Source organism: Zootermopsis nevadensis, unplaced genomic scaffold (genome assembly GCF_977971745.1).
Source record: "Zootermopsis nevadensis isolate Lab colony 2312 unplaced genomic scaffold, Znev_1.0 Znev_ptg000012l, whole genome shotgun sequence".
Lineage (NCBI taxonomy): Eukaryota > Metazoa > Arthropoda > Insecta > Blattodea > Termopsidae > Zootermopsis > Zootermopsis nevadensis.
Window position 1 is genome coordinate 11,455,727 of NW_028259144.1, and position 72,089 is coordinate 11,527,815.

Genomic DNA, 72,089 nt, shown 5'->3' on the forward strand with positions numbered 1-72,089 from the left:
ATTCTAAGTGTGTAAGCGGCCGTTTCTTCGGGGTAATGAAGCTATAGAGTGGCACTAACCACTCACCTTCTATTTGTGCAGAGAAAATGAATTCACAGAGTTGTTTTCGTTTGTTCTTTATTCGCCTTCATGTCATGGTGCTTAGTCAAAGAGTAAACTTTACCTTTTAATCTACTACAATTCTCGATTGTGCGTGACGAACATATAGGAATACACGAGGAAGCCGTTATGGTATATTATAATACACTATTTTTATTTGTAGTGTTCTGTCTGACGACAGGTCCATATGAACAGAATGCTTCCATCCTTTTCTCGGACTGGGACCTGTTCATATACGTTCTTGGCAGAGATGATCAGAAATGGTTTGCCATTGCCTTCTTCTGTGTGTGAGTGGAGTAATTGTTGGGATGCCACGGAGAAACCCGGGAAGCCCCCGGAGGAAAACTCCGTGATGCCTAGACCACGGCCTTGCCCAACACAAGTTATAAATTTGAGCACAATCGGGAATTGAACCCGGGACCCCAGGCTTACAAGGCTAGTTTTCTGACCGCTAGACCACCGTGGCGGTTTATAATACAATATCTCCGAAAAAAATAAATATTCATGTAAAATCGGACAATGTACGCTCAGATATTTTCGATATCACCACGTTGCCATCTATTTCTTAACGCCGCCTCTCACAATTTTCCACAGTCGCCATGTTAGTATTTCAATAATTCGAAATTAAAATACATGAATATTTGTGGGCTTCCAATGATATGGCGTTCATATAAAGTTTTGTAAAGTTTAATCGAGTAAGAACTTACTGTGAAAGCATGGAGAAGCTTCATTTTTGTAAATAACGAAATTCCACTAACTGTAAATAAGCTGTAATAAATGCCTTTGTTGCCTACTGTTGGGGAAGAAATGTTGGTAAGAGCAATGAAGAATCTCGAGAAGAGGCTGCAAGAGTGTGTACAGAAGGAAGGGCGTCACTTGACGGACGTTATTTTTCGGAAGTAATTCAAAATGTTTAACAAAAACTACATTTTGAAGCCTTTTTTTATGTAATTAAAATTTTTTAACTTGAAAATCAACTGAGTTATTGTTATTTGAAAAACATGCGTTAACTCTGCCGCACCCTGTACATACCAAACGTTTAACACATTTCAAGCATGTTATTAAGTCCGTGCATGTGTGCAAGGGGAACTGGTTAAAACGTGATAATATAATCTCTGTTTTCACGGTTGGGGAACATAAATGACTGCACAATAAAATGATTCGTATGGAAAACAGCCTTTGTCTCTCCGGTTCACGCCCTAACTGCTTGATAACGCGGTATTATCGAGAATTTTGTTGGTTGAGGGTTGGTTAACTACATCAAAATATATGGTAACAGCAAAAATTGTATTTTCACTTTGAAAACAAAGCTGAATTTTTACATAAAACACAAAGCAAAATAATTTAATATGTGATATGCTTTTATATTTTAGTACTTAATAAATAAAATTAACTATATTGTGGTAAAAATGCTCACTCTGCTCTTTCTAGTGGGTGTTTGTGTCAATAATCATGTGATAGGTACTTTTGAAACAGTCTTTCTCTTCGTCGAAATATAGAGTTTGTTTCTGTAGCAAGTTCACAAAATCCATACGCTTCTTTTGGAATTCGCACAGAGTATAGAGGAAGAAAGGCTTCATTTGCGTTTCGCAGGGATTGAAGATAGCTAGTGGTTATGTATTGTACGATCGATTAGAACATTGTGCTACTGGAGCCCAATAATTTTTGGTGAGATATTAAGGCCTGCTTCTAAGGAATAGTCTTTCAAATTCCTACTTGAGACATGTATGTATACTTACGTTTTTCTGTGTTTTGTTGGTCCTTTGCAGGTACAGTGATTAACTTTTCCATTATGCAAGGAGTCTTATTGAATAAATACAATATGAAATGCTTCATAATTGGTATGCCTACTGAATATTAACATATCAGAAATTCAAATTTGTTGCAGCTGTAAAATAAACTGCTTAAAATAATTCGTTCTATTACCAGTAACTGCCTCGTAATAAAACCTGTGGCCCACCGCCGTTAATGTCATACTAGTCGCGCTCCTGGAAGCTGTCCTGGACCAATTTCACTTTTCTTCTGAGCTCTCGAAGAATTTCTTTAAATTCGAGTCATATGCCCTGTGTTGTAAACAAACTGTCTAATTCCAAACTCGAAAATGTCATAAGACCTGCACCCAGGCCTTAAGCTGTACAACTATGAATGCTGACTGTCCGCGACAAGTTATTCAACTGTCTGCATTCGCAACTAACTCATCATGCAGTATTGACAATTTACAGGGTCCCGTTATACGTGTACAGGATTAAGGTAGGCACTTACTTGCCTATTCCTCGAAGCTGTGCCCTTCCTTAGAAGCCAACACACGCTCAGACACTCAAGAAATTCCCAACATTTTATAGAACCCGAAGATTCATTACCGTGTTCACAAGAGACCGCCACTGATCCCCAACCTTAGCCAGATAAATTAAGTCCATGCTACCTCATCCTATTTCTCTAAGATCAATTTTAATATTATCCTCCCACCTGCGTCTAGATCTTCCTGGTCTGGTTTGCCCACCAAAACACTGAAAGTATTCCTCTTCTCTCCCACATGGGCGAAATTCATTGCCCATCTCATCCTACTTGATGTGATCACTTAAATTATATTGGACGATGATAACTTACGAAGCTCTTCATTATGCATATTTCATCTGCCTCCTAATAATTCATTCCTCTTGGGTTCAAATATTCTCATCAGCACCCCGTTCTCAAACTCCTTCAGATCAAACACCTTCAGTCTATGTTTCTCCCTTAGTGTCAGAAACTAAGTTTCACACCCATATAAAATCAGGCAAAATTGAAGTTTTGTATGTTTTTATCTTTACGTTTTTAGACAGCAGATGAGAATACGTAAGGTTCTGAACTGAACAGTATCAAGAATTACCCGAATTTAATCTGCTGTTAATTTCCTTATAAATAAAATTTTGATTTCTTACTGTCACTCTCAAATATCTGAATTTTGCCACATTTTTAAGGGATCCTTTACCTTTTTTATGTTACGATTTTGCCCCTCATTCTTGTGACAAGACATTTACTTAATTTCTCTGTGATTAGTTTCAGACCAACGTCTTTACTAGTTTCAATTAGGGCGTCAGTATTTTTCTTTGTGGTATTATGTTATTCCCCAATAGATTTACATCATCAGCATAAACCAGAGGCTGATTTGTCCCATCCAATTTCAGTCCCACCTGATTATCTTGGACCTCCCCAATTTCATAATAAAAAGCAGAGTTAGAAAGCAATGGTGATAAAGCATCTCCTTTTTAGACCTTTTTGAATAGAAAACATGTTAGACAAATTTTTTACCTATATGGATTTTACTGTAGTCTTCACTGAACCGCATTTTGATAAGCCTAACTAGTTTCGTGGGTATACCAAACTGAATGACAATATTGTACAATACTTCTATTATAACTGTATTATACGCTATTTGTATTCTATGAATAGCTGATATACTGTCTTATTGTATTCCAATTTTTTTCTCTAGTATCTGACGAATACAGAAAATCTGATCAGTAATTGACCTATTGTGTTGAAACAAACACTGATGATCCTCGTCTCGTATGGATTTAACGTTGAGAGAATAATGTTTGCTAAAATTCTATATGAAGTTGGTAACAGTGATAAGTCCCTATAATTATTAAAGTCAATTTTATCGCCCTTCTTGTAAATTGGTACAACAATAGACTTCTTTCACTGCTAAGACATTTCTTCATTATTCCTAATAGAATTTAGGAGTCTACGAATTTCAGAGTGTAATATTTTACTTTCAGCTTGAATCACTTCTGCTTGAAATTGATCACTATCTGGCAATTTATACCTTTTCAACTTCGTAATAGCTATTTTAACCTCAAAAGGTCTATGATGAGATACTAATGGCTCAGCTGTGTGTATTTCCGTATTCCTGACATCACTAAGTATGTAAACATTCTATAACTGACAGAAGTAATTATTCGACCTCTTCAAAATGTAGTAATCTGCAAGCAGATTACCACTTTCATCTTTACCAACTTACTTCTACGTTCATTTATATCTCTGCATAAGCCTCTAATGTTCTTGCTCTTACTATGTGTTACAAGCTCATTAATTCTGTCTTTCAGATATTCCCTCTTTTCCTTCCTGAAATGTTTACCAGCATACATTATTCAGAATATCTCTATTTATTTGGTTCGGATCCTGTAACCATTGCAATTAGGCGAGTTTCCTTTCACGTAATGCTATTAAAAATCCTTCATTAAACCATGGCTTATGCTGCTCAATTCGCAATAACCTAGACTGTCCTTGGCTGAAATTGTTATATGCTCTCTAATGGTTTCCCAAGTTCTATTGATATCCGCATTATTAACTAAGTTTTCCAGAGCTGCCAAACTGTTTGAGATTTTAACCTGATAGCTTCCACATTATTTACTTGCTTGAGATTTAATCTCTACCTACCAGACATTCGCGTAGCTCGTTTACTTACTGCAAGTCTCCCCCAAAATTTGTAAATATCAGATAGTGATCAATATCAGAGTCCGCTCTCCTGAAAGATCGGACATGAATGATGTCTAGTATCTATCAAAAATATGCTCAATCTGATTGCATGTCTTTCCACCACTAGATGTCCAACTGTATTTATGAATGGTATGATGTGCGAAAATTGTACTCTTGACGGTTAGACATTTGATATGTCAAAGTTTACTACTATAATCCCATTATTATTACTAATTATGTGTAAAGTCTGGTTCACAATTGTTAATTTGAAAATATCGTTCCTATATACTCTGGTAGTGAAATCTCCTAGCAAAATTTGTATGTGGTACTTCGGGAATTAATCGAGTACATGGTCTAATTAGCCATAGCAATTATCCTTTATATCATCGTTTTCTTTTTCCGTTGGGACGCACATTCAGAACAGTAATATTGGCCAACTACCTCTTAGTATTATATATGAACTCCTGTCACTAACAAACTCTTCCCTCTTAACTGCTGATATTATTCTCATATGTACATGAAATGCTGTCCCCAATTCATAATGCTATTCCCCCTTCCATAGAAAAATGTTTAATTACCTACCCTGTCCCATCTGACCTCATGTACTGCCACTAAATCTAATTTATACCTTACTAATTCTCTTACAACTGTTCCCAGAGAACCTGCCGTATACAGCCTGCTTACATACTGTGTGCCAAATCTCTTGTCCATTTTACTTGGCTTAGGTCGTTCCAAAGAATCGGTCCTAGTCTGAAGTTATGTGTAACATACAGTTAGCCCTCGATTTACGCCGGGGATGTGTTCCTGGACGGAACGGCGTAATCGGAATCGGCGTAAATTGAAAATCTTTTATTATGTAAATCAATGTGAAGTCAATGACATGTGTTCCCAGCACCCATACATTGACGAGCAATATAATGTCATTACATTTAAAGCTCTGAAATAACATAAATAAAATAAAGAGAATTTAAAAAATATATTTTATACGCTTGCAATCGGAAATTTGTTGATCCCCGCGATTGACTGCGAATCTTTCATGTGATTGATGTATACAATCATCTCTGCTGTTATGCGATAGTTGCATTCATGTAAGACGTCGACCTATAGATAATCACGTAGTAAAAATAACCCCGGTATCTCAGCAGAGATTAAATTAGTCCTTTGAAAGTTTAAAGCGCCAGTAATGAAATTGCATAACAGCAAAGTCGCATATGCAAAAGTTTGCATTTCACAAACAGCTTTTACCGATTCATCTCATTGGATCAAATACGAGTCAACGAAACGTACGTAAATGGAGAAGTGACTGAATTTATAATTTTTATTCAAAATCAGCGATGTAAGAATTATGGTATAGTAACATTGTGAAACGTTATGAATAATAGTAAAATACATTTTTTTCACTTTTTGTCTTTCTGGTTTCTAAATCGGCGTTATTCTGAATCGGTGCAAACAGAGGGCTATCTGTATCGTAACAATTTATTATTATTACAGTGAGGATTTGTTATCATTACGCCAAACCACCAATTCGAATGACCATCCCTTGTCGGCTGTCCGCGAATGCTTATTCAACATTTTCCAAGCTACCCTCCATATCTTTAGGCCGTTTCCTCCAACTGCAAGCTGAGGACACGCCATGCCGTTGTCACTAGGAACCCATGATGCGTGGATTGCGGAAGACACATACTCATACACCTTTCAAGTAATGTAATTTATTTTACGACAACATCTGTGGTTGTTAACATATTTTAACCTTGACTTAATTTGTGGCATAGGGATCCATTTTGAAATTTTGTTAAACTAGAGCAACGCGCTCCTTTCGGAGCGCTTTATCTGTTCTTTGTGAGTCAACTTTCTACGTCCAACTCCACCCTTGCAAATCTTCGTCTTAAAATCGATCATAAAGTCAGTTTTCTTAATAGTTTTCGTAATCGTAATATATCGAATGAGTAGTATGACTTGAATGATTAGTATTATTACTATCAGTTTAACATGAGCCGGGATAGCTCAGTCAGTATAGTGACTAGTTACGGGCTGGACGACCGGGATTCGATCCCTGACGGGGGCAGAGGATTTTTCCTCTAGCCTCTGCGTCCAGACCGGCTCTGGGGCCCACCCAGCCTCCTCTACAATGGGTACCGGGGTCCTTTCCCGGGGGTAAAGCCGGCCGGGGCGTGATGCTGACCACTCACCCCCATCTAGTGCCGAGGTCAAGGAAGAGAGGAGCTATACCTCCACTCACCCCAAACACCTACATGGCGTATAGTGGGACAAACTTTACTTACTATCAGTTTAACTTGTTGGTGTTGGTACTTCAAATAGCTGATAACATCTTCTTTCACTTTTCTTCGTTTCTTAAATAGGTCTGATGTTTTAGTTCTTTACGTTGCTGTTCGGAGGCCAACTGTCAGTCAAATCTTCATTTTCAAGAATGCGATGTGCTGCTTCTGGAGCAGTGATCATGCCACTGTCTTGGTAGTTGGTGATCTCGTCGTTATGAAGCGTTGTTTGAATGAAGTCATTGTTTGGCGACGACGACGAATCGCGAATTTTATATTAAGATTTTCCCGGTCACCTTTAGGCTACTACCACTTTACCTACGAGTTAAGGAACCCTGGTACACATCAGACAGATATCTTGGTAGATCTCGTGACAAAGATAAATTTCCCCGATCCGTCCGGAGTCAGGTTTCATTCATTTAGCCTCTTGCGTGCTGCTTGCCTGAGTTATCTTTCCACAAATAGTGAGCACATCGCCCTGCATCGCTCATTTGAAGCATAACGTATAACATTTAATTAGTGCAGACATAACTAGCATATTATTCTATTCGTATGTCCTTTAAGAAATATTTCTGGGCCATTAGTAATACAACAAGTTAGGAAACATACGCATCGCTTTACAATTATGGCGTTTTTTCTTTCCTATTGTCTTCAGATTTTCAGTTCACGCCACCTTGTAAATAACTTTAAAAAGACAAAACGGACGAGAAAGTATCTTGGTGTAATATGTAATCAAAATCAGGTCATCGGTTCTCGAGTTATGAATGACACAGCTTAAAAATCGCTTTTATGTAATTATCTCGAAAGCCTTAAGAATTACGGGAAAATTGTGTTTGTCGGAAAATGTACATTATATGTATTATTCTCCACAGCTTTTCTTTCCAATTTTTTTTCTTTTAAATATTTAGAGGCTCACACTCGAGAATGCGAAAGTGATGCCAGTTATTCCAAAGATGGTATGAAGTTGGAACCACATTTAGCCCCCCGAGGGCGGAAGAAAATTTCTGAAACACACTTTATTTTAGCGATCACGCTCACGGTTAAGAGGCCTACACAATGACTTCAGGTCTTTATCCAGCTAACATTACGTTTGCTCACTGTGCATTAGTGTCCCTTCCTGTCTCACTACATTTAACATTATAATGCTTCGTATAAAAGTTGCTGAACTTAAGTGTGTTTCTGAGCCTCATATTTAGCACATATTATACTACTATATTACGACTGATGTCGGTAAAGTAACTTCACCATAAGCAAGGTTGTTTATATTTCATGTAATTCAGACTGTCGCGACAATGACTTGCTTACATCTCATTTCCCTACAGCCTATATATATGCCACTGCTTCGACTCCTTCTTAGGACACTGGCCCCTTTGTTCTTGTGGTTCGGTGACGACGAAAACCAAATTCATAACTTAACAAATTAGAAAATATACACTTACAGTAACGTTTAAGGTACTTTAGTCCTAGTGTTTCAACAGAGTTTTAAATTGCGAATTCTGGCATTTGATACTCTCTTACTCATTGCATAAAACATAATGGGAGGACTAGCAAGGACTTGCAATATTACAAGTGAATAACATGAAACCGCAGCATAATTTTTTGACGTTAATACGTCTATATGGAAGGGACGGTGTCATTCCGCAAAAAAGTGTAACGAAAAAGTGTAAGAAAAATGAGTAAGATGGTCACCTAGGTAACGTCATCTGTTTACTCAGCATTGTTGTTACCTAGGAAACGTTACATTACAATACATTACATTACTCGGTACTTTTGTTACCTAGGAAACGTTACATTACATTACTCGGTACTTTTGTTACCTAAGAAACGTCATCTGTTTACTCGGAATTATTGTTACCTAGGAAACATCTTTTGTTTACTCAGCATTGTTGTTACCTAGGAAACGTTACATTACATTTCATTACCTTACCATACATTACATTACATTACCTTACACAACATTTCATTACATTACAATCATCTACCACAGACCCATCTTAAGCGTAACTAATTCAAGTTAAATAAGCAAAGTCTTAATCAAACTTTACTCAATTGTAAAGCGGGTATAAAGGAAATATTTAGAATAAAGCCAATATATAAACTTCCTTTCCGTATAGACGTATTTACATCAAATTCTCCGGAACTGTGGTTCCACTGTCAATTTTTAATTGTCCCAAAATATTAAGACGCGTAAAAAAATACTGGGTATAAAATGCGCCTTTTACTTTCTCTAGAACTTTCGTTGTTAAAAATATAAAACTGGTATAAGCATTTTAAGTGTTAAGCTTGGGGTGTGCTCAGAAACACAAAACACTGGAATGCTTTCACAAATCTGGGTATGAACATTCGTTCAATGGTTCTCTATTTGTTACAGACAGACAGACTGTCATGCCTATGATAATCCTAAAATGTTGTTGTTAACATTAAAATACTGTAACTATTCAAATATAACCTAAATGAGATTTGGTAACGCCATTTCAGGACATAGTAGTTATGCCGCCAAGACTCGAATTCTGGAGTTAAATAGTGGAATTTCTTTCACGCCATATGTAATGGTGTTCGCTTTGAATCCGTTTCTTAAAAGAGACACACATTTTCTCCACGTCAGAAGTAGTGGTTGGTTATACAACCACGACTCGGTTTCTAAATTAGGTAGTCAGACTTTCTCTACGCCACATGATTGGCTTATATCCCATGACTCAGTTTATTCGATTATGCAGTAACATTTAATTTGTAAAATTTGTAGCACCACAACTCCTTCCAGGGAACCCTGTTTATGATATAGTGTTTGGCCTATCACGTGAAAGGTTATAATTAATTATATCTTACATTACGTAAAGTCTAAATTAAATCTTTGTCATTATGGTTTCACTAAATCTAAATCTACTGTAACCAATCTCGTACCCTATCTAGATTTTATTAATCCAATAGTTGACTCCCAGGGTCAAGCTGATGCTGTTTATTTTGATCTTAGCAGTGCATTTGATCTTGTCCCTCATGCTATTCTACTTAACAAGCTCAGTGCTTTTGGACTTTCTGATGCTTACGTAAACAGGTTTCGTAGTTACTTAACCAACAGACAATCCCGGGTTCGTGTTTCTGGAACTCTTTCGTCTAATTTTGTGGTCCTCTATGGTGTTCCACAGGGATCTGTTTTGGGTCCTCTACTTTTCAACTTGTTTATTGATGACAGATGTCAAGTAATTAATCATTCTAAATGCCTTCTTTTCGCTGATGATATCAACATTTTTTGTGACATTAAATCTCCTAACGACTGCAATCAACTTCAAACTGACATTGACTCTGTACAAGGTTGGTGCACTGCTAACTTCATGAGACTCAATATTAGTAAAACTACAGTAATTTCCTTCTCAAGGAAAACCACTACTTTGATCTTTATTTACAAACTTTTTCAGTCCTCTATAACATGTACCGACACTATTAAAGATCTGGGAATATTTATCGACTCTAAGCTCTGATTTCACAACCATGTTGACCAGTGTATTAAGTTGCTGGGTCTTGTTCGCACATTAACATTTTCGTTCTCTTCTCTCGATTGCCTGTATATGTTATATGTAACCTTAGTTAGATCCAAGCTCGAGTACGCCTCGGTCGTTTGGAATTCTATTACGACTACTGATGCCAACAAACTGGAACGTATCCAGCAGAAGTTTCCAGCCCTTTGCTACTATCGTTTCCTCCCCCAAGTGCATTACATCTACGCTGATGCTTTAGAGTATTTAAAACTCCATACCCGCGTAATAGAAGGCATTCTAGTGATTCCCTGTTCCTTGCGCAGGTTTACCGCGGTTTTAAATGCTGTCCTTCCCTTCTGGAAGCTGTCGGTCTCCGCATCGCTGCTCGGAATCTGAGAGATTTTTCTGTATTCAGTTTTAGCCCTTTGATCAAAAACAGTCCTTCTAGATGCGCATCAGTTGCTAATGACATCTGCAGGGACTTGGACATATTCGAGACGAAAATTGTCACACTTCTTCACATTCTATAATAGTATAATTTACTTAATTGATTTAAATTATTTTTACAAATATGTTAATATATTTAGTTGCAATTTTCTAGTGTATTAACGTCCTCCGTATTAATGTATTTTATGTTCTGCTTGTTTTACCTTTTACGTTTTTATTGTGTTCGTGTGCTCATCTCTTGTGCTGTATCTGTAATTGGCCTTCAGGCTGTTGATACAGCACACAAATAATAAAGAATTGTATTGAATTGAGAGGCTTTATTGTGTATACCAATTTTAGCAGATCTCTATTCTTCTTTTAAAATAGAATTATTTGCAAAAGAGGAGGTCCGGGCACGTGTCGGTCTGTACCATCTGCCTGTAAGCAGGCACTAATTACTTTCCTTCTATCATGAACATTTTGGGAGTACGAACTTACATGTGTAACATGACTAATAATATTTTATGTTGGAATTTAACGTTCTATGTGGCAATAGATCTTTGGAAAGTGTGAATATTTTTTGAAAGAATTGATACCAGAACTGAATATTAATACATGGCCGCCGTAACAACTTTTTGGTTTGATGAATCGTTATAACGTGTCGTGTAAAAATTGTAGACACCTAATAATAATAATTTTATTTGAAACATTTCCAACACGATTCACTACGCTGCGCTTTAGTGAATATAATATAACAATATCCACGAAACTCTTATTCTCATGAATGGTTTGCCATGTAGAACAAGATTAACCATGTTAATATTACTGAATAAATTCATGGTCGAGTCATTAACATTCCTGCTCCGTATTAGAGAGATCTCGGGTTAAATCTCGGGCCAGAGACCGACTATCTTGACTTCATTTTTTGTAGATTTACTCAGTCCCTCCAGTCAAATGCCGGGAAAGTACCTTAAATTAGGACACAGCCGCTTCCTTCCACATATTTTCCAATTAATCTTCTCTTTAGACGCTATGTATTCCGAGCTACTGGAAAATCGTCGTTAAATAAACTACAAATAAATAAAAAAATATGGTTTATCTGAACACTGTACAGCACCTCGATAATGTCCATACCTTAACTTGTTTTGTGTGGATTAGGATGTGTATTAGCAGCGATGTACGAGATACATGGTTCAAAACTCGGCGGACCTCTAATTCATCCTCTGTAAAAGTTTTTGCGCTAGATAATTTAACAATCACTATACTTTTGATAATGTTTTAAGCCAAGAAAATACAAACATGCTTTGTGAAATTTGACACTAGCATTGGGATTATGTAGGCAGTGACTTTCCGGCCCTTGTTGCGCGCTTTGCCGTGGTAATCTCTTTAAAATGAAGGAGGTATTAAAAAGTAGGCACATAGCTGAACTAACGTGACTCCTACTCACAATGCAGCAGACGGAAAGACAAATTTGAATTCTTAATTGAGCAACCAACTATTTACTGCAGAAATCCAATTTATTTCTCCTCTCCCTTCCACCATTCTTATCTTCCATGAGCATAGCATCACCAGTGAATAAGAATCGATAGCGAAGTTCTGTAAATATATGATTCAGTTTAGTGAGTACAATTTTATGGGTTTAACAAGAAGTAGGACAACAGTGGTTTATGTAACATTAATAATAGAAAGTCGTATTCCAATTTATCAGACCTGCATATGCTGTCAAAAACGTCTTTTGTAAAACTGACTTCTCCGTTCTTGATCATTTGTACTACGAGAAATTTTTAAAATACTTATCAGCTAAGTTTAAAGTCGGTGTTATATTGGGCAAGCACCAAACACTTAATATTTTACCGACACATTCAGTGCACATTTTACTGAAATGTTTTCAGTAGCTTCGGAGATGCAACGCATAGAATGAAGGACAAAAACAACTTTCTTTCACAGTTTGCGTCTAATTTTATTCTAGTTGCGTCGTTCTCCAACTAACGTTTCAAAACTTTCGGGGTTTTGTGTTAACGAGTTGAGCCGAATAAGTTAAGATCAGGTCAAATAATTTCTGCATATCTTTACCTGGTTTCAGGCAGCGTGGTCGTCTTATGGACGACTTTCGATATCTGCTTCGTTCGGATGGGATTACCTTATAAACATACCTAAAAGTCGGCGGCTTATCTTTAGAGATAATATGATAAAATTGTTCTTATACACAAATCTTACGCAAAAGTGTTTCGTATCGTTAACTCTGAAGTTTCATTGAAAAGTAAATATTTTTTCAAGATTAAATCTACTAATGATTTAATTCAGTTCTTGATCGAAATTAGTTAACAAAGGGTCTGATGTTTGAAGAAAGGCCTTAACAGATATGTCTAAGGCAAAAATCTCACTATTTTACTTTATTTTAGGCCCCGACACAATGGTGGTCTGATCCAAACTCACCGGATCGCAAAAGTAACCCGTGGTCCACACTGCTGTATATAATCATTCAGTTCTGAAAATACATAAAAGTTTAATAGTAGACTCTACTTTCTTTAACTCTTTAATATTATATTGTGTAATGTGTTTCACCGCGAATATAACGAATTCTTCGGTTTGTTATATCTTATGACTGGGTGAGTGAATTTAAATAATATTTACAAATTCGATACACTCCCTAGGATACACCTCATCTCGATTACATACATAATGAGACTTTATAAATAACTGCCTTTTCTTTAAAAATTTACTAAAGACATCATTACACCCTGATGACAATAGACAAAGTTAATTAATATTAATGGTGATAGCATGCATACGAAATGTTAAATACGATATTGCATTTGTAAATGTTTATCAGAATTTACTCAGTTATTTCAGGAAGGAAACCAGTCAGGTGTATAAAATTTACAGGCGAATGAAACAACAATCCAGTATGATGTTTAATGCGAGTAGTTGGTTTTATTCATATCACATGCAAACTAATATCTAGATATAATGTCCTAAAATATGTATAGGACAAAATCACATATTTCGTTTTTAAACTTATCAACTTTCGGTATTTATAGTAACACAAAAAATAAATTCATGGGAATACTTGTTTAAAAAATAGACAAGTACAGCCCAGTTCTTCAACAAAACCTCTGCACGTGCATCAAACTCAAAGGAATGGAAACGGCAATCCAGAAGATCCGTGTTGAAGAACGTCATTCCCAGAGTGGCCACTTTCCGATCTGCCTATCTCTCCAGACAAGAGTACTTAAGGAAGAGCGCAATTCGAAGTGGGGCCTGAAATAGGCCGACTGATTGGTGCCTTTTCTTACACCTACCCATTGTCGAGGACACTCATTTCCTCACGTTGCATTCCATTGTGGATACATTCATGGAAACCACAATAAGGACTTCTGAACAATCTTTCCCCTACCGTCCACCAAATCATGACGTTTTCCTGCCCCATGGTAGACTGGGGAATGTCGAGACAACATCCATGACAGAACTGTTCGACAGGCTGAACGTCATTCGTTAGAAAACTTTGTCTCCTCATTGTCTAACTGTATGCCTACCACTGTTCCATTGGAACGTCGGCGATGTACGTAAAGCTAATGTAGGCGTACATTTATTCCAGCCATTTTTGTGTTTGGAGATATGGTAACTTTACAACATGACGTTCCTGACAAGTTTCAATCTTCATACTCACTGCTGTGAAGACTACAAATCTTCCATCTTCTTTTTTGTAATTTAGAGCACAGAACAAAGCCACCCTCTCAGCTTCACGAATGGAGTCATAGAACTTTATAAAGCAACTTTGATGACAGAAGTAAAATGTGTTATGGTGCACATCCGTCACACTTCCACGGGCCAGACACCATCCACAACCAAATGCTGGAACACCTACCCCTCTCCACGGTAGGATTCCTGTTGAATATGTGTAACCGAATCTGGAGTGAGGGCTCTTTTCCATCAAAGTGAAAAAGACCAGTCCCTACCCTTTAGGTATCGCCCTATCACTTATTAGCTGTGTCTGTAAGATGCTCCAGAGTATTGTGAACTTCAGACTAGTCTGTATACTAGAAAATTCAGGTTTTTTCTCGAACTACCAATGCAGCTTCCGACGCAGTCGCTCACCAATGTATTACCTCGTAACTACGGAAGCACAAGTCACACAACCCTTCATAATAAAACAACATCTAGTCGGGGTGTTCCTTGACATTGTCAGAGACTACGACACAGCTTGACGATACGGAATCCTCTGAATTCTTTCATCAATGTAAATGTAAAGGTCAGCTGCCAATTTCGCTAGACAACTTTGTGTACAACAGGCAATTTCAATTTCGGCTTGGTACCTTTTTACCACCACCACGGGCTCAAGAAATGGCATCCCATATGGAACAGTCCTTGTTGCTAGCCTATTTGTCATTGCTATTATTGGAATTATGAGCAAAGTACATCGCCCCATCATATGCTGCATGATCGTTGATGACTCCACCATCTACCACAGATTCAAATATTTACCAGTCATAGAATGACAACTCCAGGTACCCAGCAACAGATTTTCATGTTGGAGTAAAGATAATGGCTTTAAGTTTTCTCAAACAAAGATCACTTGCAACCACTTTAGCAGATTCCTAGGAGTGTTTCTTCACCGTGTGGTTAACAGCCCTGTTCCATTTGCAGACACTTCCAGTTTTCTAGAGTTGATTTGAGACAGACGTCTGACATAGGGGCCACACATTCGACAACTTCGAACGAAATGCGAGCGATCAATAAACATCTTACGTATTTTAACCGGCTCTGCCAGGGGAGCAAGGAGAATGACAATGTTAAATCTCTATCTCTATCTCGTTCGCTCACAGATCGATTACAGATCATTTATCTACACCTCTGCATCTAAAGAATTTTATCTTTACTTGATCCTTTCCACAGTTCTGCAATACGTTTCAGTGCAGGGGCCTTCAGAACAAGAAGATTGAAGAGTTTGTACGCTGAATCAGGAGAATATGCTCTTGCCATTCGCTGCCAAATCCTACTATGTAGTTACGATGCAAAATTGACTGACCTCAACAAGTATCCCTCCTATGTATCAGTTCGCCACCCCTCTACCCAACAAAGACTTTTACACAATCCAAAGGCATTAGATGCGTAACACCACACATTCTAGAATCGCCAATACACATTTACTCCCCACTTCGACGCTCGTCTTTGCAGTTGTGTTAACAGATAGGTCTATGATAAAAAGATCAACAGGTTGTGATTTTATTTTAAAAATAAACACCTTTAAATTTCGATTGCACTCCGTTAATTCAGTTTTAAAGCTCAGGTCCTTGTATTGTGTGAGGCACTTGAGGCTAAGAGTAAACTTCCGCCAGGGAAATTATTACTTTTGTACAGACTCCCTGAGCGCAGTCCACAACCTACAGTCTCCAGACCTAGACATCCACTTCTCTCGGAGCTGTATACTACGAAGTGCGATCGGAAAGTTTCCAGACTGTGTCAATAGCGGGTGAACCGGATGTAGTACGAACTTCTGCCTTTAGGGGGTTCGACCTACATTCATAGTGAATCAGTATGCCAGCCGGCATCATCGAATTAGCTTTTGTTTCTTAGTTACGGGCGTTTTGGTAGTGCATTACACCGACCCTCCTGCGATTTCGGAATGGCGGATTTTCATGAACAAATCAAATTTTGCCAAAGACTCGTCAAAAAGGCTACGGGAACCTATGAAATGCTAAAGCAAGCATTTGGGGAGTCAGCAATGGGTCGTGCACAAACTTTTGTGAGGCATTCACGTTTTAAAAATGGCCGAACCTCTGTCGATGATGACGAGCGTTCTGGACGACCATCTTCGAGCACAACGCCAGAAAATGTTACGAAGATTCGGCAGGCCATTCACGAAGATCGACGTCGTACCATCAACGACTTGTCCAACATTGTTGGGATAGGCTATGAGACCTGTCAGCTGATTCTAAAGGAAGAACTCCACATGCGACGCATCATGACAACGCGCCAGCGCACACCGCTCTCAAAGTTCGGCAGTTTTTGGCCTCAAACACCATGGCCGTCATTCCGCACCCTCCTTATTCGCCGTGTGACTTCTTCCTCTTCCCAAAGATGAAAATTCAGCTAAAGGGAAGGAGATTTGATACGATAGAAGAGATTCAGGCAGAATCGCAGATGGTGCTTGACAGGCTGACAAAGAAAGATTTCCAGGGATGCTTCCAGGCTTGGCAATGGCGCTGGGATTGTTGTGTTCACTCCCAGGGGAACTACTTCGAGGGTGATGGATGAATTTAATACCTGAGATAAGTGTACGGGTTTTTATAGGCGCAGTCTAGAAACTTTCCGATCGCACCTTGTATCTCCCACACACTTCCTAATATTCTGTAATAACACTATCGTGGTTACGAGGCTATGTAGGCATTGACGGTAATGAGACAGTGGATGCCTTTGTCAGAGACGCCAAAACTCAACGCTCTCTAGTGTCTGGTGTCCTCAGCTCGGACTTTAATACTACACTCCGTTGATGTAGCCTAGCAAAATGGCAGCACAACTGAAACTACACACAAGGGAACAGTCTACGAGAAGTTAAACCAGTGACGCTCCAGCGGCTGTCTTCTAGTTGCCTCATCCGCCGTGACGAGGTTGTAGTGAACCTTGTGAGGATTAGTCGCACCCTTTCCACACACAGCCGTCTTCTATATAGCAGTTCACATCTATGTTTGCCCCTTGTTATACAAAATGTAGCATTAGATATGTCCTCCTGGACTGCCCACCGTACACCATCAGCCGCCAGATGTTTCATCTGCCTAACACTATCTGAGAAATGCTAGACGACAACACTGAAATTTTAACTTTCCTACACAGCATTAAACTTTACCTATTATTTTCATTTCTACGACCTACTTATGAATAATCAACCGGAGTATAAAAAGCATGTTTTAACTAGTAATACCCACTACGCCTTCTGCACTGAAACAATGTCGTGCTGCAAACGTTTAATCAACATTGTTCTTAATATTATGATACAGCTTAAAATCGTCATCAAAGAAAGGAACTTAAAGATTGGATAGCAAGGGACTTAAAGTAGATTATAGAGGCATTCCGCACTTGACAAGATAAGAGAACTGAAGAGTTTGGAAAATACAAACTGAGTATTTTGTTATAACCAGGAAGCTATGAAACCAAAAACACACCTAAGAATGTCAAAAATCACTAAGCTCAAAAATATTGAAAAGAAATATGTAAAAAATTATTTAAAAACAAATGCACAGAATCTGTATACCTTTGAGTGGCAGCAGAATGTATAATATCATTCTCATTAGGAACCAGATTGATTGTTAGAGAATTATATTTACGAAAGTCATGCTGTGAGAGACTAAGTCTATGCTAAAAAAATAGATAAAATTAATAAATTCAAATATTTTGGATAACTGGTTAAGAATAGAAAGAGCTATGCAATTACTCGCAAAGTCACTGTATCCTTGTTAAGCATTGGAATAGAAGAAGTTTGTTACCATAAAGATGGAAAGGACACACTAGTTACACTGATATTAAAATGTGTTAACAAGGGAATAAATAATATTCAAATGGCCCATAATTATGAATGATGTAATTCCATCCAGTAAAACGCTCTTTTAAGGTTGAAGGCGCTCAGCAGAACTTCAGCAGCAGAGATAGGAAAAATGAGTAAATTTTCTAATGTAACTGCTAGAAGGAACTTCAGATGGACGAGATACCTTAAAAATTAATATAAAACAATTAGGAAAGACATCTGTAATGCTTATAAATTCCATGAAAACTTATTATCAGTTTTAAGATGAATAAAATGTTAACATTTTTTCTAAAATTATAATCGCATATCAGACTTAGAACTTCTATACACAGACTATAATTTTAGAGGAAATATATATGTACATGTATATATATATATATATATATATATATATATATATATATATACAGGTTGATTCAAAAAGGACTTTAGAACTTTGAAAGTGTATAGAAATTTATTCAGAAAGCTTGCAGAATCGGTTGAGGTTTCATTTTGTAGCAAACCAAATCACGTTTTACCTCAAACAGTCATTTTGGTTCGATGTGATAGCCATTGGTGATACTGCAGACATCCCACCTGAAATCAATTTTTTGCCAAACACGATCCAGCATATCCGGTGTCACTTCTGAAACTGCGGCGGTGATTCGAGCTTTGAGCTCAGTGAGATTGGCAGGTAAGGATGGAACATACACACGATCTTTAATGAAATCCCATAAGAAAAAATCGGGAGGTGTCAAATCTGGAGAACGAGGTGGCCATGCTATCGACCCTGTTCGGCCAATCCACCGACCTGGGAAACGGTTATTGAGGACATCCCGGACTTCTGTGAGGTAGTGAGGTGGTGCGCCATCTTGCTGGAAGTGAATGCGTCTTTTTTGGTCATCTTCGTCTAACTGTGGTATGAGAAAATTTTTGAGCACGTTACCGTTGATGGTTCTCTCATGGAAAAAGAACGGGCCGTACACTTTAACTTTGCTAAGGACACTAAACACATTCACCTTTGGGCTGTCACGAACGTGTTCCACAACGGCACTAGAAACACGCGGGCGACCTGGAGATTTGTCATGCCGAACAGAACAACCAGTCTCAACAAAATTCTTGTGCCAAGAGTAAATTGTAGGTCTACTGGGAGGATCCTTGCCATGAACCTTTGTTGCAGATTTCGTTTCTTCAAACCACAGCAAACAGCAAGCGCGCTCCGCACCTGTGAAAGTAGCCATTTTCAAATTCACTGCCGCTTGCGCTAGCGGTGGCGGAATTCGGTACTACAGCACAACGTGAGTCAAACATGATTTTTTTTTGCTACAAAATGACACTTCAACCGATTATGTAAGCTTTCTGATTAAATTTATATACACCTTTCAAAGTTGTAAAGTCATTTTTGAATCACCTGGTATATATACAGAGTGAGTCAGAAGTATGTTTACAAACTTTGTGTGCATGTGGATCAAAAATAAGAAAAAATATTCCTATGAACATGTGGTCGCAAATGCTTCGTTTTCAAAATAATAGCCAAAATTAGTTTTGAATTAATGCCTTTATTGCCAAGTATAAGGACAGGGATGTTTCTTTATAATAGATGCTCAAAGGTTGCTCCTTCATTCTCCACACATGCCCGAGCACGACATAAACAAGTCTGACGAATTCGTTCGTACACACCAGGGTTTGCTCGAATCATCTGGCATGCATTCTGAACACGTTCCAATAGGTAGTCATCATTGTTTATGGGTGTTGCATAAACGACGGACTTCAAGTGACCCCACAGATAAAAGTCCATTGCAGTGAGGTCAGGTGACCTCGGTGTCAATGCTACTGGGCCTCCACGCCCAATCCATCGCTGAGGGTACTGTTCATTGAGATGATATCTGACGCGATGGGATATGTGTGCTGGGGCCCTGTCGTGCATAAACCACATTTATCTTCTTGCATTCAGTGGTACATCTTCAAGGAGACGTGGCAAGTGTCTTCTTAAGAATCACCGATGTTAAGGTCCTCTTAGACGCGATGGAAGCATGTGTGGACCAATAAGCATGTCGCTAACAATTCCTGCCCAAACTTTAATTAATTTTTTTTTCTGGAAGCTAGATTCACTTTGACATAAAGTCTATTCATTGAAACTTATTTTTGGCTATTTTCAAAATGAAACATTTGTGACCCAATGTCCATAGAAACATTTTTTCTTACTTTTGATCCTGGAACACGCACACGAAGCTTGTAAACATACTTCTGACTCACCCTGTATTTATCTGTTTGTGTGTGCTATCGGGAAATATTCGAATGTTTTCTTTGCACCCACCCCTATGAACGTTTCAGTGACCTTATCACAGAAATTAGACTTCTTCTTGAAGTCTGCAACTAAGGCTTGCTCACAGAGAGACGACTCAGTATTTCCTGACTTTGATTCTTTTCGGCTGAGATGATTCCTACTACCGAAGCTGTTATAGCTAGATGGTGGGTACTAAATTACATAGTTCATGGTAGTCGGTAGCAATGCTGTTGCTATCAAATTATTGCATTATAGTATTTCGTAAGGTTATTTTCCATTGAAGTCCTGAGACATAGAGGGTATTCACAGTCGAAGAACCGTCATAAACCTAGACCATTTTTAATATGAGCTCCTGAGGATAAGTAGCCATAAACGAGTATGTGTGAAGAAACCTTCTTGCGCGATCAGCTCTAATTACGAGGAAATATCAACGGTATAGAGACTAGCTCACCCGCAATCATTAGGGCCGGTGACCAGAGAGTGTTGTCAGATTGTCTAGTTCTTCATCGTCCCAATAGCCATGCCGCTTACCCTGCAGCATGATCTAGTCCCTTTGCTTGTATTTTTAGCCTTTGTTTTTCTTGAAAATCTCTGAATCTACCTCGTCTGATATAGCTAACAATACTTATGTCATTGGTATTACTGCATGTGCTGCAATTATCACATATTGGTAACTTAATGAATGTCATTGTTTCGATGCTTTGGAAGGGGACTGACAGACAATTAACTAGTTTGTCAATAATTTTGTAGAAAAATGTTCTACACTTTTTCTGTATAGAATTTACTATGTCTAATGTTGACCTCTTCGGTAAGTGCCAGACTTTCAATGAATTGAATATGATATAAAAGTATTTAATTTAATACGCAGTATGTATGAATAAGTCATATATAATTCAATAAAACTTACGCCTTAAATAATTCAGTCTACTGCACTATTTGGTTGGAGTGTGTTGTTAAATATTTTAGGTTCTGCCTTAACAGTACATTATTCCCTCGTGCTTGTGTGTAAGGTCTTGCGCAGAACAGCAAACCTCAAACTTGTCATGAACTCTGGAAATTGTTAGTTGTATTCGAGAGTTAGTTACAAAGTCATGTACCCACAGTATTTACACTTTGTTTATAAATATATTTTCAGAATCATTGAAAATTAACTTAGTTGCTGAAAAGTCAATCATATTTGAGCCATCATGTATTAGGGGAGCCCAGGGCAGGACTGTTCCACGGAGCAGAACAGGGTATCGGCTTTATTTCGTCTGCAATTAATTGCGATCCATCGGGCCCGGGTGAAATACCATTAGCATAGAGCACAGGGTTATGTCATGTCAGTAAACGCCATTTTATGGTTACAGTTTCTGAAATAATCATCCGTGCTACATTTTTGAAATTTTCTCAACTTTTAGTGAAGGTAAAACCTATTCATCATTGTTGAATAATGCATGTTACAAGGTCTTTTCTTGAAAGTCTTAAACACAATATTTTTATTTATTTTCATGTTGTCATTTTTAGTGGGACAATCTTAATTTGAAAGAGCATACTCGGAGCAGTATGGGGTAGGGTAGAATGGGGTACCCAGTTTTGCCACGACTGAAAGTAGAGAATAGGATCAAGATGACGAGTGTATGTATTGTGGTGATGTCTGTTCGCAGTCTATTGAAGGGTGGATCCTGTATTCGTCTTGCTTGAAATGGGCAGGAGTTGATAGTCACGATGATGAAGAGGTGCACATGTGTGCCGTCTGTGTTAGGTCTAAGTAGATTTCAAATGTGTGAACTTTCGATATTTTACATTTTATACTTCATCATTTTTATAGCCTATGTCATACTCATTAGATAATCTGTGTCTTCTTACAACTTTTTCAAACATATATCAGCCTCACCCCGTCTTGCTCCGGGAAAGGGGCAAAATGGGGTAAGTCACATTTATGTGAAGAAATTCATATTTTAAAAACCTGTTAACTCTTAGAATTAAACTAATAACTCATTATAAATTTCAAATAGACAATAAATCCACACAAAGTTCCTCCATGTGTTTATCTTTATTATTGTCCCTACTACATGCCTCAACAAATTAAGTTCCCCATTATGCCCTGGGCTCCCCTACACGTTACCTACTACGTTCTTTTCACAACATGTGATCACTATGTTGGGTACATGTTACACTTCTTAAATTAATAATATGAATTAATTAACATTTTTATGCTTTTCATCTGTGAACGTGAGTAAAAATATTGTGCCTAGGTAACCTGATATCATAAAGATACTTTATGCTCTTCCCAAGTTACGGCAGTCATAAAAATTTTGAAATGTGAAGCATCGAATTCCTAATACTGCCATATAAACGCACTGAAGAACTACAGCCGAGAACTTGATTTGATTTCTCTTGTAGGATTTGTAGTTTTCACGGCGGTGAGTCTGAAGATGGCTGTCTTCTGGGTTGCTGCGTCGTGTAGGGTGGTCGAAGCTTACCGACGTTACAGATGCCCTTGCTGCCTCCTTCATCAGGCCATGAGGATATCTGAAACGTCGGTAAACTTCTACCAGACTACAAGGCGCAACAATCCAGAAGACAGCCATCTTGTTTTCCCTTACTTCGAGCTCAGGCCAGTGCGTGATGAGGTCGTCAGTCACTTAAGCGATATAGCCTAGTATTTGGGACCAACACGTTATCGCGCATATTAATAAATGTCCACTGTAGTCTTCATCACTTGGCATGATATGTCAATAAGTTCATCATCTGCGGTAAATCTGATAATCGTACAAAACAGGGATATGTAAACCACAGTGCTCAGTTCGACAAAATTGTAACGTAGTCTGCCCGTATTAATATTCGTCTGATGATTCATCATTGACACGGCTGAATGAATTTGCAACAAATTTTTCATAAACGTAAAGTTATTTGGAAAACTTTATATTGTCTGTATAGGTCCATTGTCTTCTAACACATATGAAATTAAATAAACCATGTTATTTTTTCTTAGAAATCTTTCAGCTAATATTTCAGGGGTTCATTGAAAAAGGCCCAATCTGGAAATTAATTTAAGTATTGGAGATTTATGTGAGATCTTATTTTACGCTAAATATATTAATGGTAGAAGAAAATAATATATCAAGCTTGTAAAGCACAAAATAAACTCTATGACTGAAAACGGCCAGAACAACGCACAACCATATTTGAATATTCAATTGTATTGAAGGAGTGCGATGGGCTCCTATTCCATCTAGCTATTCATTCATTGCACGACATAGCAAATTTATCTCATTAGAATCCGCCACTTCTTTTGGAATATTGATCTATCTTCTGTATTTAAATAAATGCAAAAAATTGTAATCACATCATTGTACTTTAGTTATTTATTTCGTTCTTTTATCTGTGATCAGAACGAATTGGTGTAGACAAAACTGAGCAAGATATTTTAACTTATTTTCGAAATTATTAATTATCCCTGAAAATGTACCTTCACTGACGACGTTCTAAATTTAAAAAAGTCAAACCTAGTGTATCCAGCTATTTATGACCGTATTTGCCAAATATTTACTGCGTACGTTTCAAATTATATGGCTTACTTCCACACAAATGTTTAACATATAATATTGATAACATTAACTAGAAAGAAATTTTGTAACTACAATAAATTATTTTAAAAATAAAAGACTGCAAATTACAAATCATGAATGTGGCAAATACTAAAAATAAGACTTCAACTTTCCACGATCTGAATTAACGATACGGGAGGCAAATCATTATTGCAAGAAGGCAGCTTTCTCACACGTAAATTTCATAAACTAATAACATTATGTTACAGACGCATTTACTGTTAGCTTGAGAGTAAATTAATTTATGCCTCTGTTATGCACTTAAGTTTCCTCTTTTCTTAAGCTAGTTGTTTACACGGTTGTACATTTTCCAGTGTATTGTAAGGCTGAGTGTACTGTTTCGCTTAATATGCGCGCAGAATAACTTCGCTGGAATTGCCAACTGATGTCAGTTTTTTATTTTATAAACTAAAAGCTCAGTTAGCTGTATCATTTGCTTAACTCCATATACACATTAAGGAAAGATATACAGTGTCAAGATATACAATTACGTCAAAGTTACTTGCAGAGTACAACATTTCGAACTCAACATACAGAGAATTCCGTAAATTTAAAATTAAATTATAACAAGTATATCTGAAAAGAAGTTTTTTTTTTACTTTAAACTACGTTTTCAACTCTCACAACTACAAATCCAGACACATCATCAACAGATCTGATTGAATCCTTGGAACAGTGTCATATTACGCTTAATAACAATGCCACTAGTGTGACTGGCTTGACATCGATTGCCCACTGATGCAGGGATTCTGTTCGTCCTTCTACTCGTACCGGCTCTGCAGCTCACCGAGTCTTCTTGCCGGGGGATGGAGCTACTGATGTAAGAAGTTAACTACTTAGTACCATCTAGTGTCAAGGTTAAAATTGTTCACGACTTTAGCCTAACAGACGCATAGTTATTCTTAGCGTGTTTGCTTTAATTTATGGAAAATATATGTGTACAGACAAAACTGGAATACATAACGCAACTTAACTTAACCTAACCAAATTTTAACAGCGACAGAAATTTCTGGTGCTAAAGCTAAATTTTATTAGATTCTTGCATACCGTGTAGTATATTGGAATATAAATGTTCATACAAACAACTGTTTACACTATGTAGGGTATTAATGCCAAATGCATTTCGACCTCAAGAGATCATCATCAGTGGCACAAAGAAAGTTTATTCCTATATTATAAATTCTAAGATCATGTTTTAGCAGAGTATATATGTAAGTTCTTTACAAAACCATATATAGTAACACTCCACTGGCTATTCGTTGCATAGGAGTTAGCGTATTGATAGCATTTAGCTGTTAGTCCACTGGTCTCAAGGCCTTTGCTAGTTTACGGTGAGCAGTGAATGTGTCGTCTTTGCCTGTGAAATTCAACGATGCGTGGGCGTTCTTTGTATGCACATTTTATATTCCAGTCGATATTGGCTTATCGGATAAACCTTCTGCTTCCATCTTCAAGCAAAATTTCGTTTCTAAAGAAGAGATTACAGTCGACATTTCCAGATTTATAACTATCACAGCGAATATGTGAAATGCGGTCTTCTGCTTCAATCATGCATGATATTCAACGTGTTACAGTTGTCCCTACAATTGTCTCTCCGAAACGTTGAATTGTAACCCAATATTTACACGGCTGATGACCCAAAAAGACACCATTGCATCTTCACCGAAATTGGTATCTCAGATATCATTAAGCAACAACTGTTAGTTTAGAATTCGGAATTGTTACGCCATATGATCCAGATTTTAACAAGGTTTCGGTGGAAAGTATCACCTCTAACTCCGGTAACTTCGTATTAGATTGCACGGCGTCAAAACCCCGGACACCACAATCAACATTTCCATGCTCATTTATAATGTCAGATCTCAAAACTCTCAGTGTAGATCCCACAATACCAAATTTTATGGGAAAGCGTTCAGTAGTTCGCAGATGAAACCTGCAGACACATATTTACTGCCCACATGCGTTTTATCCTTGCACTTTAAACAGTTAATGCACAAAATTTACCTTCCAGTAAGTTTATTAAGAGTTAAAGGAGAAGGTACCTAATATTGGCAATACGTTTAAAAGTGTCAAATTATCTCCGGCTTTCAGAATTGAAGAAAATTGTTTCTGTCACATAGTTGTAAAATGGTGTGCGGAGGAGGAGGGGGTAATTTAGCCTGGAAGTTTGTTCGGTCGTGGAAGGTTCTGCGAAACTCTGAACACTTTAACAAAGTTATTCGTGACTTTAAAGATATTTTTCTTTGGTAGACCCATTCCCGTCTCGGCACATACTACAGTTAGGTGTATTGACTATCTGTCAGGCAAGTTGGACTTTCTACTAACTCCTGCCCTTGCTTCAGCTTCTCCAGAATCTACTCTATTGTTTACATCGTAAAATCATTTGGCCAGAATTTATCAGCACTTTATCAAGTCGTGCTCACATTTGCCTTCCTATCAGCAGCGGACTCTAGCCAGCAGAAATTTCCTTCATACCGTCAGTCAGTCTTGTGTCGCTATAAAGCAGTTAGCGTTCCTCGTTCATGTTCGGAATATATCATATTCAATCCTCAACCCTGAAACAGGTCATTCTGTCTTAGATTTTTCATTACGCCCAGTAAATAATTGTATGATACCTCAAAATATGTCACAAAAGTTTCCTCCTCAATTCTTCCGAATGTACAATTCACCATCATCGTTTCAGTTAACAATATTTAACCTAGAGTAGCTAAATAAATCAAGAAACCAACAAATTTTTTGCGTATGTTGATCCTCGATTTGACATTCTTTTTTTTTAAAGACGATGTGATATCTACATTTATTTTACACGATGCTTCTTAAATGTCTTACCCCTGTCATCAATGGTTTGTGTTAAACACGAGGTATAGTAGATGTAGACCCTGAAATGCATCACTAAACGTTCACGGCGACAATAACAACAATTTAATTCAATCAGACTTTAATAACTTCCAACAGGTGTATTAATTGAATCGCCAGCCAAGAAGAGAACTATTTAATTAAAAATAAAGTATGATTTTTTCCTTTTCCTTGCACAACGCCGAGTCATTTAGAGATAAGTTTTAAAATTTAAGCTAGGTTTTATAAACTAGCGAAACTTGGACTTAGGTGTCCTATTAATACTGAAACCAACCATGGGTAAATATTCTATGACCCTGAAAAACTGACTCAGAATACGCAAAGCTTAGAGCTCTCTAAAGGTGAAGTAACGTAATATACGTATGCAGGTATTGTGTTGGACTGTATCCATCGCCTATAGGACCTTATAAAGTCACTACGTTTCGGAGCTCTGCTCTGCTTCCGTCTTCAGGAAACAGACAGGACGATAAGATGCTAGGAAGCAAGGTTTTGTGCTTTCCTCGGTGACGTGCAGACGATAGCTGAACCTGCTTTCGAAACGTCGTGGTTTTAAACAAGAAGTACGTATACGATGGACAAAATCTAACAAACTTTTTATATACATTTAGCCAAGATAGCAGAAGGTGTGATGTTAAACTGTTGTGAACATGGTAATGAAGTTAGTGTAGCTTAAATCTAAGGTGTTTCTTTACAGCCTCAAAAGGTACAACGTGTCGCTATGGAGTTCTTTATGTGATTCTGTGCACAAGAATTGTCTGTAAAGAAAGATTACAAGGTTAGACTTCAGGTTCTCAAGGCGGCGAGAATTAATTAACTGTTTTCTGGCATGTTGCGCCGTGTGTAGTTTGGTAACAGCGGCCTTGATGATGGAGACTGCTAGTACCTCCGAAACGTCGCTAAATTTTTACATGATTACGTGGCGCAGCCATCTTAAAATGATATATAACTGCAAATTCGGTATCAAAATCTGTAAGAACATGTTCATATTTATCGCCGTTGGAACGTGAAATCTCACAAATATTATAAATTCCTAGAAGTAATTAAACAGTGTGGAAACTTCAGTACTGTCTGGAAACTATTTCTTGTCAGTTCGCCTCTGAATTCACTCCCATCTCCTCATCTCCTAGAACGGTAAGCATAAGCAACCAGGATAGCAATAAAGTCGATTGGGTTGCCGTGTTCCAGGATGAATGAGGTCCCAGTTTAATCAAGCCAGCAGGCGGATAATACACTATCCTACATTTATAACATAAATGAGTTACACGTCTCTTAAAACTAACTTCCAAATGATATTAGTAGCACTGTATTTCATTTGATTTAGTAACTTGCTTCTATTATCTCCTTGCCTCTAATATTTAAACGTATTGGAAATTGGTTCTGTTTAGTGAGCGTACCTCAGTAGCTTACTAACCACAGCCAAGAACAAAAGCATTTTTTTGTAACCATAAAATTTATTTAAAATTTCAACTTCGCCTTCGCTGCGATTTTAATTAATGTTAATATATTATGCGACATATTCGCGATGCAGTGATTAATGAATTTCTCAGGATAAGAAATTATATTCTGGCTGAAGAAGACCTCCGTTAATTCTGACGCCCCCTCCACACCTCCTCAAAAACAATCTATTGTTCTCCAACATCTTTGTGTCTTAAGTGATCAGAATTATAGACAATTGTTCTTTTCGACTCGATCGTCCAGTTTGCGAAATAATAAAACTACGAAATGTTAAAGCTACACTCTATTTCGAAATGTTGTAGTTTAGTAATTTATGCGAAAGACAAAGCTCTAAATAACCGTATAATCTGATGCTTTCACGGTGACTAAGTATAATTAATTCTACAACTACAGTACTCTAAGGACGAGGACAATCTATAGCTGGAGTTTTCTTCATTAAACCACCTTACACGGCTGTTACCCCGAGAAGAATTCATTACACGGAAGAACCGTTTTACATATTATAACATATCATCGTCAGAAACCTTTCAACTTCGACGGAAGTATATTTTCATGGGTAGTACTATTTAAATGCATAAATCCTTTTTCGAATAACTTTGTTGTATAAATTACTAATTTTATTAAACAAACAACTAAACGAAAACAAATATTTTAAATACACGTTGTTAATCTTTATGTTATGTACCAATTTTTGTAGAATATATTTCAAGACGATTCATTAAATTTAACTGAAGATTAATGTAAATTTGGAGTTTAATTTTAACGGCAGAACCTAATTTAATTTGTCTCACACTTCCTGTCTGCTTACTCCGTCATTATGAAAGTCAATAAAAATCTGTTAAAAATTTCCGAACGGATATGAAGATGGAGAGGGACAGCTGATTATATGATAGTGTTACGCGCTATATTAATAATCTCACACTACATTATATTAACGCGTAATTCCATGAAGCGTTCAGTATTTCAAAAGTTGGCATATGACTTGAATAAAGAAGGTAATGAACCAAAAATGATTGAACAATTTACTTCATCTACTGACCATTAATGTTTCTCGGCTTCATCTTCCCTTTAACACAAAGTTTTAATCCCTGCTGACGTCACGAAATGCAGTCACTTGACTTGTTCGGACAGTTTGCTGTAGAAGACTGTCTCCGATATTGACTTGCAGCAGATGGATTTATGTCCTTATGCTAATGCGATTTACTCCTTACTTCTCCGCAGTTGACAAAGTCTCCCCATCACTTAGAAACTCTCTTAATCGCATTTGAGGAATTCCTTACAAATATGTTCTTGCTTAAAGTTCTAAAATTTTGAACAAGAGTGGAAATGTATGCGCTCCAAATTAGTCCCTTACGATTTTGGCCTTAATAGACATATTTTCTACCTTTTTTCTTAATATTTTACATACCTCTACCGATATCAAAAACCTACTCCTAGCTTCTGCTTGATCTATATTCATTCTTGTGCTAGAAGTCATATTTCCACAAAACAAAATACGTTAAAGCAAAAATCAACATTTGGACAATTACAATAGACTACACAGAATTGTTATGATAGAGTACAACGGATATTTGTGGGATATGAATCATGACGGAAACAAATAAACACTTTTTAGTTATTGCATATATTAAAAATCACACCAAAAGTTAAACGTGTCCTCTTTTGAACCTACATAATTAGGCCCGTTAGAAAAAGATAATTTAGAACCTTAGAGTTATAACTGAGGACGGGGGAAAAGCCATCTTCCGAAAGGTAGTGGTTTAAGGAGGCAAAATGGCTATTAAAAAATTAAAAAAATTGAAATTCCTAATTCAACACCATCGCCAATAATATTTAGATATGAAAGCTTATAGTAAAGTGGGAACAAGATCATATCTATAAATGCGACTTGAATTATTTCAAAACAAATTAACAGCAACCAAAATTCACTTTTTGAATTAGTGTTACAAAACACATAATTCATATAATTGGCAACATTATATTTTATACTTCATATGTTACGTAGGATTGCCATTGTCAGGTATAGGTACAGTGGTACTACTTTCGGTGCATTAGAAGGAGTACGTATGCAGTGGACTATGTAGACAAATCGCATCATATTGATATTACAGTAAAATGTGGTTATGACTCGTGATAATTATTTCTCATTTTTTTTATTTTAAATGCAATAGTTGAGCAGAAAAACAGTGTATAGAATTTGGCTAATCACACTTTTTTTGTAAGAGAACTGGCCAAACAATAGATAGCTACACTCACACATATCGTACACATCTGTGACACGTACCGCTAGTGTGGTTTCGAAATAATTACGTGTGGAATACAAGTAAAGTAAATCATGTAAGTTTAAATAATAAACAAGAGCGATATGCTTATATGTAAATCTTATACGACACTGTAAACTACTGATATAACAGCATACATATTTTAATGCGTTTAATTTATCTGACATTAATTTTTATCTGTATTACTAAGCACTAGTAAGACACAGAAAGTAATGTAATAAGTTTATTGGCAATGATTAATTTTATTCATATATAGCAAGTTACATTGATAGTAGTATATTTTGTTGAAACGTGTCTGAGAGAAAACTACACTGTTAAAATATTTATCGAAGATAAATACGTCTTAACTTTGATGATACGTCAATTGAATGTTTCCAACAAACAATGTTGCACTAAATGGTACGTTCTCTTTTAGAAATTACTTCAAACTAACATATTTGTATTTTATGCATTTTAATCAATAGTAAGTTTGACTGCAGAACCCTCTTAAAAGTGTGAACAACACACTCGATGACGGAAACTTAACGGATGTGATTATACCAACAATATCTCAAATATAATCGTAAGCCAAATATCAGGTACTTTTATTTGAGTTCTCTCGTTCAAATTCTTTGTGAGATACGCCTCAAGAAAGATCAGGGTTCTTAAGTAAGTGATCCTTAAAGCGAACCGAATTAAAGTAAATAAAAATTCAGTGACAAACTAATACTTTAATTATACTACACCGAATTTTATTCTAAAATTAGATGCATTTTAAAACACTTTACTCCAAAATACCTGACATATAAATTATACTTGGCAGATTGCTTGTGCACAAAGTTACATCCATCTGCCTCGTATTTCGTGAATTTCAATTCATTTTTAGGGCAAGAAACGCGGAACAAACGTTTCGAAAATTTGGAAGAAATTTTCTGTAATGTCGTCACTGGAATTCTAGCTAGGAACCGCTGACGAACGATCGTGCAAAGACAAGGAAGATTAAACGAAGTTTTATAACAAGCGGAGAATAATGATGAAAACTGTGCCCTTACAAGAAGATCTAAATACTGAAAAGCCACTTTTTTATTGAACTTACTAATTCGTTCCACAGAAAAGAACACTATTAAAGTTAAAGAACATATCTGATCAGTTACGATCTACTTGTTGAATCCAAACGTTCACCACATGACTCTAACTCATTTGCATGTTGGTATGAAACGCACTTTTCCCTTCCCTCCCTTCCCCGCACCGGATACCTACACCAGCAGTCGCGTGGAGCGTGAAATCATTACGAAATTAATTCTGAGCTACATATATTGTGGCAGCAACCGCTCTTTGTTTGCTTTCAAAGACATGGCGGCCGCAGAGAGTTTAGCTCGTTGCATGATATGTTTTATTCATAATAATAATTATTATAAAGATAATTTTATTGAAGAGATAAAATTATACATAAATTAAAATATGTTCACGTTTTAAATAGCACTGAACGGAAACCTTCACTGCCGCAAAAGTTCTCCTTTCCTCGTTTCATTCCGGCTTCAATTCTAAAACAAAGATAAGCCAAGTATATTTCTACAAACATTTGCCATTTCTAAAAATAATTATTAAATGGTTTAAGTAAGCTTATTTTCTTCACAGCATGGAAGTATTTAAAATATAACTGGCATAATACAATTTAGGATTTTGCGTTACTTACCTTGTCAATGTTGCTCTTTCGTGTTCTTAAAATGACTTCAGCCCCTAAGATGGAGCAGATATATTTCTCCCGTAATGTTGGTGTATACCTAAATGCCCATGGTGTTACCATCTGGATCACCAACATCGGAATTCGTACCGCCGTGAAAATCGCAAATCTCACTGTTTTTGTCTTGTACATATTATGACTTAATACACACAGCACACAGAAATGATAGTACGTAAAACAGATATGTTTAATGCATATAACATTTAAACAAAGTTACAGGCTGATGTACTGAGTGTGTAGATAATTCATTATTTAAAAATCTGATTTCGCTGTTCATTTATATTAGTGATATGATATGAGACATGAAACACTGTTATAATTGTGAGTAATTGTATCTGTATTGACAATTATGGAGTTTGTACTGATATAGTGTGAACCAATATTGACGGTGACACGTCGTGTCGAAAAGCCTGTATACTAGCACTTCAGTATTAGTTCTTACGAAAAATAAATGCATGTTAATACTCCTATTGTGTCTCCTTTAAACGTTTGATGAAAAATGCAACCATTCTTTGCACATATCAAAAATTACTTTTCTTCACTTTGTCTATGTATAAATATATTTCCGTAAAATAATGGTGGGATAACAAACAGTCATAGTTTTGGAACAAAGCACGATAGAGACATGAAATAAACTTCAAAATAAAGAGAAACTCTCCAAGAATCGTACCTGTTCAGTAGATTTCGATATGCGCTCCTTTAGTTGCCCTGCAGACATCAAGACGATATTCAAGCTCTTGCCATACACGACCGAGAACATCCGTTGTGATAGATGAAATAGCTTCAGTGATTTGTTCTTTGGAATGATCCAAATTTGTTATTTGGACAGAGAACACTTGTTGCTTCACATAACCCCACAAATAAAAATCCATAGGGGTAAGATCTGGAGAGCGTGGAGGCCAGGCTATCCACCCTCCTCGTCCGACTCATCGCTGAAGAAATGTTTGGTTTAGGTAATCCCGCACGAATGTGGCAAAATCTGGAGGAGCTCCATATAACTGGAAAATGAAATTTAAGTATTTATATATACGTCTGTTTTATTTCATACTTTCTTTGATGTAGTTAATAACAAAATCGAAGGAGAAAGATTTTCTTGCTCGATATAATATCATGTATGTTATGATACTGACTCTTCATGAATGGATTTTTATTATTTGTAATAAATAAACATAGTAGTCAATGAGGTATATCAAATAAGAAACAACATATTTCCAGAATGTTAAATCTTTATTTCAGAGCAGGTTTACCACACCTATTATTCTGAATATATCACAGCACTAATATGAGATAGAAGAAGTTTCGAATCCATCGTATATCCGATAAAAGTTCTTATTATTTATATATGATTTATATGTGAGTATAAATACATCTCTCTACTTTTGTTATGGTGTTTCTGGTCATTCTTATAGAGTTTAAACTGTAATCTTCCTTCCGATGGACAACAGCACTGGTCTCTTCAACCATTAAAGAAATGTTTGAAATAACATAATTGGCTATTAATTCTTAGAGCTATAATTATGATAAGTCAATCCCGTTTTAGCACTCAATACTATACCGCCGCTGATTCCCTTTTCAATATTTATTCACTTTACACTTATTATCAGAACCTCGTAATATTCAAGGGATTGTTAGTCCTCTCTGCTAATTTTTGCAACTTTCGTTCATAAGTCTTTACTTATGAGTTTATCACTCGAAATACCTAGTAATTAATTAACCCTAGATATTAATATACCGGAGGCTAATGTAAGTTAATTTCAGGAATCAATATTATATTAAGTTAATGACACAATATAGGGACAGTAAAGAGCAGATGTAGAGTTTTTGACTTCACAACAACTTGACGGAAGGTTTTGCACACGGGTGTTAATAGCAGTTATAGCTCTGTGAAGTGGCTGACGTCACAGAATAATATATATATATATATATATATATATATATATATATATATGCATAAATTTCTGTGTAAAGCTGGGAAGACTGCCATGGATATCTATGAACTGCTTAAATCCTCATTTGAGAAGACACTCTCAACCACATTAGAATAGTTGATGTTTTTTGTACAATTCAAAATAGTATCCCATGTTTGCGACAAGATTCACATTCCAACGAAGTTAAATAGTTTTGTAAAGAGAAACAAGACTATTAATTTAACAGAACATGTAACTAGGCTATCTCGCCAGTTTATTTATTAACTGGTTATTTCAGTGCTATAACAAGCTAGATCCTCAATGGTTTTATCAAAATACAGTGACAGTTATACAGTCATCAATCAGAAGTTGTATTTGAGTATCTGAATCATTTAGTTCAGAAAAGGCCCGATTTTTAGAGCCAGGTTTGCTCTCATTGAATATTATACCCAAACTAGAGAATAACAAAAATTTATATATATTTTAGAAAGCTAAAATAAGAAAAGTACACATACTACAACAGTTGGCAATGTGTTTTATAATTTCTTTAAAATGTGCTTATTCTTTTATTTCATATATCAACTTATATCTTAATTGCATCATGCTTGTGTTTCAATACAATACTTTTATTTTCCGTCGTTTACACAAGCTTATTGTTAAAATCATATAAAATTTCACATAAAATTGTTACATTTTAAAATTGACGACATGTTTCGATATACAATCTTATCATCGTCAGGTCTATCAAAATTAAAATTAAAATCTGGTGTATCTGTTGCTCTGCTTATATTGTTTTTGTTTTTACTCGTTTTTACTACATCTCCAGGCTTCTTCGATTTTATTTTTGGAGACGCGCCTGGGTGCCTATATCTGCAAAATCAATTTTAATTTTCATATCGTGATAAGGCTACCGAAATAGGAAATGGAATAATATTACTCTAATTTATAATATTTTAAGGAATTATTCAAATATATCGTATTACAAGCAAAATGAATGCAATCACAAAATATAAAGTATTATAACATACCGGGTTGTGTATGAGGTGCGTGTCCGTTGTTATTGAATGGCAGACAGTAACTGAGTTGTGAGTATCGTGTATGGCTATATATATTGGGTGAAAGTTGTTTAGGGGGTTGGGTCAATGGACTGTAGAATGTTAAATATCGGATTGTTCGTGTAAATGTTGCTGTCGTTTAATGCAAGGTTCTGTTTATGTGTTCTTTGTATATGATATTTCTCTATGGTGTCTCTATGTCGTTTATTTTGTATTATTTTTATAATGTCCAATGTATGTTCTATTTTGTTGTATGAATGTCCTGTGTTTAATATATGCTTTGCATATGCTGAATGGTCTTTATTATGTTTTATTGCTGTAATATGTTCTTTATATCTTTGATTAAAGGTGCGTCCAGTTTGGCCTATATAGGTTAACGGGCAATCATTGCATTTCAACCTATATATGCCTGGTTTTTCGTATTGATTTGTTGTATCTATTTGTGGTTTTTGTTTCAAGATGTTTTTTATAGTGTTTTTTGTTCTAAATGCTATTTTTATGTTATTTGTTTTAAATGTTTTTGTTATATATTTGGTTTCTTTTCCTATATATGTGAATGTGGCCCATTTGTTTTGTTTATTTTCGTTTCCGTCTTCATTTATGTTGTTTATATTGTTTATTTTATTTTTGGGTTTTACTTCATGATTATTATATCCGTTTTCTATTAGAATTTGTTTTATTGTGTTACATTCAATTTGTTTGTTTACTGTGGTTATGGGATATGTATTTTTCCTGTTTATTAAGTAGTTAATAGCCATCTGTTTATGTTCATTCGGATGGCATGAAGAGGCATGTATTATGGTGCTTGTATTTGTGGGCTTTCTGTATATTTTGAATTCGAAGTTATTTTCGTTTCGTATTATAGTTAGATCTAAATAATTTAATTTGTTATTTTGTTCTTTTTCTAAAGTGAATTGTATATTTTGATTTATGTTGTTAAATTCATTTAAAACATTTTTTATGTCTGTATTTTTTCCATCAAAAATCATGAGTATATCGTCAACATATCTACTATAGTATTTAATTTGATATTTATTTAATATATTTACTATGTAATCATGTTCGAGATATTGTAAGAATATTTCAGATAATATGCTCGAGGTGGGAGCTCCCATAGGTAATCCTGTTTCTTGTTTCCAATATTCATTGTTGAATTGGAAATAATTTTGGTTAATAATAATGTTAGTTATGTTTGTAATTTCATTTATTAGATCTGTATTTATATTCTCTCTATTTAGAATATCTCTTACAACATCTCGGAGCATGCTTGTTGGAATATTTGTATACATATTATTGATGTCAAAAGAACAAATTTGTATATTTTTATTATTATGAAAATTTAGTTGTTGGATTTCATTTATTAATTTTATAGAATTTGTTATATTAAAGGTATTTGGTAAATTACAATATTCTTTTAAAATGTTTTGCATTTTTATTGCTATTTTATATGCAGGGGCTGATGTCCAATTTATTAATGGTCTGATAGAGTATGGGTTCTTATGTAGTTTAATTTGTCCTGTGATGATTGGTGCGGTGGCGCTATGATTATAGTATTGTGTTTTGGGATGGTTAAAAATGTTATTACACTTTTGGGTTATTTTTTGTATTTCCTTTTGATATTTTAGTGTTGGGTTTTGTGTTAGTTGTGTGAATTCATTTTTGTTTATAAATTGAGTGATGTATTTTTGGTATTGTTCGCAAGCAGATAAAGGAAAAACCATCATAATACTCTCTATAGAACAATACCAAAAATACATCACTCAATTTATAAACAAAAATGAATTCACACAACTAACACAAAACCCAACACTAAAATATCAAAAGGAAATACAAAAAATAACCCAAAAGTGTAATAACATTTTTAACCATCCCAAAACACAATACTATAATCATAGCGCCACCGCACCAATCATCACAGGACAAATTAAACTACATAAGAACCCATACTCTATCAGACCATTAATAAATTGGACATCAGCCCCTGCATATAAAATAGCAATAAAAATGCAAAACATTTTAAAAGAATATTGTAATTTACCAAATACCTTTAATATAACAAATTCTATAAAATTAATAAATGAAATCCAACAACTAAATTTTCATAATAATAAAAATATACAAATTTGTTCTTTTGACATCAATAATATGTATACAAATATTCCAACAAGCATGCTCCGAGATGTTGTAAGAGATATTCTAAATAGAGAGAATATAAATACAGATCTAATAAATGAAATTACAAACATAACTAACATTATTATTAACCAAAATTATTTCCAATTCAACAATGAATATTGGAAACAAGAAACAGGATTACCTATGGGAGCTCCCACCTCGAGCATATTATCTGAAATATTCTTACAATATCTCGAACATGATTACATAGTAAATATATTAAATAAATATCAAATTAAATACTATAGTAGATATGTTGACGATATACTCATGATTTTTGATGGAAAAAATACAGACATAAAAAATGTTTTAAATGAATTTAACAACATAAATCAAAATATACAATTCACTTTAGAAAAAGAACAAAATAACAAATTAAATTATTTAGATCTAACTATAATACGAAACGAAAATAACTTCGAATTCAAAATATACAGAAAGCCCACAAATACAAGCACCATAATACATGCCTCTTCATGCCATCCGAATGAACATAAACAGATGGCTATTAACTACTTAATAAACAGGAAAAATACATATCCCATAACCACAGTAAACAAACAAATTGAATGTAACACAATAAAACAAATTCTAATAGAAAACGGATATAATAATCATGAAGTAAAACCCAAAAATAAAATAAACAATATAAACAACATAAATGAAGACGGAAACGAAAATAAACAAAACAAATGGGCCACATTCACATATATAGGAAAAGAAACCAAATATATAACAAAAACATTTAAAACAAATAACATAAAAATAGCATTTAGAACAAAAAACACTATAAAAAACATCTTGAAACAAAAACCACAAATAGATACAACAAATCAATACGAAAAACCAGGCATATATAGGTTGAAATGCAATGATTGCCCGTTAACCTATATAGGCCAAACTGGACGCACCTTTAATCAAAGATATAAAGAACATATTACAGCAATAAAACATAATAAAGACCATTCAGCATATGCAAAGCATATATTAAACACAGGACATTCATACAACAAAATAGAACATACATTGGACATTATAAAAATAATACAAAATAAACGACATAGAGACACCATAGAGAAATATCATATACAAAGAACACATAAACAGAACCTTGCATTAAACGACAGCAACATTTACACGAACAATCCGATATTTAACATTCTACAGTCCATTGACCCAACCCCCTAAACAACTTTCACCCAATATATATAGCCATACACGATACTCACAACTCAGTTACTGTCTGCCATTCAATAACAACGGACACGCACCTCATACACAACCCGGTATGTTATAATACTTTATATTTTGTGATTGCATTCATTTTGCTTGTAATACGATATATTTGAATAATTCCTTAAAATATTATAAATTAGAGTAATATTATTCCATTTCCTATTTCGGTAGCCTTATCACGATATGAAAATTAAAATTGATTTTGCAGATATAGGCACCCAGGCGCGTCTCCAAAAATAAAATCGAAGAAGCCTGGAGATGTAGTAAAAACGAGTAAAAACAAAAACAATATAAGCAGAGCAACAGATACACCAGATTTTAATTTTAATTTTGATAGACCTGACGATGATAAGATTGTATATCGAAACATGTCGTCAATTTTAAAATGTAACAATTTTATGTGAAATTTTATATGATTTTAACAATAAGCTTGTGTAAACGACGGAAAATAAAAGTATTGTATTCATATATCAAGTATATTGAAACTGGCACTTGGAATGTTAGTAGTCTCTACAGGGAAGTTTCAATCAAGTCAGTGGCGGGAGAGTTAGAGAAGTAAAAGCTAAATTTATTGGGACTACAAGAGGTTATGTTAGAAGTGGAAGAATATCAAACAACAGAAAATTATTTATTTTTCTGTGGAAAAGAAGAACGTTAATCACCACTTAGGAACGGGACTTTTCGTACATAATAGGATTATTTCAGCAAATAAAAGATTAGAGTTTGTTAGTAATGGGATGTCGTACGTAACTGTAAACGTTCGTTGGTGCGATATCATTTTACAGAATGTGCACTCCCTAATTTAGCATAAAGTAGATGACACAAAGGATAAATTTTACGAAGATGTACAACAGACATATGACCAGTTCCGTACGTACCGTATGACAATTTTGCTAGATTTCAATGTGAAGAAAGGGAAACAGGACATGTATAAACCAATTATTTGTAAGGGAATTCTACATTAGTAACATACTTGGACTTCTCATAATGGTGTCACGAACGATTAGAAAGATCACTTTGAAATTAACAAAAGACGACACTACAGTGTATTAGACGTCAGATCTTTCAGAGGAGCTGACTGTGATACCGACCATTACTTGGTAGTTGCAACATTAAGGGAGAAATTTTCTGTAAATAAATGGACGGGGCAAAATTTGGTTTAGTATGGTTTGACTTGAGGAATCTCAATAATGTAGAAGCTAAGGAAAATTATCAGGTACTAATTTCAAACACAATTGCGGCTTTAGAAAACTTAGAGAACAGTTTCGATGTTAATAGCGCTTGGAAAAGTATAACGGACAACATTAAGACCTCAGCCAATGAAAATGTAGGATATTATAAATTAAAGAATAGTGAACTATGGTTTGTTAAAGAGTGCGAAAATTAATAGGCAAGCGGAAGCATGCTAAATTGCATTGGTTGCAGAACCAGAGCCAAATCAATGGAGATAATCTACAACTTTTAGGAAGAAGAAAAGCGAATACCTGAAAAACGAAATTAAAGAATAATAAATTCTTCTCGGGCTACCAGTCGTGTAAGATGACTTAATGTTTTCTCCATTAAACCAACCTACACGGCTAGTAGCCCGAGAAAAATTGATGTACATGGACTCCGTGAAAGCTTCAGATCATACAATATTAAAGAACTTTAAACTAATTACAGAATCAAAAATGTCAGAGACTTATACAGACGCATAAATTAATTTATAGAAGGTCACCATCCAAGAGTTAATATTGTCAAAGATGAGAATGGTTATCTGCTCTCAAATCCCCACAGGGTTTGAATAGGTGGAAAAACTTCTTTAACCATGTGTAAACTGTAAACTAGGTTGATATTACGCAAATAGATATATATGCGGCTGGGCCATTAGTGCCAGAATCTAGTCTTGTCGAAGTGGAAACTCCTATTGAGAAGTTGAGGAATTATGAATCTCCGGGTAGTAATCAGATTCCGGCCAAATTGGTGAATGCAGGAAGCGAAACGTTGCGTTCCGAGATACACAAACTTATTTGGTTTGTTTGAAATAAGGAAGAAATTACACAGCAGTGGAAGGAATCTATTATTGTACCAATTCTAAAAATGATAATAAGACGGATTGTACTAAATATCGAGGAATTTCCTTATCATCTGCCTGCAAAACTTAATCCTACATTCTTCTGTTAAGGCTGACTCTATGTGCCAATTAAATTATTGGGAATCATCAGTGTGGGTTCCATCGTAATAGATCTGCAACTTATCAAATTTTCTACATTTTCCATAAGCTAGAGATATTGTGGGAGTGCAATGCACAGTCCAACTATTATTAGACTTAAAGAAAGCCTATGACTCGGTTAAAAAAAGAAGTCATTAACACTATTTTTCTTAAATTTGGTATACTTAAGATGCTAGTCAGGTTAATTAACATCTGTAGGTAAACATTTTCCGATACGTTTCCTGTTAAGAATGGACTGAAACAGGGAGATGTTCTATCAACACTGGTTTTCAATTTTGCCTTAGAATATGCCATCAGGAGAGCTGCAGTGGAGTTTAGGTCATAAAGCTTTGAGAACAATATACAAAGGAACTATTACACCTTTGTTGACAAATGGAGCTCCTGTTTGGGAAGAAGGCCTACAGAAAAAGAAGAACATATATAAACTACAGAGAGCGCAAAGGCTGATTAATATTAAAATAGCGAAAGCCTACAGAACACTATCATATGAAGCCACATGTGTCGTTGCCGGGGTTAAGCCTATCTGCATTACTATCGAAGAAGCAGTGCAGATATATAAACTATACACGGACTGAAAGATGACTCTACCGAGTACGAAGCACCATTAAACAAGAAGGAATGGCCTCATCCTGCGGAGAGAATAACTCTTGATGAAGTGAAAGACTTCAATAAATACAATGTGGAAATCTATACAGATGGAAGTAAACACCAGGGAAGGGTGGGTGCTGCCGTTGTTATCTTCAAAAATGGATAACTAATTCATAGTTTAAAAACCAAGATACCTGATCATTGCTCAAACAATCGGGCTAAGCGGAACAGAATTCTAGAGGCCTTGGATGTAGTAACAACTTTAAGGGAAATCAGATTTGAGGAAAGAATAGTAGCGGTGTACACAGATAGTCAAGTTTCTCTCGATCTACTAAAAAACAACTTCAAACACGGCTTCATAATATCTAAGATAAGAAAAACATTAAGGAATCTCAATGATCAAAATTGGACTATTCATTTTGGGTGGATCAAAGCACACATCGGAATTTTTGGTAATGAAATGGCGGACAGATTAGCGAAGGCAGCAGCAGAAGATGGTGGAAATGTAGTATATGCAAAGAAGCCTAAAAGTACAATCATCCAAGAAACAAAGGAAGAAGGGGTTATAAAATGGCAAAATGAGTGGAACACCACCAATAAAGGAGCAGTGTGCAAGAAATTCTTCCCATCAGTGAGAAAAAAAATGAAGCTAAATATTGAAATAAGTCCCGAACTGGTAGCAAAATTGACTGGACATGGCAAAAACAAATCATATCTACACAGGTTTGGGATCATTGACGACTCAACATGCTCATGTCTGAAAGCAGCACAAACAGTGGATCACCTCATCTATGACTGCGAAAAACTACAACAACCAAGGCGTAAATTAATAGATGCAATAGCCAAGAATGGTGGCACATGGCCAGTGTTGCATGAAGCACTTGTTCAGAAATATTTAGGTCATTTTAATAAATTCAATAAATCCATTGATTATAATAGTTTAGCACAGAAACATAGGAGCAAACAGTGACAATGGATCACGATGTTACAATTGTGTAATCTGTTAACGTGTTATACATTAATGCATGTAATATTACAATCTTGTAATGGGACAAGCTGAATGAATGAATAAATAAGTAAATAAAAATAATATGCCAGCAGAAAATTTTAATAAAATCAGGGTGGTTTGGAATTGAATGGGACACATATATGGTCTATGCTCATAACATTAATTTGTTGAGAGAAAATATTAATACTATAAAAGTGAACATAGAAAAGCCCTTGAGGGCTAGTTGGTCTATAAATAAATGCAGAAAAGACAAAGTATATGATCATGTCTTGGCATGAGGATTAAGGACAGAACCAGAATATTAGAATAATGAATCGATCAAAAATGTGACAAAATTAAAGTATTTGGGGAGGACACTAACAAGGCAGAATTACATTCATGACGAAATGAAGATAGAATACTTCAGGAAATACTTTCTAACATTCAGAGCAAAATCTTTTGTACTCGCATCTCATATCAAAAGAACTAAAGATTAAAATATACAAAAGTGTATTTTTGCCAGTTGTGTTGTATGGGTGCGAAACTTAGTCTCTAACTGTGAGGAAGGAACATATAATGAGAATTACGATCTTTGATTGCGGTATTTTAGAACAGAGCTTTGAGGAAGACATTTGGACTTACAAGGGAGGGAGACGGATCATGGAGAAAATTTGCGTAATGATAAGATTCACGTGATATTGTGTTTAAATTGAGGAGGATGAGATGGACTGGACATGCGGAGCGCAGGGTGGAGAGGAGGAACGTTTACAAGACATTGTTTGGGAGTCGTGAAGGGAGGAGGATAAAATTCAGATGGACTTTAGGATACTTACTTAGGATACTTTGGAGACCCGTTCTTCAGTGCATTGAGCAACTGCGGGTCCTAACTTTTCGTTGGCTAGATCTATAGACATTCGGTAGGACTCCTTGTACGAGTGATCGGCTCATCGCAAGGCCTCCACCTGTACACAGGACAGCACAACATAGAAAGACGCGGACAAACATCCATGCCTTGAGTGGGACTCGAAACGACGGTCTCAGTGACCAAGCTACACAAGGCCTACTCCCCAGACTACGCGACCACTTTGACGACACAGATTGACCTTAGGGAGATAGTAATCGATGGAGCGAATTGGATGCAGCTAGCTCAGAATAGAGTCCGTTGGCAGGCTATTGTGTATATGGTGATGGACCTTCGGGTTCCATAATGGGATATTCTTTGACAAGCCGAGTAACAATCTACTTCCTTTACCAGAGTGAGTTAGTGTAGTATGAAATATCCCATAGTATTTATCAATGTAAAGCAACTTAAGAAATATAAAACACTCAATTGCAGACTGCTTTGTGTTTATGTTATCATCGTCGTTTAAAATAAGCCATCACAAATTGACTTGCAGTTTTCATATTATAATAAATCAAAACGTGTTAAGTTTTAGGCCAATTTATATTTTAATTGCTTCTTTAAAACATTTGAGAAAATTATGTTCAAGTAATAATGTACCATTTAACCTCTAATGGGTGAATGAAATGAACATTCCGTTTCAGAAGAAACCTATCCACTAACGAAGCTAGTTTCGAGAATCAGCCATGGAAGTTTCGTGGTTCGTCACTAACGACGCACATACGAGGTGCGATCGGAAGGTTTCCAGACTGCGCGTATAAAAACCCGTACACTTATCTCAGGTATTAAATTCATCACTCACCCTCAAAGTACTTCCCCTGGGAGTAAACACAACGATCCCAGCGCCGCTGCCAAGCCTGGAAGCATCCCTGGAAATCTTTCTTTGTCAGCCTGTCAAGCACCATCTGCAATTCTGCCTGAATCTCTTGCCAAAACCTCGCCAAAACGGCTACGGGAACCTATGAAATGCTAAAGCAAGCATTTGGGGAGTCCGCAATGGGTCATGCACAAACTTTTGTGTAGCATTCACGTTTTAAAAATGGCCGAACCTCTGTCGATGATGACGAGCGTTCTGGACGACCATCTTCGAGCACAACGTCCGAAAATGTTACGAAGATTCGGCAGGCCATTCACGAAGATCGACGTCGTACCATCAACGACTTGTGCGACATTGTTGGGATAGGCTATGGGAGGTTGCGTGAAGATGTGAGACGGAAGCGGCCGGCAAAGTGGCGCAACCACAACTGGCTGCTGCATCATGACAACGCGCCAGCGTACACCGTCCTCAAAGTTCGGCAGTTTTTGGCCTCAAACACCATGGCCGTCATCCCGCACCCTCCTAATTCGCCGGATTTAGCTCCGTGTGACTTCTTCCTCTTCCCAAAGATGAAATTTTAGCTAAAGGGAAGGAAATTTGAGACGATAGAAGAGATTCAGGCAGAATCGCAAATGGTGCTTGACAGGCTGACAAAGGAAGATTTCCAGAGATGCTTCCAGGCTTGGCAGAGGCGCTGGGATCGTTGTGTTCACTCTCAGGGGAACTACTTCGAGGGTGATGGATGAATTTAATACCTGAGATAAGTGTACGGGTTTTTATAGGCGCAGTCTTGAAACTTTCCGATCGCACAACGTATGCAGCCGTTGGCATCTTTGGGGACCAGTGTTGATGCGAAGGTCACGTTTACAAGTTATAGTTAAATGAAACACTTCCGGAAAGCGAGAAAGAAGTTCACAAGAGAACGGCTGCGTTCCTGGAGACCAACAAGCGGAGAGTTTAGAACAGAACAGAACAGAACAGAACGCGGTAGAGAATTATTATTCAAGTGTTTCAATTTCAAGTCATTAAAGGGAAGTAAAGAGAAAATCTTTATCAATTGAAACAGTCGTCAAATGAATCCATTTTTTGATGTTTAAAACCGACGTGAAGTCAACGCATTTGCTACAACACCAAAGAAATTTACTCATGAAATAAAACAGGCACTCATTAACATATGTGATTTTTAAATAATGTTTTTGTCATAGTGCTGATGTTTCCACTGTTTCTTCATATAGAAATTAGAAGAGTATAATCACGACATAAATGTTCATATCCTTGTTTACAATCCTAGCATTACTCTGTTCAAGGTTAACAGTGGATTGTATTACACGGATGAGACTGTAGCCTAATTTAGTGCCCAAATTAACTCCATTGTCATGGACCCATTCAATGTGGGTTTCGCAATACCAATGTACAGTTACGCACATACACACGGATATTGTCGCAGTTAAATTTAAACTTACAGATAATTACAATGTACGTGCAACACTGTTTACAAAAATCACAGTTCATGATTAAAAGCAGACAAAACAGTGGCCAAGTGTTGTTAACAACTCACAAGACTGCATAACCATACAACCCAGAATAACACAGTGTAATTTTACGACTAAGCTGCCTTGCAGAATATCAAACCATATACTTACAATCAGGTAAATTCAGATTTTGTTGAATTACAATTTATAGGTCAATATGCAATATACAAATAAACAAAACTGATCAGTCACACACAATTTTTTATTGGTTTATAAATTAATAGCCTGGTAAAATGTATTGTAGAACCCTTGTACTTGTACCATATGCCAACAGAGAATAAGTTTGATCGTAATTTTATTATACTCTGAGCTCTTTGTTATAACTGGTTTCAATCACAGGAAAAGTTTAATTTCATTGTATTCTTTCGCACACCATTATTTGAATACAAACCCGAATTGAAGACTGCCGAATTAATAATTCGATAGTTAAATTCTACTACGGAATTCGTGTTGGAAAAATTATTCAATAATTTTACTAATTTTATTATCAAACTATCAATCTGTATTCACTCCACATCACCACCAGTAACTATTAACACAATGTTCTCAAAATCTAAAACTTCTCAACAACTATCTGCCATTTATAAAATTTATACAATAAAACCAGATTAATACGGGATTCCAAGGGAAATTTGTTCTTTTATCGCCTCTTACAAGTTTCCGTTTACTAGAAACTTATTTCTAAATTTAATAAGACTGCTCAGTACAAGCTTCCTGTATTTATGTAATTAGGAATCAATCAGCCAACTCGAAATTTATGCTGCAGCCAATGTGTTAATATTGCTTTCTGTCCTCTTCTTTCTTTCTATATTTACGTTACACTTATTTCTTTATCCTTCTTCACTTTTGTACGTGTTTTTGTTTCTTCCGCTTCCCCTATTTTCAACTGAATATATTTCAGCCTTCGTTCGTTCTTTCTATAGTCTACTCTATTTTTCCTCTCTCATAAAAGTACACAAAGATTACAGAAGAGCACGAGATAACAAAATTCCAGCCACAGAGTCACAGCGTTAGATGGTGGAATCTTCCCAGCCAACACACTCCTTCCCGGTGTAACTACTTCACATAGGAGCAAGAATGTCGTATAAAGTTAATGGAGATGGGCAGTATAATCTCATAACGTTCCTCTACCCAACCCCGGTACCACTCGAATCTCATCTTCCCTCGTTTCAGGATCTTAAGAAGCTGAACCTACTGTATCTATTGCTCAAAGACGCATCTACATCTACCATCCAAATCAAACTTCACAATGGACCTAAATGTAAATAAGGGCCATTTACATAGTGAATTTTAAGGAAGAGAAGGATACATTATATTTGTTGGTGTGATAAGTCGTCCAGAGTTAAAACATGAATATTTTCTAAAGAAACATCAAGGAAACAGAGAGTCCTTACGCTCTTATGCAGGAGTATAGATCCGTTAATAATTTAATTCATTTATTAAAGTGTTTGACAACAGCCAAAAAGGCCAATAACAGCCATGCACTAACATCAATACAAACGTTACAATACCAAAGCAAACAAACAATGAAGCGAATATATAAATGTATAACATTAATTTACTGCAAAATAATTAATAAATAAATGAGCTAAATATTATGGATAAGTAAAATAATAATTAAATTAAAATCATTCCAATTTTGGACAAACAACATACAAAAGAAAATGTTATACGAAATAAACAACAAAAAATAATGTAATGTAATGTCTTAAGGCACCGGAAAACCAAATAGGAAATTTAGACTTACTAGAATACTTATTTGGAATAGCTAAATTTAATGCATCAGTAACCACCGACTTGATCTGTTCTACGGCGGAGTCCGCAGAGGACAAATTATAAACGCAGGACCAATCATAAGAAAATAAATACCTATAAAGTAGTAAATAGTCAGCACGCGCGTAATTACGGGAACAACGAGAGGGCTGTGAATTGGTAATCAAAAATATATTTCTAAGATCCACCACCAGGGAAGGATGAAAAACATCAGGTTAAACCAATTCATGATTAAAAAACGTAACGTTGACAGAGGAAAAGTTAGCAAAAACAAGATCAAGCAGATTCTTGTTTTGAATGGTAAGGTTGTGCTGAGCAAGTCCAAGGAAACATGCAGCACTATGAACGACATCCCCTCTAATTTTAATGTAGTGATGTGAGTTAGCTTGAGGGAAGCCTTGTACCCAATCAAAACTAGGTATATTAAAATCACCTAAGAGAACTACCCGAAAATTTTGAGGGTTTAAATTCTTTTCCAGAGAATTAAAATAATTTTCAATAACTAACATTGGTGTTAGGCGAGAAATAGTGGTTTCCAACAAGTAAGTTGAAACCAACAGGAAGAGGAACTTCAACCCAAAAACATTCGCTGATAAATTCAAGATCATACCTACGTTTACAACCAGCCAGAGATTGGTGAACTGCCGTCAGCACACCACCACCTCTAGTTAAGTTAAGATCGGTATAACCTCTGTCAGCGCGGAAAATGAGATAGTCATCAGGAAACAAATTGAATTAAAAAACGAATTATTAAGCCACGTCTCGGTAATACATATAATTTTAAAATCATTAATACATACATTATCATAAAAGTTGGTACATTTAGTGCGCAAACGTCTAACATTTTGATAATAAATATCAACGAAGTCCAAAGAACCAGACGTGGTGAGACGAACCGAATTGGTGGCACAACAGTTACCTAACATAATTAAGAGGTACTGATGCTTCCCCCAGAGGAGGCTAGGGCTCGATTTTGGGCTGTTACGCCATAGTAGTAGTAGTAGTAGATGCTTCCCCCAAGCTCCTCACAAATACTGGTCGGCTTCGTTGCAGGGCACGTTGCAGTGGCAAAGTCAGAGTCAGCCGTTGTTGGTACAGAAATAGGAGGTGCACCAGGGGAGTACACCTGATCAGAGGTCAGTTTCCCATAAAAGGGAGCAATCAAGCACCCATTTGGCCATACACCAGTATTATTTACAAGGGGAAAATCCTCTTCGTTGACCAAAATGTGAAAAGATGTATAGAAATTAAATTTAGTTTTTAGCCTAGTGCAAACTAACCTTTTGAGGCTTAATTGCTCCTTTAAAGACTTGTCTACGTCAGCAGCCGTGGCCTCAGGACTAAATCGTGAAACAAAAAGGGCCTTAGACCTTACCATTTTAGAATCAATGGGTAGAGAAGCAGAGTTTCTCACCCCTAACAACGGCTGTCTGCGTTGTTTCACTATGTTGGCCGAAGGCATCCCAGAAGATGGCTTCTTTTTATGATTTACTGTTGTAAAACCTTCAGTGTCCACACTGGAGACTTTAGGTTTTAGCCCAGCAGATAGTACATCCTTGTAGGATTTCGATCCCACGTCGGCGACAGTAGAGGCAGAACGAGGAACCGTATCCATGGCTTTGTTTGCAGGAACACTATGAACTAAGGTGGTTGTTCCCCCACAAGTAATTTTGTTAAGATGAAATTTTAGATGGTCATTATCCTTCTGAAGTTGCTGAACATCTTCAGAAAGCTTTAGGACCATCTGAACCAAATTTTCGACTAAGTTATGGGTGTTAACACCATTCAGCCGAACTGTCTCCAGTTGTACACTGAGCGATTCAGGGTCCTTAAATGTTGGCAAGATGAGCTCCCTGTCGGGAGATACAATCTTCAGAGGGAGATCCGCTGTGGAGGCCGATCTGGTTGCACGAACAGGAGTGTTATCATCCCTGGACGCACGAGACCCGATACAACAAGAAACACACTTAAAGGTGGATACGCCACTACTCATATAAAACGAACATTCAGTTTCCGAGATTTGCAAACAACAAAGATGATACCTGGAGCCACAGGGCCCACAACACCTGATAAACTTTTGTTTACCATAAAATGGTTTTTTACATTGCGGACAGAAATCCTTGCTGGCAGCCATTCTGCCGGCTGGCAGCGCACCGAAACCAGAAAACGCACACAAAAATTCGCTGACACTCACAATATACGGAGCACCGGCAAAACACGTCTATCCACTCCAACAGCTACACAGCTATAATAAAAATAAAAATAATAATAATAATAATAATAAGGGGTTAAGGTAATGGGGAGAGGTAGTACCTTTCACCATCATAGTCTGACTATGCTGGACACTGGTCCTCACCCACCCAGGAGTAAGTGAAGCGCAATACAGATGCTAGGCATCCAAGAGCCTCTCCTTGCTCAAGATCGTCCGTGCGTGGTAAAGAGACACATCTGACTAGAGGTGACCCTGTCGTATAACAGAACACGGCGGATCTAGACGAGTAAACCTCGATAAATAATCCCTTAGTTCAATGTGTGGACAACCGTGCAGCTACTACCGAAGAATGGAAAGACAAAGATCTGGAGTACAGGTCGCCTAGGTACTCCAAGGGCTGAGGTTGGTTACGGCAACGAGGCAACTCAACGCAGGCCAACCATGGACACGCACAGCCAACAAGCCCAAGACTCACTAGAAAATCAATCAAGAAAATCAAAAGTGGCTTGGACAAGAGAAGAAATGAAGGAAGTAGTTTGGTGTCACATGTATTGTAAAACATTCTATAATACATGTGGCACTTTCTAAAAACAATATGGAACCCGGAAGTATCTGCTGCCTTATGTACCTTAGGGACAAGGTCTGTCTCGGGTACATGGGAGTACATACCCCATAAAGTGGTGAAGAGATGGGATAATAATAATAATAATAATAATAATAATAATGGGGCACAAATCGGATCAGCAAGGGCACAAATCGGATCAGCAGCCTCCTCGTGGCGTGCCCTGGACAGTCTTTGTACTGACAGATGCTGCCGTCTGTGTGTCGGGCCAACCACCCAGCACGCAGTCTAAACTGGTTCCAAAAAGAATCATAGTAAAGCCACTTCCAGCCGGCCTGTTTCGGATGTGGGCCCTAGAGGCGCTGGGAGTAGCACAAACCGTGGGGCCGTTCGCATGGTGTGGACGGACGATCTACGGCGTGGCCTTCTTGCGTGTCACGCCACCAGTGATCCTTCGCGGAGAGGATACATGGCACGGATGCATTCCCTTTGGTGCGAGATGCATCCTGAGCACTCCAGTCTCTCGCAACAAAACCTGCGAGACTATGTGAACCATCTACGAAGGAAAGGCTTTGACTTCAAGCCGCAAGATCCAGTTGCAGCTACGCCGTATAAAGCGGAAGAAATTAAAAATATCGCACCATGTCCCCCAGCTGCGACTGTTGATATCGACATTAAAACGCGGTTCTACCAATTGTTGAACTCCTGTGAATATCTGAAGGACAGGCAGCGAACAGTTCACCACAAGATATCGCTGCGGGCCAAACATCTGGCCGAAATGAACGAAATCTTAGATGAATTCCTAAAAGATGATTCTGATCTGCTTACTATCAATCGCGCCGTTTACGCTGCAGCCAGGTTATTAGTAACCCCAGCCCCGTTTAGGGTGGCAGAAAAAGCTGAGCAGCAAACAAAACGTCTGGACGCGAAGTTAAAGTTGGAAAGGCAACTGGTATCCAGAATTCACTGCGTGATTGAGTATGTAAACTCTGGTCGGAGATTTACCACCAAGCTGAGGCTTATCGCCCGCTCTCTCAAGGCTAAGTATCACACACTGAACAAGAATGCGCTGCTGACCATCAAGCAGAAATCTCTAGACAAAATACGGGCACTAACCGCGGACAGGAAGAAGTTAGTGAAACGTTACAGGGCCGTAAAGGAGAACACCATCTTTCGTGTATGCCCTTCCCGTCTCTTCAGCAAGAACACTCCTGTCGTTTATACCCCACCAACAGCAACGCAGGTCGAGTCATTCTGGAAGAAACTCTACGAAACTAGATTTCCGTTGGACATAGATCCTCCGGCCATTGGCCTCTTTAGGCAGTTCTGCGATCGCCATTTAGAGGATGATAATGTGCCCCTAGTGGTCACCGAACAAGATGTGAAACGTGCCTTTACTGGCAAAAAGTATTTTTCTGCTCCTGGAATAGATGCCATCAATAATTTTTGGTGGAAAAATTTCACGAGCACACACAAATATCTATCTCGTATCTTTACATCTTTTTTGTGTGGTACAGAGCCCATTCCACCTTGGTTAACAGAAGGGCGCACCGTTCTTATTCCGAAGAAAGGAGATTTGTCTAATCCGGAAAACTACCGACCTATTACCTGTCTTAATACTGTATACAAGGCGTTCACCTCCATCTTGAACGAACGCATACTGCACCATATTGACCCTATCCGGAAAGAGGTATATGAGCAGCGGGGTTCGAAACGTGGCATTGCAGGTTGCAAGGACAATCTGTTGATTGACAGATGCATCTGTCAAGATGCGGTCCATTATAAGCGCAACCTGTCAATGGCCTGGGTGGACTACAAAAAAGCTTTTGACACAACTTCTCATGAGCTAATTGTCATCTTGCTCAAAGTGCTGAAAGTCCAACCTGACATAGTGAAATGCATTGAAAATCTACTACCGCTCTGGAAAACGCGCTTCATTCTAACATCTGGGAAGCGTACAGTGTCAACCGAGTTGGTATACTATCACCGCGGAGTGTTTCAAGGTGACAGCTTGAGCCCTCTTTTTTTCTGCATCTCGCTACTTCCTCTTTCCGTTTAGTAAGACCTTAGCGTGATTACATGTGCGGTGCAACTTCAATCCGCTGGCACAATGTCACACACCTTTTTATATGGATGTCTTAAAGCTTTATGCTGCCGACGACAGTGGCATTCGAAGTGCACTGAACACCGAGCAAGTATACACTCAGGATATCGGCATGGAGTTTGGATTGGACAAGTGTGCAGTTCTGCATTTGAAAAGGGGAAGAAATAGGGATTTCGGCTAAGACGTGCAACTCGTGGACGGAAGCATTATACGAGGTGCGATCGGAAAGTTTCAAGACTGTGTCAATAGAGGGCGAACCGGATGTAGTACGAGCTTCTGCCGCTAGGGGGTGCGGCCTACATTCATAGTAAATCAGTGTGCCAGCCGGCATCATCGAATTAGCATTTGTTTCTTAGTTACGGGCGTTTTGGTAGTGCATTACACCGACCCTCCTGCGATTTCGGAATGGCGGATTTTCATGAACAAAGAGTGTGCATCAAATTTTGCCAAAGACTCGCCAAAACTACTACGGAAACCTATGAAATGCTAAAGCAAGCATTTGGGGAGTCCGCAATTGGTCGTGCACAAACGTTTGTGTGGCATTCACGTTTTAAAAATGGCCGAACCTCTGATGATAACGAGCGTTCTGGACGACCATCTTCGAGCACAACGCCCGAAAATGTTACGAAGATTCGGCAGGCCATTCACAAAGATCGACGTCGTACCATCAACGACTTGTGCGACATTGTTGGGATAGGCTATGGGACCTGTCAGCTGACTCTAAAGGAAAAACTCCACATGCGACGTATTATGACAACGCGCCAGCGCACACCGCCCTCAAAGTTCGGCAGTTTTTGGCCTCAAACACCATGGCCGTCATCCCGCACCCTCCTTATTCGCCGGATTTAGCTCCGTGTGACTTCTTCCTCTTCCCAAAGATGAAACTTGAGCTACAGGGAAGGAGATTTGAGACGATAGAAGAGATTCAGGCAGAAACGCAGATGGTGCTTGACAGGCTGACAAAGAAAGATTTCCAGGGATGCTATCAGGCTTGGTAGCGGCGCTGGGATCGTTGTGTTCACTCCCAGGGGAACATCTTCGAGGGTGATGGATGAATTTAATACCTGAGATAAGTGTACGTATTTTTATAGGCGCAGTCTAGAAACTTTCCGATCGCACCTCGTACACCATCTTGATGCCGAGGAGTCCTATACGTATCTTGGTGTGAGTGAGAGTCACGTCCAAGATGCCTCCAAGGTCAAAGAGGCTCTGTGCAGCAAGTATAGACACACCCTACGACAGATCTGGAGTTCCGAGCTCTCTGGTAGAAACAAAGTGTTTGCCATCATCATGCTTGCTGTTCCGATCCTGCTCTATACTTTTGGAGCAATGAAGTAAACATTTAACGAGTTGAAAAACCTGGACAGGGCCACCAGTAAAATGATGACCATGCACCAAAGTCTTCACCCCAAATCTTCCGTCCAACGCATATACCTCCCGCGTCATCTTGGCGGTAGAGGTCTCTTGGGTCTGGAGATTCTTCACCACAGGATAGTTCTGGGTACAGCTCATTCCATCATTAATAGCTCTGATCACCTCTTGACATTCGTATGTTCGCATGAGTCTGCGGGTGTAGGGGCGTTTATATTTCAGGCGGCAAAGAGAGCAGCAAATGACCTCGGATTTGACTTCGACATCAGCTCAGTTGGACGGCGAAGACAGTTGCCCCTCTTGACAATGACGTCAGATCAATTCAAGGGCACTGTTAAGAAGGCTGAGCAAACTTTGTTGCTCAAGCAACATGCAGATAAACCCATGTATGAGACCTTCTTCGAAAATGTAGAAAAAATGAGCTTGTCAAAAGACCTGACGTTCGCCTTTCTACGGACGACTGGACTAAAGTCTGAAACCGAGGGTTTCATCTTAGCATGCCAAGATGGTGTTGTAAACATACTTGTGTACCGCCGAATGCAGGGCATGTCGAATGCAACTAGAGACGCTGATGCATCCTTTGTCGGCACGTAAACATTATGCCAGCTGCGCCTACATTCATCGACATAATGCTACTTTACGTATACTCTATTACCACCTGAGACACTTTTACGGCATAGATAAGACCCCCGTTTTGTCGTACGCTCCTGGGGACATTGAGTCCGTTGTTGAGAACGACAAATGTAAAATTTATTGGAACTATTCATTCCCCACTACCAGGCAGTTAACAGCTACTAAGCCTGACATCGTTCTCATCGATGTCTCTGGATGCACTATGTATTTCATCGAATTTTCGGTCCCGGCTGAAAAAAACATAGTTGTGAAGGAGGCTGAAAAACGGACCAAGTATGAAGACCTTGTGTTTGAGCTAAGACAGCTGCATCCAGGATTCACTGTCAAATTAATCGTCCTTATAATCGGAGTTCTTGGAGGAGTCAAGTCGTCACTGCTGGCTAACATCAAGCTCATTCCGGCATGCCAGCGTAACGCTGAAGCATTACTCAGCCTCATGCAAAAGGCCGTGCTTCTTGGGTCGCTCCGACTACTGCGTGCGCACGATCCCAACTCACTGTAGCCGTCCATCTCGTGGTTAGAGCCGTGACTACAGTTTCATCTGGCCTGCAAGCATCCGAGATATGACGGCAACACGCCTGACGTTTTTGGCTGCTTGTGGACCAAATAAACAATTCATTCATAATAATAATAATAATAATAATAATAATAATAATTCAATTCTTTATTATTTGTGTGCTGTATCAACAGCCTGAAAGCTAATTACAGATACAGCACATAGATGAGCACAAGAACACAATAAAAATGTAAAAGGTAAAACAAGCAGAACATAAAATACATTAGTACGGAAGACGTTAATACACTAGAAAATTGCAACTAAATATATTAGCATATTTAAAAAATAATTTAAATCAATTAAGTCAATTATACTATTGTAGAATGTGAAGAAGTGTGACAATTTTGGTCTCGAATATGTCCAAGTCCCTGCAGACGACATTAGCAGCTGATGCACATCTAGCAGAAGGACTGTTTTTGATCAAAGGGCTAAAACTGAATACAGAAAAATCTCTCAGATTCCGAGCAGCGATGCGGAGAACGACAGCTTCCAGAAGGGAAGGACAGCATTTAAAACCGCGGCAAACCTGCGCAAGGAACAGTGCATCACTACAATGCTTTCACTTACGCAGGGTCTGGAGTTTTAAATACTCTAAAGCATCAGCGTAGATGTAATGCACTTGGGGGAGGAAACGATAGTAGCAAAGGGCCGCAAACTTTTGCTGGATACGTTCCAGTTTGTTGGCATCAGTAGTCGTAATAGAATTCCAAACGACCGAGGCGTACTCGAGCTTGGATCTAACTAAGGTTGCATATAACATATACAGGCAATCGAGAGAAAAGAACGAAAATGTTAATGTGCGAACAAGACCCAGCAACTTAATACAATGTGAAAATATGTGGTCAACATGGTTGTGAAATCAGAGCTTAGAGTCGACAAATATTCCTAGGTCTTTAATAGTATCGGTACGTGTTATAGAGGACTGAGAAAGTTTGTAATCAAAGATCAAAGTAGTGGTTTTCCTGGAGAAGGAAATTACTGTAAAATTTTGGTACCTTCGCCAGAATTTGAAGTTTGTCTTCATGAACGGCAGCAGTGACATCTGAATTTTTCGGGATACTGCCGTGCGAGGAGTTTTTGGCGCTTGTATGGTTGGGTGATGTCATAACGCAGAATTTGTAAGTGGTTGCGTGTCTGGCTGAGGGTTTCCAAGGTAATCATGGTTACCAAAACTTCCTGCGAATTTTTCATCCAATCAAGAATGCTTGTTCATTATAATTTTGTAAGATATTGACTAAAATTAAAATTTAATTATACATTTTAAAATACTCAACAATAACAAATTTAATAAAAATTAATCAGTGGTTCTCGATTAGTTGTATACGGACGACGAATAATAGATACAAAGCAAAAAATTACATTTTAGTAAAAGGTTGCGAGATCATCTAAAACAGAAGACACTTTGTATATAATATTTCCATAAATCTTATATTTTCCATAAAAATCTCTACAGCAATAATAACAATGGCATTATATAATTGTTTTAAAAAGTGTGTACTATCAAAAAGAAGCTCTGTGAATTTTTTTAAAGGACCTTTTTAACGCAACTCGCACGGGTGCATTGCCCCGTTAATGTTAGAAAAGCCAGATTGAACATAATCTCATTCTACTGGTAGTTTAATTTAAGATTTTCGAGCATTTCTCCATTAATCGACACGATTCCTCGAGGTCTCCTCCATTCTTTTGTCTTTCCAATTACCCAAATGTAGCAGTTCATATTAAGAAACCGTTCTCCCAGCCTTGTGTAAACTTAGCGTTAACTGGTCAGCTTCAACACTTTGTCATCGTAAAACTTCTGAATAATTCAAGGAGCCTCATTGTCAGTAATGTGTCTGAGTTATAATGTTAATAATGCAACATTTGCCCTTTTACCTGTTCACATGTTCAAATCTGGAGCGTAAATTCACAAATATTACCGTATAGGTACTTGAAACATCCTAATTGAAAAATTAAAATCCGTATTAAAGTATTTTGGTACATTTTCAAGGCCAGGTACTAAATATCAGAACGTTGAGAACGATAACTCTTAGGTGTCTAAAAAATGTATTATTACAAATATTATTTAATATTAATGAGTTGTAATCCGACGTGTTACTTTCACAATATTCAGACTACTCCGAGGTTGAAATGTTTCATGAGTTCAGTGCTTTAGTACAAACCATCGTCTTATGAATTTTATAATTTAATAGACAGACTAATGAATTAATGTTTTTGCTACTGATGATAACCTCTACAGGTCGAAACGCGTTCGAAATTAAGTGCTTTTCAAAATGTAAACAGTTTTATTTGTGTGCATGATTTTATATATTCTAGATAAATATTCGACACTGCACGATGTGCAAGGTTTTAAGTATATAATTAATGCTCCTGGTTGGTCTCTTAGCAAGGGTTTTACAAAAAAAAATTCTATTTTCATTTTAATCTCCACATATCCGTGTGTGATTACGAAGTTTCCCAGTAGCTTTCAATCTACTTTCTTCTCTTGGATAATATAGAGACCAAGCTTCATATCAAATTTTACAGGTTAATATTTATATTGCGTGGTCACGTACAAAGGAATGTATGCTAAATTGAACTATAGCAAGTGGCTTCCGAATTTTAATTTGTCTTTATCAAAAGTATAATATCATACATATATCAACTTTACTCATGACATACCGTCTATAAACCATAGCTAGACTGTTCCAATTTTACAGTCAAACACAACTTATAATGGACAATATAAAACATTACTACCAAAAACATACATAACAAAACAAAATATTTGCAATTTTAATAAAACGCTATACAGTGTGTCCACAAAGTCCCTTCGGGGTTTCGAAAGATTGTAGCGCGCAAACAAATTGAGCTAGCCACATACGGTTTGCGGCAGATTACATTGAAACTCTGGAAGTTTTTTACTGACCTCAGTAGACCTCGATGTGGGCTCCCTTGGTAGCACGGAGAACGTCCAGACTTTATTCGAGCTCTTGCCATGTTCTGTGGAGCATGTCCGCTGGAATAATCGAGATCGCATTCCTGATACGGGTCTTCAGGTCATCAAGTCCGTTAACTGGTGTTCGGAACACATTGCTCTTGACATAATCCCACAGGAAAGAATCCGGTGGTGTTATGTCTGGTAACGTGGAGGCCAAGGCATTGGACCGTCTCTGCCGATCCGTCTTCCTGAAAACATGAACAACTACCTGGACATGCTGGAACTGTAAGCAGTACAACAAATTGATCACTTATAGCCTCATATCATTCTGCAACAAGATGGTGCTCCACTTCATTGGGGTCTGCAGGTACTCGCGTACCTAGACAGGACATATCCAGCAAGTACATTACTTACTTAACCCAATCCGACACAATCTAACCTACCTAACCTAACGTAACTCACAGAGGGACTCCACTCCATAAGAAGTTTCAGCCTGTCTTTAGGCTACACCAGTTACATAGAGGACGCACTTCCCAGTTTATGTGTTATATATAAGTAAATGACACGGAGGTCAGGGATGTAGGGAAATTTCTGTACAAAGGAAGATGTAAAAGACAGGTCAAAATTAGGAATTTAGAACTGCCACTGAGATAGAAGGCACGAGAGCAATAAGAAAGAGTTATGTAAATAGTATTAGGGATTAAGGAATAGTCATGTAGAGTAGCATTAGTGAATAGTTGTAGTAAGCAGTAGTGCTAATAGTGCTACGTATGTAAGGACTGTGGCCGTGAAAACCTGGTGATAGGCGGCCACAGATCTCTGTATAGTTCTAAACCAAATATATTATTATTATTATTATTATAATTATTATTATTATATAAGTAACGTCTGTTGACATGGAATACGTTCCGAAGCATATTACCCTCGACATCGATAAATTTTGCATAATAGGCGTACCAAATTGTTTTACTATAAAGTTACGATCAATACAGTTGTTATTTTGATATTTATAAAGAAGACGTAAGCTGCTATCCTTATACCATGATTCTCTCTTATATTATTGTAATAACTATATACAATATGTGGGGCGAATTTAATTTTTATATGTTTCTCGGCAGACCTACTGACTGATTACTTCTAATAGTTCTTGTGTTTACTTCAATGGCATTTATGCTTTCACTTAGTAAATGAACATCTTCGGTGTAGTCCAACAGCTGACATGCTTCATTCAGTTGTAATTTCTCCTGAGTTTCTTCTGTTTTCTTACATTCAGTCTTGTATTAGGTGTATAACATCCAAAATCCCGCGTCAGACACCCTTGTACACTGCAGGCTTACTTCTTGTGAAACTTCTACTCCGTGTTCATTGCTTCAGACACGTGTTTCCTCTTATTTCCTAACAGCTTGGAAGCTTTTTCTCGATTGCAGCCAATTCACATATACCCTGTAACCCAGATCACGTTGTAACAACCGCCGATATATCATGAGAGCAAAAGTTCAAAAGTTGTCAGGGTGTACCAAATGACGTTAAAATCATACCGATGAATGGTTAGAGACACATACACAGCTAAAATAAAAAGTCTCTGAAAGTAATGAAAAGTTGACCAGCGGGCCCATGAACCAATTATTGTTGGTGACAGTTGGAGATTGCCAACGTAATGGAACAAAAAGCCCCTGTAGCTACGCGTGCAAAGTATCTCGAACTAGGAGAATAATTCTACTGTTATTCGCAATGCAAAGACGACATATATTCCTTGAAATTAATCACAGTTTCCCTGTGCAGTTGTAAAAAAGTTTTAATTCCTCCCAGACTACATAAGTATTGACCTTTGTCGACAATTGAATTCTTTGTTCATTTTACGTTTAAATAGGTTGAATATAGAACTGATACCAAGAAAACTTAAACATTACTGCTCGTACTATATAATTTAATTTCTGTGTTACTAAGCACATTGTTTTAAATGCACGCGTTATAGAACGCCGAAAGAATTTATAGGATAATTCTGTAGTTCTTGAGGAAATAATATACAAAAAATTAATCCTATAGGCTGCTATGAGTCTTGGATATTCTGAAAAAAATGATCTTCCAAATTTTAAACCTTTTTAACATTTTGGTACGACGAAGGATCGGCTAGTCCCAAGGCCATTATCTAACTAACTACCTAACTAACTACATTGCTTACCGAACACGAAGGTTCATCACCGAATTAACCAAAGCCCTCCACCAGATCCTGTACTGGGCCAAGAGAATCCAGTCTCCTTCAACTCCTATCTCCCATATACCCCGCCTGATATTATCCTCCCATCTACGTCTAGGTTTCCCCAGCAGATCTCTTCCCCTCAGGCTTCCCAAACAATACCCGGTGCACACCTCTTGTAAAATCCATGCGCGCTACATGCCCCCCCACATCTCATTCTTCTTGACTAAATCACCTTGACAATACTGGGGGAAGAGTACAGATTTTTAAGCTCATCAATATGTAGTTTCCTCCAGACCCCATCGTCTTCTCTCTTAGGCCCAAATATCCTCCTCAACACCCTATACTCAAACACCTGCAATCTGTGTTCCTACCTCAGAGTGAGAGACCATGTTTCGCACTCATTCAAACAACAGATAAAATTATTATTTTGTATATTTTAATATTTAGGTTCTTAGAAATCAGACGGGAAGACAAAATATTTTGAACTGAGAAGTAGCTAGTATTCCGGAATTTAGTCTCCTCCTAACTTCCTCATGAATATCATTTTGATTTGTTACTGTTGTTCCCAAATATTTGAACTTTGTATTAATTTCAAAGGCTTTATTAGCCACCCTAAAATAATTTTGCCCGCCTATCTGCTGACGACGAGATACTAACATGTGCTTAGTTTTTCTGAATTTACTTCTAGCCCCACCTGTCTACTAGCCTCCAGTAAAAATTCTGCGTTCCTCTTTATTGTATTTATGTCGTCTCCCAATAAATTAACATCATCGGCATATGCCAATAGCTGATGTGTCCCATTTAATTGCAAACCCTCCTGCTTATCTTGGATTTTCCTGATGGCATATTCTAGAGCAAAGTTAAAGAGCAAGGGAGACAAAGCAGCTCCTTATTTTAGACAGTTCTTTATGAAGAATGTCTCATATACATATTTACCTACTCGAATTTTGCTACAGGATTCATTTAAGTACATTTTTATTAGACTCACTAGCTTCTTTAATATACTAAATTCAATAAGAATATTGTATAACACTTCTCTCTTCACAGAGTCGAAGGCTTCTTTGAAATCTATAAATAATTGATGTACGGTCCCACTGAACTCCCATTTTTTCTCTAGTATCTGACGAATGCAAAAGATCTGATCAATCGTTGATCTGTTTCGTCAGAACCCACACTGATGATCTCCAATAATTTCATTCGCATACGGGTTTAATCCTGCTCAAAGAATTTTTGATAGAATTTTGTATGAGGTTGATAGCAGAGAAATTCCTCAGTAATTACCACACTCAGCCTTGTCCCCCTCCTTATGAATAGGAATAATTATGGGTTGCTGCCATTGTTGTGGCATCTCTTCCTTATCCCAAATTAACTGAATAAGCTTATTGATCCTCATATGCAACCCTTTGCCACCTGCTTTAATAATTATGCAGGAATCACATCAATACCTGTAGATTTACAACTTTTCAACTGCCCAATGGCTAGTTCAACTTTACCCAAAATAGGTTCTGGCACTAACAGTTCAGCTGTATGTATTTTAATCTGTTTAATATCATCAGTCTCATCAACATTTAAGAGCTGGTTAAAGATATTTTTCCACCAATTCACAGTTTTTATTGGATCTGCAAGCAAATTGTCATTATTATCCTTTACCAAATTGGTCTGGGGTTGACAACCTTTTTGACGTAAAAATATCTTTAAAATCGATGCCGGGTGTGGAGAGGCAATCGCGCCCAAATGAGCGACAGTTTCTGTCGAAGTAATTTCAAACTTCAATAACTTGGCTAAAAATAGACATAGCGCCGCCAACTTAGTCACATTGTAAAGAGGAAGGAGGAACGTTTGTGCCAGTACCGCCCCGACATTTTTGGACGCCGGACGTCGCGAACTGCGCACGCGCAAAATGAACCCATAATTTTCGACTTTCCGGATTCGACACGTGTCCATAAACGGGATAATATCTCAGAGATTAATTATCTGATCCGAGTGAACCAAGTGTTGTATTGAAGAGGAGTGTATACGTTACAACTAATCCAAGTGTGTATCTCAAAAACTCAAAAAGATACGAGGCTGTAAATTTGAAAATTTCCCGATTTCCTTAAAATGTCGCGATATATGAGGGCAAAGTAAAACCAGAATTACAAATATCGGGCACGAATGCGTAGAGCACAAACTTCCAAAGAGAATAACACTGAAAATGATGGGCCCGGACACAAAACCAAAGCGCAGTACTGGCGCGAATTAATTTTGGCAAGCATCTATATACGTCCTGGACTCTCTTATAATGACATCAAGCTGCTCATCATAAGCCAATTGATACAATACAGTGAATACGCAGAGACATTCGAACTAGAATATAATAGTGACATACCGCTCGTATTGATGGGCGATTTCAAAACTAGTGACGAAAGTTTATAACTCTTACGTGCATACCTTCAGAAATTCTTTAAACTTGAACTAGTGAATGATTTGGAAAAAGCAACCACGCAAGGGAAAACTTGTATAGATTTGACATTTGCAAGAGGTATACAAATAATTTCAAAGTCATATGTATCCTACTTCTCATACCAATACCCTGTATTCAATAAATGTAAGTTTCAAATGAATTAAACGATTCAAAACAAAATTTTTGTTTAATTTCAATATACTATACACGATTGACGTATTCACGAAAATAACTGCGGCAGTGTCCGACACTGCCTATCAATTTTTTAAAGTTATTAATGCCTCTGTACAGGTCTCTGATATTTTTTTCCTTATTATTTGTCTCAAGTTCTGCAATTTTGCTCTTCAGGTATTCCCTTTTCTTATTCCTAAAGGTTCTACTACCCTCACGTCTCACGTTACATACATTATCCACATTTGTTTTGTTTGGGTCCTGCAACCATTGAAATTTTGTTTGCTTCCGTCGATCTATAAATTTTGAACATTCTTCATCAAACCATGGTTTATTTTGCTTTCTCCTGTAGTATCCTAGTTTCTCTTTGGCTGAGATTTTGATGCAGTTTCTGACATTTTCCCACTCCCTGTCGATGTCCACACTTTCATTATTGTCATCTGTCTCTAAAATTTGAAACCTATTCGAAATTTCAACTTGATATTGTTCCTTTACCTCTCCCTCATTTAATTTTTTTCAAATCAAATCTTTCTGTGTCGAAATTTTTCTTAGTTCGTCTACATACTTAAAGCCACTACCTCACTTTTGCTACCATCAGATAATGATCAGTGTCACAATCTGCTCCTCTGAATGATCTCACATCAATTACATTTGTCTGCCTTCTGTTATCTTTCTAAAACATGATCTATTTGATTGTGTGTGCTCCCATCTGGAGAAGTCCAAGTGTATTTATGAACATCACGGTGTGGAAATTTTGTACTTTTTACAATTAAATCTTTTGACGTAGCGAAGGTTACTGCTGTAACACCGTTATCATTACTAAGTGCATGGAGACTCTCGCTGCCTATTGTGGGTTTGAAGATATCCTCCCTCCCAATTTTTGCATTGAAATCTCCTAGCAGAATTTTCATGTGATACTTGCCAAATGTATCAAATACTGATTCCAATTCTTCATAAAAGCTATCCTTGATATCATTGTTTTTGTCCTCAGTTGGGGCATGAATATTAAGGACAATGATGTTGCACCAACGTCCTTAAAGAAATACGTAAGACAACCTGTCACCAACAAATTCTACTCTCTTAACTGCTGCCCTAATTCTGCTATGAACAAAAAAACCCGTTCCTAACTGATGATTGTCATCCCCCTTTCCATGGATAAATGTGAAATTGTCCACTGGGATCGTGCCCTCCCCCTCTCATCGCATTTCCTGCACTACCACTAAGTCTAACTTATAATTCTCTAATTTCCTACTCACTGATTTCAGTGCTCAGCCTTATAGAGACTCCTAATGTTCCACGTTCCAAGGCCACTATCTGCATAATACAAACCAGCACGAAAACACTACGTATTCAAAATTATGATTGGAGTGAGGCTTGAAGTCACTGTCCCAGTGGTTAAGTTGTCAGATCTACCACGTCTTCACCCTCGTGGCCACTGTGACAGTTATCTATTTAATGGTAAAATCCCATAATTCGCGTAGAAGAAACGGATTATCCCATGAACAGTTAAAGGATAGTTAGGTAGACATGAAATTCTTAAGACGACCAGTTTGTTAATGGCTGTCCTCTGAGTTATTGCAGCATGTAGTTCGAGTTTACAGACGATTTAGAAATGGTTGCTACCTCCATCATCAGGACGATCGCCCTTCAGCAAGCAACTCCGAAGCATCGATAAACATCAACCAATCCACATGGCTTAACAACACAGAAGACAGTCATCTTCAAATGATATTCGGTTTTCAGTGCAGAGAATGCCTCCAAAATCCACCTTAATACAAGTTACAGTCGTGACTGTTGTGGAAACAATTTGGTATTCCTCTTTGGGAGCTGTGCTAACTATTCGGCGAAGTTACACATTACGAAATGTACAGCCATTATTTAAATTAATTTCCTCAGTTAGCCAAACAATTAATTATTTAGCATGGTTGCAGAAATTGATGAACAAGTCTACCTGTTTGACGGACTAAATTCTATCTGTGGTACTACTAAATGCTGTTTGATGACATTTGGTATTTATGGTGTCTGTTCTGTATATTGTCTCGTAAATTTGTTACTAATTTGCAACTGACCAATATAACGTTAGTTTAAACGAAGCTAAAATAGGTTAGCTTCAATTTTCCGAGAAAGCATAGATATAAATAATTTGTTTATAAAATAAAACATCAATTTCTTTAATATTAAATTCTATTTAAATTATTCTTCGGATTCGGAAATATTTAACTGAATCTAAATTATAATAAAGAGGAACACAATATATTACAGAGAAGTGTGATATGTGTAGTTTATTTCAAACTATCGAGTTTCATTTATTATAAATGGATATATATAACAATAACGTATTTAATTAGCAATCAGCGCATTTGGAAAATATGTATATCCATCTTAATACAAAATTTCATTCTCGTGTTTCAGTAAACTATTACTTTTAGGAATAATATTATCATTCAAGGGGTCCCTGGTTGACAAATATTGAGATACAGGTATGAAAACTCTATTGTTTAGTATTGTTTAGCTTTGAAGATTTGACAATCAACAATTCATCATTTTTCCATAAATCTTGCTTACTAGAGCAGAGCGCTACTTTCGGAGCTCCTAGGGGGCTTGGTCAAGTTTTTAAAACACAACCAACCCACTTGACCAACCTCCCTTCGGGGGTTGGTCAAGTTGCGTTTTAAAACCTTAAGTAACACACTAAACTAACCCCCCTTCGGGGGGATTAGTTCAGTGTCTCATTCAAGTGTTTTAACTCTTGAGTAAGAAACTAAACAACCCCCCGAATGGGGGGTAAAAACAATTGACCAACCCCCCCGAAGGGGGTTGTTTGCGTTTTAAAATCTTGAGTAAGACACTAAACTAACCCACCCTTCGGGACGACTGCCTTGATTATTATTATTTGTTTACTTGGCATTGTTGTTGTACCCGGCATTGTTGTGGATCACAACAATGCCGAGTTTGTTTATAGTTGACTTTGTTGATGACGCCATTTTTTGACGACAACGACAAATCACAAATTTTTATATTATACGAGGAATCACAAATTTTTATAATAAAACTAGAGCAGGGCGCTCCTTTCGGAGCTCCTAGGGGGCTTTGGTCAAGTTTGTAAAACGCAACCAATCTTGTGTAAGAACATAAACTAAACCCCCCAAATTGATGGTTTAAACAATTGACCAACCCCCCTTCTAGGGGGTTGGTTGCGTTTTGAAATCTTACGTAACACGCTAAACTAACTCCCCTTCGGGGGTCAAGTTTTTAAAACGCAACCAACCCCCCCTTCGGAAGGGTTAGTTAGTGTCTCATTCAAGTGTTTTAACCCTTGAGTAAGAAACTAAACTACCCCCCGAATGGTGGTTAAAATACTTGACCAACCCTCCTTCGGGGGTTTGGTCAAGTGTTTAAAATCTTGAATAAGGCACTAAACTAATCCCCCCCTTTCGGGGGGTTAGTTTATGTCTCATTCAAGTGTTTTAACTCTTGAGTAAGGAACTATACTAAGCCCCCCAAATGGTGTATAAGACAACTGACCAACCACCCTTCGAGGGGTTGGTCATTTGTTTAATACGCAACCGACCCTTCCCCCGGGGGAGTTGATTGCGTTTTAAAATCTTGAGTAAGACTCTAAACTAAGTCCCCGAATGGGGGTTAAACACTTGAACAACCCACCTTTTGGGGAGGGTTGGTTGCGTTTTAAAATCTTGAGTAAGGCACTAAACTAACCCCCTTCGGGGGGTTAGTTTAGTTTCTTTTTGGTTGAATATTATTATTAGTATCACTAAGGACCTTAGGGCTTATTCGTTTTATTACTTATAATTTTTCCTCTTTAGACAGCCTTGTTGTTTTATATAATGCTTTAATTAGGTCAAAGCTTGAGTACGCCTCGGTCGTTTGGAATAATCTTACACAGACAGATTCTAATAAATTAGAAAATATTCAAAGAAAATTTGCCAGTTTATGCAATTACCGATTTTTCCAGTTTAATATCCCCCGAAAATATGAACTGATCCTATCTACTTTAAATTTTAGAACACTTTATTCCAGACGACGACATCTCGATGCGTTATTTCTTATTAATGTATTTAAGGGCAAAATAAATTGCCATTCCATTATGGACGCTGTTGGTTTACGTGTGCCGGCGAGGCAAATAAGAGAATTTTCTACTTTTAGTGTGAGCAGTGCACTAAGGCATAGTCCTTCAGCCAGGTGCGTCATCGCTGCAAATGACGTATGTAAATCTTTGGACGTATTTAGCACAAACATTGTCTCCCTTGAGCGAACGTTCTCAACAAGGGAAATGATCTAGCTTGGTTATCTGTCTTTTTATATTTTTTAAAGTTTTACAATTATATTAGTGTTCCCTACGTGGATTATTTGTTTTTATTTATATTCCTTCATTTTTTGCTCTGTGTTAATATTGTTTCTATTTTGGGTTTGCCTGTACTTGGCAGTTATATTTAATACTGTATATTTATAAGTTTAGTTAATCCGTTTGTGTAATATTTTTAATTTTTATTTCACTATTATTGTATATATTATCAGTGTTTGCCTGTTATTGGCTTCTTGCTGTTGGCAAACACGTAAATAAATTAATTGAATTGAATTAATTGAATTGAATTGAATTGAATTACCTTTTTGGTGTTGGCAACGTCTTCTTTCACTTTCCTTCATTTCTTAAATAGTTTTATGTCGCTGTTCGGAGGCGATGTGCTGCTTCTGGAGCAGTGATAATGCGACTGGCTTGATAGTTTTTGATTTCTTTGTTGTGAAGCGTTATTTGTTTACTCGGCATTGTTGTGTTCCACAACAATGCCGATTTTGTTTATAGTTGACATTGTTGATGACGTAATTTATTGACGACAACGACTAATCACAAATTTTTATAGTAATAATAGAAGAAGAGAAGATAGAAAAAAGAGAAGACTAGAGCAGGGCGCTCCTTTCGGTCAAGTTTGTAAAACGCCACCAACCTTGTGTAAGAAACTAAACTAACCGCCCCGAATTGAGGGTTAAAACAATTGGTTGCGTTTTAACATCTTCGGAAGTGTTAGTTTAGTGTCTCATTCAAGTGTTTTAACTCTTGAGTAAGAAACTAAACAACTCCCCAAATGGTGGTTAAAATACTTGACGAAACCCCCTCCGGAGGGGTTGGTTGCGTTTTAAATTCTTGAGTAAGAAACTAAACTAACCTCCACTTCGGGGGGGAGTTTAGTGTCTCATTCAAGTATTTTAGACCTTGAGTAAGAAACTAAACTAACCCACCCGAATGGGGGGTTAATACACTTAACAACCCCCCTTCGGGGGGGTTAGTTACGTTTTAAAATCTTTAGTAAGACACTAAACTAATCCCCTCATGGGGGGGATTTTAGTGTCTCATTCAAGTGTTTTAGCCCTTGAGTAAGAAACTAAACTAACCCACCCGAATAAGGGGTTAATACACTTGACAACCTCCCTTCGGGGGGAGGTTAGTTGCGTTTTAAAATCTTTAGTGAGACACCAAACGAACCTCTCCTTCGGGGGGGGGGGGTAGTTTAGTGTCTCATTCAAGTGTTTTAGCCCTTGAGTAAGAAACTAAAGTAACCCACCCGAATTGGGGTTAAAACACTTGACAACCCCCCTTCTGGGGGATTAGTTCCGTTTTGAAATCTTAAATAACACGCTAAACTAACTCCCCTTTGTGGGGTTAGTTTAGTGACTCATTCAAGTGTTTTAACTCCTGACTAAGAAACTAAACTAACCCCCTTCGGAAGGGTTAGTTTAGTGTCTCATTCAAGTGTTTTAACCCTTGAGTAAGAAACTAAACAACCCCCCCGAATGGTGATTAAAATACTTGACGAACCCCCCCACGGGGGGGTTGGTTGCGTTTTAAATTCTTGATTAAGACACTAAACTAACCCCCCTTCGGTAGGGTTAGTTTATATCTCATTCAAATGGTTTAACCCTTGAGTAAGAAACTAAACTAACTCTCACCACCGAATGGGTGGGTTAAAACACTTGACTAACTCCCCCTTCGGGGGGTTGGATGCGTTTTGAAATCTTGAGTAAGATACTAATCTATCCCCCTTCGGGGTGTTAATTTAGTGTCTTATTCGGAGCACTTTCTCCAATCTGATTTTTTATTTCGTTATGTCGTTGTTCAGAGGCCAACTGTTCTTAGTCAGTCAGCTTTCTACGTCCAACCCCACCCTTGCAAATTTTCGTCTGATTTTTTTCCTTCTGTTTTTGTTGAATACGTTTTTCTACTTTTATCAATGTAAGTCTTACTTCGCTTTATTTCATTTGTTAAATAGTTCTGATGTTTTAGTTCTTTACCTCGCTGTTCAGAGGCCAATTGTTCTTGGTTAGCCAACTTTCTACGTCTGACCCAATCAATACATATCTTCGTTTTTTCTCTTCTACTCTTGGTGAATAAGTTTTTCTGCGTTTATCAATGTATGTCTTCCTTAGCTTTTCTTTATTTGTTAAATAGTTCTGATGTTTTAGTTCTTTACGTCGCTGTTCAGAGGTCAACAGGTCTTGGTCAATCAACTATCTACGTCCAACCCCACCCTTTCAAATCTTCGTCTATTTTTTTGTTCTTGTGTTCTTGTTAAATACGTTTTCCTGCGTTTATCAATATAGGTCTCCCTTCGCTTTTCTTTATTTGTTAAGTACGTCTGATATTTTAGTTCTTTACCTCGCTGTTCAGAGACCAAAAGTTCTTGGTCAGTCAACTATCTACGTCCAATCCTACCCTTGAAAATCTTCGTCTGTTTTTCTACATGTGTCGTTAATATGGTCTCGTTTATCAATGTGTCTTCTTTCGCTTTTCTTTATTTCTTAAATGTCTGATGTTTGAGTTTTTACGTCGTTATTCAGAGGCCAACAGTTCTTGGTCAGTCAACTTTCTACGTCCAACCCCACCCTTACAAATCTTCGTCTGATTTTTTCCCCTTCTGTTCTTATTGAATAAGTGTTTCTACGTTTATCAATGTAAGTCTTCTTTCGCTTTTCTTTCTTTCTTAAATAGTTCTGATGTTGTAGTTCTTTACGTCGCTGTTCAGAGACCAACAGTTCCTGTTCAGTCAACTACTTACGTCCAGCCCCACCCCTGCAAATCTTCGTCTTAAAATCGACCAAAAGTCAGTTTTCATAATAGTTTTCGTAATCGTTGGTGTTGGTGCTTTAAATACTTCATAACTTCTTTCACCTTTCTGATATTTTAGGCCAACTGTCAGTCAATATTCAAGAATGCTATGTGCTGCTTCTGGAGCAGTAATAATGCAACTGTTTTGATAGTTTTTGATTTCTTTGTTGTGAAGCGTTATTGGTTTACTCTGCATTGTTGAGGAACACAACAATGCCGAGTAAACAAATAGCTGTTGACATTGTTAATGACGTCATTTCTTGAAGACAACGAGGAATCACAAATTTTTATAGTAGATATACTAGACCAACGCGCTTTCTCTAATCTAATATTTTACTTCTTTACTTCGCTGTTCAGAGGCCAACTGTTCTTGGTCAGTCAACTATCTACGTCTATCCCCACCCATGCAAGTCTTAGTTTGTTTTCTTCTGCTCTTCTGTTCTTGTTGAATACGTTTTTCTACTTTTATCAATGTTAGTCTCCCTTCACTTTTCTTTATTTGTTAAGTATGTCTGATGTTTTAGTTCTTTACGTCGCTGTTCAGAGGCCAACTGTTCTTGGTTAGTCAACTATCTACTTCCAGCCCCACCCTTGCAAATCATCGTCTGCTTTTTTCACTTCTGTTCTTGTTAAATAAGTTTTTGTACGTTTAACAATGTAAGTGTTACTTCGCTTTCCTTCATTTGTTAAGTAGATCTGATATTTTAGTTTTTTACGTCGCTGTTAAGAGGCCAACTGTTCTTGGTTAGTCAACTATCTACTTCCAACCCCACCCTTGCAATTCTTCGTTTGTTTTCTTCTGCTCTTCTGTTTTTGTTGAATACGTTTTTCTACTTTTATCAATGTTAGTCTCCCTTCGCTTTTCTTTATTTGTTAAATAGTTCTGATGTTTTAGTTCTTTACGTCGCTGTTCAGAGGCCAAGAGTTCTTTGTCAGTCAACTATCTACGTCCAACCCCACCCTTGCAAATCTTCGTTTGTTTGTTTTTCTCTTCTGTTCTTTTTGAATACGTTTTTCTACGTTTATCAATGTAAGTCTCCCTTCGCTTTTCTTTATTTGTTAAGTAGGTCTGGTGTTTTAGTTCTTTACGTCGCTGTTCAGAGGCCAACTGTGTTCCATGTGATTCTGTGAATAAACAGTAATTATTTCCATAACATTGTTAACCAAGTGATTTATATAATGGTTACGGGCTGTGTTCCTTTAGGACAATAACTTAATATTTAAATATTACTAGGTGTTCTTAACGCCCTATCATGAACTCAGAACATATTATGTGCTTGTTTCTCCATCTGTCTGTCTGTCTGTCTGCCTGTTTGTCATTCCGTCTCTCTGTCCGCGTGATTCAACTCGAGAACCACTGGAATGAGCTATATAAAATGAACCTTATGTCGTTAGAGACTATTCTACAATAGTAATTATCAATTTCCTGTAATCAATAATACCAACATCAGTCTACCAAATACAACAATTAACTCAGGTCGTTTTTGCTCTAATGCTATCAAACAACTCTTGTTGTTGAAACCGCTTATTGAGGTACGATTAGTGCACGCCTGGCCCAAAACGCAAGAATGTCCTTGGATAATATTTATGCAAGAATGACACGGAACGCAAGAAGAAGTATTTGGGCTGCGATTAGAGCAGGAACGGCCTAAGACGCAACAATTAACTTGGAAACATTCGTGGAAGAATGGCCTAGGACACAACATTGAACTAGAATCAAATAAGCTTAAAAACTTCCTCGCCTGTCTGTCTTATCGACTGCCTGTCTATTTTAGTGTCTGAATAATTCAAATAGAGAACAGCTGAACGGATTTCCATGACATTTAGTATGAATTTTGTTCCAGTGTTTCTCGCCCAGAGGATGGGGAATCCTCCTTGGGGAGGGGGCACCAATGGGCGACAGCAGTTGTGTTCTCCTGAGGGACGAGATGTGTGCTGCAGATAAGCCTTGAGAAGCAGGTCCTCGGCAGGGGCGCAGAAACCTGCTGGATTTTGTTGGGTAAGATTAGGTTGGGTTAGGCTGGGTTATAATGGGTTAGTTAGGTCGTTTGGTTATTTTCACGTCACGTTAGGTTAAATAAAATTAAGGTTGGGTCTATCTTATGGTTAGTGTATCGTTTGGTTAAGATTAGGTAGGATTTATATTAAGTTAGGTTTAAGGTTATATTAGTGTTAGGATTATACATGGTT

The 72,089-nt window shown here is 37.3% G+C and overlaps 2 long non-coding RNA genes across 3 annotated transcripts; both read right to left on the reverse strand.

Moving 5' to 3' along the window:
• Window positions 1-32,148: 32,148 nt before the first annotated feature.
• LOC110835905 (uncharacterized) lies at window positions 32,149-36,603 on the reverse strand. The gene is made up of 4 exons (XR_002545087.2): window positions 35,362-36,603; window positions 33,097-33,424; window positions 32,379-32,489; window positions 32,149-32,226 (listed from the first exon to the last, which is right to left on the reverse strand). It is a non-coding gene; the product is annotated as an uncharacterized LOC110835905 (long non-coding RNA).
• Window positions 36,604-55,226: 18,623 nt separating this feature from the next.
• On the reverse strand, window positions 55,227-67,649 carry LOC147873987 (uncharacterized). Of its 2 annotated transcripts, XR_015534941.1 has the most exons (4): window positions 67,405-67,649; window positions 59,233-59,408; window positions 57,954-58,213; window positions 55,227-56,224 (listed from the first exon to the last, which is right to left on the reverse strand). It is a non-coding gene; the product is annotated as an uncharacterized LOC147873987 (long non-coding RNA). The 2 variants fall into 2 exon arrangements; XR_015534942.1 differs by lacking the exon at window positions 59,233-59,408.
• Window positions 67,650-72,089: the final 4,440 nt, after the last annotated feature.